The sequence below is a fragment of the Echiichthys vipera genome, assembly GCF_963691815.1.
Source record: "Echiichthys vipera genome assembly, chromosome: Y".
NCBI classification, from domain to species: domain Eukaryota; kingdom Metazoa; phylum Chordata; class Actinopteri; order Perciformes; family Trachinidae; genus Echiichthys; species Echiichthys vipera.
Window position 1 is genome coordinate 1,415,432 of NC_139849.1, and position 55,525 is coordinate 1,470,956.

Here is a 55,525-nt window from a genome sequence, read left to right on the forward strand (position 1 = left end):
CGTTTCTTCTTCTAAAGAGTTCCCAGATCTCTCAGGTGTCCCATCCGAGTAATACACGTAGGTTTCCACTACATAGGTTTCCTTGCTTTATTTTGCCTCATTTGATGGCATGGACGCCATTTTCTTCTCTCTTCCATGTTCTTCTGGTGTCAGAGGTTACCAGCACATGACACACCGTCGGAAAACAAGTCTTTACCACTGTCTCATTTCTTTCTTCTTTAGCACCATCATCTGCAATGGCATTGCTCTGTGAAAACTGAGTTGTTACAGTCAATGTGAACTCTGTAAACAGGTAAAAGTGTTGGAGACAAAAGGTTAAGGATGGGTGGTCTGGGAAGAATAGGTTTTCCTGTAGGAGTGAGAATGCTTGTGAAAATTATGGACACTCTTAAAGCTTATTGTGACTCAATGACATTGCATCATCTGTTGCTCCTAGTATGAAAACCACAGATTCATACAAATAACTCTGTCGCCTTAGCAGTCAAGTTATTCGGCTATTGGTTTAGTTCATAGGCAAACACAGAAAGAGCAGTCAGATGGATTCCTTTCACAACCATCTATAAAGAAAAACAGAATCATCGTAAGACACTATGTACCAAACAATGCATCCCATGGTTTTTGATCCACCGTTAAACATTTCCATCCAAGAATGGTTCTCCATCTTCAGCTGTAGGATCAAAAATCTCAAAAAAATTAAGACAGTACAGCGCTTCAGGCTGACATAAAATATTAGTGTGACAATGAGTACCATGCAGGAGGTGCACACTTCGAAAATACAATAGTGTCAGCTGTTAATTTGTTAGTATTTGTTAATCGACGTAAAACTGCTGACATACAACTGCTGACATACAACTATCTTGCAAAAATTAAAAAGATTAGTTCATGTTGAAACAATCAGAGCTCAATCAGGTAGGTAATTTTAAGTCGGTAGAGGCTGTTTGCCTCAGCAGTCACAGTCTAAAAAGTCAGTCATTGGCCAAGTTTCTTTATATAGGGTTTGGGAGATCATCTCTCATCTCATCTCATCTTCAACCGCTTATCCGGGGTCGGGTCGCGGGGGCAGCAGCTTTAGCAGGGGACCCCAAACTTTCCTTTCCTGGGCCACATTAACCAGCTCTAACTGGGGGATCCCGAGGCGTTCCCAGGCCAGTGTGGATATACAGTCTCTCCACCTAGTCCTGGGTTTTCCCCGAGGCCTCCTCCCAGCTGGAAGTGCCTGGAACACCTCCCTAAGGAGGCGCCCAGGGGGCATCCTTACTAGATGCCCGAACCACCTCAACTGGCTTCTTTCAATGCAAAGGAGCAGCGGCTCTACTCCGAGTTCCTCACGGATGGCTGAACTTCTCACCCTATCTCTAAGGGAGACTCCAGCCACCCCCCTGAGAACACCAATTTCGGCCGCTTGTACCCGCGACCTCGTTCTTTCAGTCATGACCCAGCTTTCATGACCATAGGTGAGGGTAGGAACGAAGATTGACCGGTAGATCGAGAGCTTTGCCTTCCGGCTCAGCTCGCTTTTCGCTACAACGGTGCGGTAGAGCGACTGCAACACTGCCCCCGCTGCTCCGATTCTCCGGCCAAACTCACGCTCCATCGTCCCCTCACTCGTTAACATGATCCCGAGGTACTTGAACTCCTTCACTTGTGGTAAGGACTCATTCCCTACTTGGAGTAAGCAATCCACTGGTTTCCTGCTGAGAGCCATTGCCTCAGATTTAGAGGTGATGATCCCCATCCCAGCTGTTTCACACTCGACTGCAAACCGATCCAGTGAGTGCTGAAGGTCACTGACCGCCAATGCCATCAGGACCACATCATCTGCAAAAAGCAGAGACGAGATCCTCAGCCCACCGAACTGCAACCCCTCCCCACCACAACTACGCTTCGATATCCTGTCCATAAAAATCACGAACAGGATTGGTGACAAGGCTCACCCCTGGCGGAGGCCAACCCCCACCGGGAACGAATCCGACTTACTGCCGAGGATCCGGACACAGCTCTCGCTTTGGGTGTACAGAGATTGGATGGCCCACAGAAGTGACCCCCTCACCCCATACTCCCACTGCACTGGATGGGCAAACTCCCAGGCCCCCTCCAGGATACTTGCGAGAGTGAAGAGCTGGTCAATTGTTCCACGTCCAGGACGGAATCCGCATTGATCCTCTTCAATCTGAGGTTCGACTATAGGACGAACCCTCCTTTCCAGCACCTTGGAGTAGACTTTACCAGGAAGGCTGAGTAGTGTGATACCCCTGTAATTGGCACACACCCTCTGGTCCCCTTTTTTAAACAGAGGAACCACCACCCCAGTCTGCCACTCCCTTGGCACTGCCCCAGACTTCCACGCAATGTTGAAGAGACGTGTCAACCAAGACAGCCCCTCCAAACCCAAAGCTTTCAGCATTTTGGACAGCTCTCTGCCTCTACAAAAGAGGGCGTGTTAGTCGGATTAAGGAGTTCCTCAAAGTGCTCCTTCCACCGCCTCATCGGCTGAGGTCCTTACTGTAAACAGCTTGGACGGTTCTCCGTTTCCCCCTCCTGAGATGTCAAATGGTTTTCCAGAAGCACCTTGGTGCCGCCCGAAAGTCCTTCTCCATGACTTCTCCGAACTCCTCCCACACCCGCTGCATTGCCTCTGACACAGCAGGAGGTTACAGCCCTTCTGGCCTGTCGGTACCTTGCAACTGCCTCCGGAGTCTTCTAGGATAACATATCCCGGAAGGCCTCCTTCTTCAGTCGGACAGCTTCCCTGACCACCGGTGTCCACCATGGTGTTCCAGGGTTACCGCCCCTTGAGGCACCTAAGACCTTGAGGCCACAGCTCACGGCTGCAGCTTCAGCAATGGAAGCTTTGAACATTGCCCACTCCAGTTCAATGCCCCCAACCTCCACAAGGATGCCAGGAAAGCTCCGCCAGAGGTGTGAGTTGAAGATCTCTCGGACAGGGGCCTCCTCCAGACGTTCCCAGTTCACCCGCATTACTCGTTTGGGCTTACCTGGTCTGTCCAGAATCTTCCCCCATCCTCTGCCCCAACTCCTCACCAGATGGTGATCAGCTGACAGCTCTGCCCCTCTCTTCACTCGAGTGTCCAAAACATACGGCCTCGGATCAGATGATACGATCACAAAATTGATAATCGACCTTTGGCCTAGGGTGCTCTGGTACCACGTACACTTATGAGCATCCTTATGTGCGAACATGGTGTTTTTTATAGACAATCTGTGACTAGCACAGAAGGACTATCGAGTCCTGCACCTCCACCACCTCCTGACAAAAACCCAGTGTTGGGATCAGGATGCAGAGTCACAGTTTAATACACCTCTCTGCGCTGCCCTTATCACAGACGCCCAGGAAGCATAGCTGCAGTCTTACACACCTCTCCGCGCGCTCTGTGGATCACTTTACAGCTCAGTATCCTATACAAACGCTGTGTGCCTCACAATCATCTACATTAACCAGATCAAAAATGAACAGAAGAGGAGCTACACTGAAAAACTGGATACAAATCAACACCAAATCTGCGATAATGCAAAAAAATCAGAATAAAATGTGGACTTTTAAACATAAGATCTCTGTCACCTAAAGCTGTATTAATAAATGATTTGATATCAGATAACCATATTGATGTTCTCTGTCTGACTGAAACCTGGCTGTATCCTGAAGAATATGTTAGCCTAAATGAATCCACTCCTCCCAGTCATATTAATACTCATATTCCTCGAGGCAGTGGTCGAGGAGGAGGCGTTGCAGCTATTTATGTACAGTTGACCTTAACAAATTAACATGTACTATTTCAGCATCAAAGCCCTCTACTTGTCTCCTAGACTCTATTCCAACTAGGTTACTTAAAGAGGTGTTACCTTTAGTTAGCACTCCTGTATTAGATATGATTAACATGTTATCAGCAGGTTATGTACCACAGTCTTTTAAAGTAGCTGTAATTAAACCTCTCCTTAAAAAGCCCAGTCTTGATCCTGAGGTACTAGCCAACTATAGACCTATATCTAACCTTCCTTTTCTCTCTAAGATCCTTGAGAAATTAGTCGCCAATCAGCTGTGTGACTTTTTACATAATAATGAGTTACTTGAGGACTTCCAGTCAGGATTTAGAGCGAATCATAGCACTGAGACAGCACTGGTAAAAATCACTAACGACCTTCTAATAGCTTCAGACAAAGGACTTGTCTCTGTGCTTGTTTTACTAGATCTTAGTGCCGCCTTCGACACTATTGACCATCACATCCTGCTACAGAGACTAGAGCATCTGATCGGCATTAAAGGAACCGCACTGAGCTGTTTTAAGTCTTATTTATCAGATAGATCTCAGTTTGTACATGTTAATGACAAATCCTCCATTCACACTAAAGTTAGTCACGGAGTCCCACAGGGTTCTGTCCTTGGACCGATTCTATTCTCCTTATATATGCTTCCCTTAAGAAATATTATAAGGAAGCACTCCATACATTTTCATTGTTATGCTGATGATACACAATTATATTTATCGATCAAACCAGAAGAAACCCATCAGTTAGATACACTTCAAATGTGCATTAAGGAAATTAAGAGCTGGATGACCTGCAATTTTCTGATGTTAAACTCAGACAAAACTGAAGTTATTGTACTTGGCCCCAAAGGCCTCCGAAACTCAATAACTAAAGATATTGTTACTCTGGATGATGTTGTGTTGTCCTCCAACACCACAGTAAGGAATCTGGGTGTTTTTTTGACCAGGATATGTCCTTCGATTCTCACATAAAATTAACAACAAGGACTGCATATTTTCACCTGCGTAATATTGCGAAAATTAGGAACATTGTGTCTCAGAAAGATGCAGAAAAACTAGTCCATGCATTTGTTACTTCTAGGCTGGACTACTGCAACTCCTTATTCTCAGACTGCTCCAATAAGTCTGTTAAGAGTCTCCAGTTGGTCCATAATGCTGCTGCTCGTGTACTAACAAAAACAAACCGAAGAGAACATATCTCTCCTGTATTAGCCTCCTTGCACTGGCTACCTGTAAAATCTAGAATAGAATTTAAAATCCTTCTCCTTACCTATAAAGCTCTTATTGGTCAGGCTCTGTCGTATCTTAAAGAGCTCATAGTACCGTATCACCCGACTAGATCGCTGCGCTCTGAGAATGCAGGGCTACTTGTCGTTCCTAGAGTCTCCAAAAATAGAAGGGGAGGCAGAGCCTTCAGCTACCAAGCTCCTCTCCTGTGGAACCAACTCCCAAGTGTTATTCGGGAGGCAGACACTGTCCCAATATTTAAGAGTAAACATAAAACTTTCCTTTTTGATAAAGCTTACAGCTAGGGCTTACAAGCCCTCAGCTATGTTGTTGTTGTTATTCTTAAAGCTACGTTTGTTCAGCTTAATGATGCTGCTATAAGCCTAGTCTGCCGGGGGATAATACTTTTCCTAATACTCTGACCTTCTCTCCTCTCTGTCTATGTAATTCATGTCTCATCTATGCATCTTATTAATTCAACTTCTTCCCCGGAGTTGTTTGTGCTTTGTCATCTCGCAGGTCTCTGCTGATGATGGTGGTGCCTACTGCCGTGGTCCTGTGGGTAGGTCTCTGCTGATGGTGGTGGTGCCTACTGCCATGGTCCTGTGTGTAGGTCTCTGCTGATGGTGGTGGTGCCTGCTATCGTGGTCCTGTGCAGGTCTCTGCTGATGGTGGTGGTGCCGGCTGCCTTGGTCCTGTGTATCAGGTCCCTGCTGATGGTGGTGGTGCCTGCTGCCGTGGTCCTGTGCGCAGTTCTCGGCTGATGGTGGTGGTGCCTGTTGCCGTGGTCCTGTGGTCCTGTGTGCAGGTTTCTCCCGATGGTGTCGGTTCCTGCTGCCGTGGTCCTTTGTGTAGGTCTCTGCTGATCGTGGTGGTGCCTGCTGCCGTGGTCCTGTGTGCTGGTCTCTGCTGATTTTGGTGGTGCCTGCTGCCCTGGTCCTGCATCACTATTAGTCATTTATACTGTCACTAGTCTTATAAATTATAGAATTTGTAGCCATAGAAACACCATCAGTGGTATGTCTTGCTGTTTCGTAGCTGCTATTGCCCCTACTCATCATTGATCATGTTTGTCATAATTGTTATCATTTTCATGTTCTGTCACCTTGGATGTGCGTGTTCCTGCTGTTCTGCTGTGTAGACTGCCATAACATGTGGGTCATGTTCACATTACTATAGATATTGTTATAGTTACTGTTACTCGCTGGCTGCTTGCATCTCTGGAAGTGTGTCAGTCTCTTTGTCTTCTGTCTATCTTTGTGTTTCTCTCTTTCTCTCTCCTTTTCTTCCTCCCCAACCGGTCAAGACAGATGCCCGCCCTCCACAGAGCTGGGTCTGTCCGACGTTCCTGCCTGTTATAGGGAAGGTTCTCATTGCCACCGTACTCTATGGGGGAATTGTTGGGTCTATGCCTACTCTGTAAAGTGTCCTGAGATAACTTTTGTTATGATTTGGCACTATAAATAAAATTGAATTGAATTGAATTGAATTGAATTGAAATTGAATTGAATTGAATTGAAAGTCTAATAACTGACGACCACTCGGATTTAGATCAGTGAGACCTTTCCTCCCAACCACGCCTCTCCAGGTGTCTCCATCATTGCCCACGTGGAAGTCTCCCAGCAGAACTATAGAGTCCCCTACTGGAGCCCCATGCAGGACTCAATTCAGGGTCTCCAAGAAGGCTGAATACTCTGAACTGCTGTTCGGTGCATATGCACAAACAACAGTCAGAGTTTTCCCCCCTACCCCCTGCAGGCGTAAGGAGGCGACCCTCTTGTCCACCGGGGAGAACTGTAACACCGCGGCGCTCAGCCGGGGGTTTGTAAGGGTTTGTTTCTCTGGATGCAGTCAGGACCCACTTATTATCATTTTTGTTATTACTATTATTATCCTTATTATTATTATTTTTATATATAATGCTTCAATTTGCAAAAACAAGACGTATGTTTTTGAAAACTTCACCATCACTATGGCAATTTTTTAAACATGGTTTTCCAGAAAACTGTATCATAAAATTAAAAAAATGAGAAGTGATGGACAGTGACGCTACAATATTGCATTTTCTACATCAATCACCAGAAACTCCAACCTGTGACATCTACAATGCCACTTCAGGTAAAATGGGAGTTATATTTGAGATATTCCACAATGGCATGTTTGTTTTATAAGAAAGATTCCAGAATACACAGGATGAGATGTTGTTATCCTTGTGCAAGCACATACAATTAACTGGTGGACTTATCGGTGAATGGTGGATGACTTAAAGGAGAATTGAATTTACCGGATGCATCATCAGTAGTGTTCCTCTGGATCGTGGGCTGTTTCGGCCATTTACACTATACACCCTCCCCAGAGGCGGCCAGCCGCAGGGTGATCAGCCCTGAGCTTGTGTCCCAAGCCCAATTAGCCGTGAGAGTCACCTTGTTGTCAAGTGGCGGACATCTCAGAGGACTATGCATGGCAGGGGCGTCCAGCTCCCTGAGTCAGGCCTAGGCTGACCGCATACCTCCTATCACACTATTTGGGGGCCCAACTGGGGTCGTTTCGCTTCAGCCAGAGCCACTGGCTGCTTCTTTCTGCTGCCTCTGATGCGGCTTTGACGGCTGTGCGTTGGCTCTGGCCCTTAACTCCCAAGTCCCTCAGATGTTTTGTGGTAGATGTCCCCACGAACCCCCAGCACCCAAACTTCCACTGGGCGGACTTCAGCGTTCCAGCCACATTGTCGGGCTTCAGCGGCTAGCTCGATATACCGCAGGTGTTTCCGCTCGTATGCCTCCTCCATGGCATCCTCCCAGGGTACAGTGAGTTCGATTATGTAAACCTTCTTTAAGGAAGGGGACCAGAGCACCCAGTCAGGCCTCAAGGTGGTGGTGGCGATCTCCGAGGGGAACACCAGCTGTTTGCCAATATCTGCCAGCATATTCCAGTCACGTGCTAGGCACAGCTGGCTTCTCTCTGATAGTGTAGAGTTGCTCCTGGTTGCTGTGGCCCCTTTGCGGACAAAGGCAGTTGCCCACGAGGTGTTAGATGTTGGCTGTGGTAGGGCGTTGATGCTGGACCGTTTTCCCTCCAGTGTTGAAGCAAGGCTCTTCAAGACTTGGTTGTGGCGCCAAGTGTACCGTCCTTGGGTGAGGCTGGTTTTACACCCTGTGAGTATGTGCCGGAGGGAGGCTGGCCTGGCACACAGGACGCATCCAGGATCTTCGCCAAACCACTGGTGGAGGTTAGTCGGTGTTGGAAGGACGTCATAGGTGGCTCTGATTGCGAAGCTCAAGCTTCTCGCTTCCATGGCCCATACATCCCTCCAGCTCAGCCTTCTCCTTTCGACACCCTCCCACCATGTCCAAAGACCCTGTTTGCCAAGGGCGACTGCCTTGGCCCATCTTGCCGCCTCCTCCTGACGCTTCACTTCCTCCACTACCATCTTCCTCCGTGCTGGCGCAGTGGCATTTCTCCAGGCTGGGCGGCTAGTTGTTAAACCGAGGCCTCCTCTTCCTTGCTGAACGTTCCCCACAATGTCAGCATGCCTAAGAGCTGCTGTTGCCTCCTGCACTGCCCTTGCTGGTGTCCACTTGCGCCCAGTAGCCAAGGTTGGTGCATTTTCCCTCACCACCGGATCTTTAGATTCGTTCAAGGTCATTTGCAGTCGTGTTTTGGCACACTTGAACTCCTCCGTGAGGCTGGTGAGGGGCAACTTGAGGACACTGTCTCCGTAGAGGCCTATGGTGGTTAGGCAGCGCGGAATTTCAAGCCACTTCTTGACATGGACTGTGACTCTTCTTTCCAGCTTCTCTACTGTTGAGATAGGCACCTCATAGACCGCCAGAGGCCACAACACCCGGGGTAATAGACCAAACTGGAAGCACCAGGGGCCTCATGTATCAATGCACAAAAACGTGGCGTACGCCATTTTCCACGCCAACGTTCAGATGTATCAAAAGTGAAATGACCGTGGAAATGTGCGGTGCGCCACGCAAACTTCATGGCTGTCGTACGCACGTTTCTACAGCTATTGTTTCGTTGGCGACACTTAGAGGTGATGCTGGGAAACTGTTAGTTATGTGAAAACAATTCATCCTCAGTGTAATGTGCGCATCAGAGACACATTAATGGAAAATTAACACACACGTGTTTGCAATCATATGGATATAAAAGCATGCGCAATTTAATGAAAAATGGCATTAACAATGGCAGCCTTGGCCTTGTTAGAAGACATCACAAATGGTTATATCAGACGTGAGAAGGTGTTTAGAGAACGGGAAGATCTGTTGGCAAATGATGACAACTGGCTCATGAGTCGTTTCAGGTTGCCGAGGCCAGTGTTATTGGAGCTGTGCGTGGAGCTGCGGCCAGCCCTAGAACGACACACAGCCAGGAGCCAGGGGTTGTCCGTTCCCACACAGGTGCTGACCACTCTGGGGTTTCTGGCAACGCATGACTCGTTCAATCTAACCAATAGCATGGTTGGTAACAGATTGGAGGCTGGCACGGTGAGTGATGGGTGGCTTCTCGTGAGTAAATAATTTATCCGTTTAATGCGCCCCGAATTTAAACCAGCACAATGCCCGTTTGGACACGCGCATTCAAATATGTGTATTTGTTTTTTTCCCCAGTGAAAAAAGAATGGCAGAGCTATCTTGTCTCCTTGTGTTCAGTATTTGTCTCAATAAACGCGTGCGTAAAGTAAACTTCAGTAGCCACGGCGCACCTCTGCAGTCATTAACCCCGGCACCGACCAAGAGGGGAGGTACAACGACCGCCATTCCCGAACTCGGGCAGTGGTGGAGAGGGCAATTGGCCTATTGAAGGAGCGCTGGCGCTGTCTAGACCGGTCGGGCGGGGTGCTGCTGTACACACCTGAGAAGGTGTGCCGCATCGTGCTGGCCTATGGTGTCCTGCACAACTTGGCACACCGCCATGGCATACCACTGCCAGAGCATATCCCCCCCACCAGAGGAACCGGATGCCGGACCCGGCAACCTCGACCCACCCCGTGAAGCGATACCGGCCCGGCAGCGTCTGATTTCAACGATGTAAAGAGGCAAGGACACAATTTACTTTGTAAGTGCATTTATTGCATGATAAATATCTCACAGTGCATTGACCATTTGATCTAGACAATCACTGACGCCACGGATTGCTCTCACTATTTCCTCCTGTGATTCCAGCACAGCTTGTGAAAGGACACGGCCAGTCGGGCGGACGTCAGCTGGCGTGGAGTCGCCGGGGCGCGTGGTGCTGGAGGTGCCGGTGGAGACGCCAGGGCGCACGATGCAGAGGGAGGAGCCCTCTCCTGTCTCATCGTCTATTGAGAAATAATAATTAAAAAAATGAAGTAATTAAACATGAGTCAATGTGTTTATATCCTGGCAACTTAACGCACGAGCATGTGTAATGTGAGCAGCCTATTGTAAGACCAGTATAATGACATTTCTGAGTTTAACACATTTACCTTGAGGGCCCCCACAACTCCGATTAGAGCTGTGTCCTCCACAATAGCCGCCACTCTCTGATCAAAAGGGGGTCAGTTCCTCCCCTCCTGTCACCCCGCCCGTTGCGGTGATACTTCGGCGGTGGGCCGAAATCCTCCGCTTCACCTCCACCTTAACGTTGGACCCTTTTTTTTTATTATTTCAGTGGATGTTCGCTGCTCCGACCCCACAGCGTTCACTGCCTCACACACACACTCCCCACAAATGTCTCTTTCTTTGTGTTTATCCCTGAGAAGAGGCTACCAAATAACACAGCTCTTCGGGTCTCCACTTCATTTAATTACATTTCAAGCTTAGACTCGTTGAGGTTGCGCTTCTTACCTTTACTCATCGTTTAAATCTGATGCTGCAGAGAGGGAATCCCCGGTGCAGGCCCTATTTACATTGATTTGCATATTTAAATGGGGGCGTGGACAGGGAGGAAATTAGCACTTCTACATGTGCGCTCAATTCCACGTTGATTGGGATGTACAAAGGAAAAGCGCTTGGATCCATGCGTACGCACACTTTGATACATCTGAATTTTTTTGTGCTTACGCCAGTTTCTGGATTCTAGCGTACGCCATGTTTTAGTAAGAAAGCCACGCACGTCTTAGTACATGAGGCCCCAGGTCTTTAACTTCCCAGGTAGCTGGGTTTTATCAATCGCCTGTAGGCCTGCATTGATGTCACTGCACAGTTGCTTCACCTGGGGCCTCATGTACTAAGACTTGCGTGGATTTCTTACTAAAACATGGCGTACGCTAGAATCCAGAAACTGGTGTAAGCACAAAAAAATTCAGATGTATCAAAGTGTGCGTACGCATGGATCCAAGCACTTTTCCTTTGTACATCCCAATCAACGTGGAATTGAGCGCACATGTAGAAGTGCTAATCTACTCCCTGTCCACGCCCCCATTTAAATATGCAAATCAATGTAAATAGGGCCTGCACCGGGGATTCCCTCTCTGCATCATCAGATTTAAACGATGAGTAAAGGCAAGAAGCGCAACATCAACGAGTCTGAGCTCGAAGAGCTGTTTTATTTGGTAGCCTCTCTTCAGGGATAAACACAAAGAAAAAGAAATTTGAGTGGGAGTGTGTGTGAGGCAGTGAACGCTGTGGGGTCGGAGCAGCGCACACCCACTGAAATAAAAAAAAAAGGGTCCGACGTTCAGGTGGAGGTAAAGCAGAGGATTTCGTCCCACCGCCGAAGTATCACCGCAACAGGCGGGGGGACAGGAGGGGAGGAACTGACCCCCTTTGATCAGAGAGTCGCGGCTATTGTGGAGGACACAGCTCTAAGCGGAGTTTTGGGGGCCCATGAAGGCGACACAGATCATCCTCAAGGTAAATGTGTTAAACTCAGAAATGTCATTATACTGGTCGTACAATAGGCTGCTCACATTACACATGCTCGTGTGTTAAGTTGCCAGGATATAAACACATTGACTCTTGTTTGACTACTTAATTTTTTTAATTATTATTTCTCAATAGACGATGAGACAGGAGAGGGCTCCTCCCTCTGCACCATGCGCCCTGGCTTCTCCACTGGCTACTCCGGTGGCAGAGGTGCCAATTCATCTCCTGGGCACTGCCGAGGTGCTGTTGAGCAAGTCACCGAACCCCCAACTGCTTGGGGCGCCGGTCACTGGCAGCCCCCTCGCTCTAACATCTCTCCTTAATTGCATGTATAGGTCCTGTCTGTGCATGTGTGTATTTTGGGCCTGTGTGTGTAACATGATTAATAATAAGAGTGAAAAAATTAAATTTCCCCGTTGCGGGATGAATTCTGAATGGAATTGAATTCTTCCAGCACCACGCGCCCAGGCGACTCCACGCCAGCTGCTGACGTCCGCCCGACTGGCCGTGTCCTTCCACAAGCTGTGCTGGAATCACAGGAGGAAATAATGAGAGCAATCCGTGGCGTCAGTGATCATCTAGATCAATGGTCAATGCACTGGGAGATATTTGTCCCGCAATAAATGCACTTATAAAGTAAATTGTGTCCTTGCCTCTTTACATCGTTGAAATCAGATGCTGCCGGGCCCGTATCGCTTCGCGGGGTGGGTGAGGTTGACGGGTCCGGAACCCGGTTCCTCTGGTGGGGGGATGTGCTCTGGCAGTGGTATGCTATGGCGGTTTGCCAAGTTGTGCAGGACACCACAGGCCAGCACGATGCGGCACACCTTCTCAGGTGTGTACAGCAGCACCCCGCCCGACCTGTCTAGACAGCGCCAGCGCCCTTTCAATTTCTAAAGATATATATATATATAATCACACTACTGTTCGTGGGAAAAAACAAACAGGACAAAACAACTTACAGGAATTGACAAGACTGGTCACACGTATATTAATGACTGCAGAGGTGCGCCGTTGCTACTGAAGTGTGACATTTCCAACTTTACGCACGCGTTTATTGAGACAAATACTGAACACAAGGAGACAAAAAAGGCTTACTAGATAGCTCGGCCACTCTTTCTTCACCAGGTAAAAAAACAAATACACATATTTGAATGCGCGTGTCCAAACGGGCATTGTGCTGGTTTAAATTCGGGGCGCATTAAACGGATAAATTATTTACTCACCGAGAAGCCACCCATCGCGCACCCTGCCAGCCTCCAACCTGTTACCAACCATGCTATTGGTTAGAATGAACGAGTCATGCGTTGCCAGAAACCCCAGAGTGGTCAGCACCTGTGTGGGAACGGACAACCCCTAGCTCCTGGCTGTGTGTCTTTCTAGGACTGGCCGCAGCTCTGCGCCCAGCTCCAATAACACTGGCCTCGGCAACCTGAAACGACTCATGAGCCAGTTGTCGTCATTTGAAAACAGATCTTCCCGTTCTCTAAACACCTTCTCACGTCTGAAATAATCATTTGCGATGTCTTCTAACAAGGCCAAGGCTGCCATTGTTTATGCCATTTTTTCATCACTTTGCGCATGCTTTTATATCCATCCATATGATTGCAAACACATCATTCATTCATTCATCTTCAACCGCTTATCCCGGGGTCGGGGTCGCGGGGGTGCTGGAGCCGATCCCAGCTGACATCGGGCGTGAGGCGGGGTACACCCTGGACAGGACGCCAGTCTATCACAGGGCACAATGATTGCAAACACGTGTGTGTTAATTTTCCATTAATGTGTCTCGCACATTACACTGAGGATTAATTGTTTTCACATAACTAACAGTTTCCCAGCATCACCTCTAAGTGTCGCCAACGAAACAATAGCTGTAGAAACGTGCATATGACAGCCATGAAGTTTGCGTGGCCCACCGCACATTTCCACGGTCATTTCACTTTTGATACATCTGAACGTTGGCGTGGAAAATGGCGTGCGCCACGTCTTTGTGCGTACGCAACATTGAAACATGAGGCCCCTGGTCTTTATCCTTCAGGCTTGCGTCATAGCGCCTTCCAAGGCTTTTGACTGGCTGCTCAGATACAGTGGGGATTGGGTCGTCGCCGATGAAGAACTGCACGTCGGTAAGCACTCCCTTCACCACTGAGATGCTGCGTGACTTTGATGGTTTTATCTTCATACGGGTCCAACTGATGTTCTCCTCAAGTTTTCTGAGTAACCTCCTGGTGCATGGGACGGTGGTAGTCAGGGTGGTGATGTCGTCCATGTAGGCTCTGAGGGGAGGGAGGTGCCGGCAAGAGCCGAGTCTTTGTCCACCTACGACCCATTTTGAGGCTCTAATGATGACCTCCATTGCCATGGAGAAAGCCAAGGGAGATACGGTACATCATGATGCCTACTTCCAGGTGCTGCCATGAGGTGGTTAATTCAGGCGTCGAGAAGCAGAACTGCAGGTCCTGAAAGTAGTCTTTCACCAGGGTTGTGATGGTGTCTGGGATGTTAAAGAACTTAAAGGTTGTCCAGAGAAGCTCATGGGGCACAGAGCCGAAGGCGTTTGCGAGATCCAAGAAGATTGCATGGAGGTCCCTTTTCTCCAGTTTTGCCACTTGGAGCTGGTGCCAGATCATGCTGGCATGTTCTAGGCACCCAGGAAAGCCAGATATTCCTGCCTTCTGAACAGATGTATCCACGTACTCGTTTCTGTGCAGGTACTCGGCCATCCTTTGTGTGATGACTCCGAAGAAGATCTTACATTCCACGTTAAGCAAGGCAATTGGGCGGAACTGACTGATGTTTTCTGCGTCTTTCTCCTTTGGGACAAGGATCCCCCCTGTTTCTCTGCTCCAGAGAAACCTACAGACACCTGGTGCGTTCTTGTACACTTTGTATGGGACTCCGTTTGGCTGTTCTCGCCGGATGCACAATTTTCTCCACCTCCTTTCACGTTGGAGGACCGGTCTCAAATTGATGCTCTAGGGGGGTTGATTGGTGGAATGTCTGGAGGAATGGCCAGGTGTTCATGGCGCTTTGGATCAGAGTGCGTTGTTCTCAGGTGCTCCTCCAGGTCTTTCTTTGTTGTTTTTAGAACTCCGCTTTTCTCCTTGGTGAAGAGAGTCTTTAGGAATTTGAAGGGATCTTTGTAGAACCGTGTTCTTGTTAGTTCTTTATTCCTCCTTCGTTTCCGTGAGTTCTCTGCTCTGCGGAGGGATGCCAGACGTGTTTTGATGTCAGCTTGGAGAGTGCTGATGCCCTCCTTTTCCTTGATCTCTTGTTGCCTCCTGGAGACTGGTGGAGTGGGAGCCTGTTTAGCAACTTTCGGCTGTAGCACTCCGAAGCGTTCTGCTCGGTATTGATTGATGATGTTTCCCATATTCTCCATTTTCTTCTCCACTGTGCCTCGAAGTTGTTCGAGGGACAGGGTCAGGTCACTGTTCACCGTTTCCCACAGTTTTTTTCCGCAGCACTGAGCCACTTCACACGCAGTTTGTAGCTTGGAAGTCTCCGCTCGACTGCAGGTCGGGGAGTTTGGGTGGGTTCCACCGCTGATGTTTGTTCCACCGCTAGTTCAGTGCTTGAGTTTGCCTCTTCTGTGACAGGAGTGCGGATGTTCTCCAAACTATGGTTTTCGTCCAGTTGGTGAACTTCATTCGACTGATTTGACTCCTTCCGCAAGAAGTAGTCAATACGGCTTCTGTCTCTCTTCTGTCAAGCACTTTTTCCTTCCCTGGTGAATCCTCTGACCCCGAAAAGATGTTATTTTCCTCCATCCGCAGCTACATATCTGCAGCTTGTGGTCCGCTGAGCTGGTTGCTGTGGTGCTCTTTTGCGCTGTGCTGTCTTTACTCGTAGTCGTTTCCGGTCCAGTCGTTACCATTTTGTCAGCCGATGAGTCTTCCTCCGCCCCCGCGCTTGCAGACTCTGGGGGTGTTCTCTTTGTTTGCTTCTTCTTAGCTAAGGGGGGGTGTCTCCTCCAACCTGCAAGGCGTGAGAGACTACAGTCGCGGGCAGCTAACCCACGACTGTCCCGTTGGGGTCTATTCCCTCCTGCATGCTGTCTCTCCATGCTGTCACAAGGGCTTTCCCCTGTCGTCAGCTGATCTTTCTCAGCAGTCACTGGACGGGTCCAGATAAGCAGAATCCAGACTACACAGGATGAGATGTTGTTATCCTTGTGCAAGCAGATACAATTAGCTGGTGGACTTATCGGTGAATGGTGGATGACTTGAAGGAGAATTTAATTTACGGGATGCATCATGTAGGAATTTTACACAAAAAACTTTAGTCAAATCAAAAGGACCTAACAGAGTATATATTGCATAATTCAAATTCTACAGGAGGCTTTCTGGAGTCAGCAGAGTCGTTGGTAGTTTAGTGCGCCAGCAGGCATTTATTAGCAGGATGACATCGGATTCTACAGACGTCTGGAGAAATGTTCTATTCTCTATCTAGAGTAACTGTGAACACACAGTACCCGTGATCAGAGTCAAGAAGTTCTGATATCTATTCTATCTGCTCCAGCATATAAACTTGTTACAAAGGCGTGGTTATGTGTCCGCTTGTGCGTGCATATGTGTATTTCAGAAGTAGCAGTTGCTCCAGCCTCCATCTTCCTCCCTGTGCATAGGAGTAGCCTCTGTATAGCAGGAGTCTTCTTCTTTATCTGTGAAGAAAGCACAACACGTACAGCAATTTCCCTAATCTCAACTAACTTTGCCAGGTGCATATTTGCAACATGGCTAGTTCATTGTCTTTGTGACCTTGACCGACTTACTGTTCCTGTGCTTTTGGAGAAAGCAGAAAAAGATTGAGTCAAAAGTTTGTGTGCTTTTGGAAACGGAAAAGTTTGAGCTTGGACTAATAATCACTATCACACTTTAAATGATCATACCTAATAATCACACTTATCACATTCTTATTAATCATTACTAATACACACGTTAACATATGATTATTAATTCTTCAATCATTGATTATCACACTCTTATTAATCACTACTAATACACATGCTAACACATGATTATTAATTGAATCATTACTAATACACACACTAACACATGATTTTTAATTCTTCAATTCCCCCTGTTGATCACTCACCAGAGTGATCATTCCTCCGAGACCACAAAATCCTGGATGTCTAAAGGGATGCCACGGACGTGGCCTGCCAAGTTCCATAACTCTAACAATTATCAAACCATGCACATATGAGATAAATTACCACTAAAATAATGAATATTACAATAAACACAATAAGTGTCCACACACACACTGTTTGTTTTTCTGCTCCTTTTTTTTTTTTTTTACCCTATTTATCAACTCTATATACTGTGGTGTTTTTTACTAATGGTGTATGTGGGTCAATCATAGATTATATGTATTTACAGAAGTCCCTTAACCCTGCTCGGTTAGATCTGTTCTGACTTGATCTAAGGACCTTTTGGGCTCCTCTCCCTGTCTACACCTTGAAAGGTGAATCCACTTGTCACTTCCCTGTATTTTTACTGCTGTGGAGGTTCGCTCCACTACCTTATGGGGTCCTGTCCACCTAGAGTGTGTACACTTTCTTTTCAATATACTTTACATATACCCAAGGTTCACCTAACAGAGTCAATGGGGCCGGTACTGGTCCTGACCCCCCTTGGCTTCCTGTCAATGTTTTTTACCCAGCCTTGGAGTTGAGTCACGTAGGACCGTGCCAGTCCTGGTGTGGCCCCTGGCTGCAGCGGTTCCTGGTGTCTTGGTCCGGGGATGGTGCGACCTGTAAATAACTCATAAGGGGTAAATTTCTTTTCTCTGTTCACACTAGCCCTCTTAGAGTATAATGCCATAGGCAAACAGTCTAATCATGATAAACCTGTAGTTGCCATCAACGCTGAGCAATGCTCAGGGAATAAACTTGCACTACTCAAAGTGAACTATCACTGAAATGCACCTTTATCTCTCTTGCACATTAAAATCCACATAGCACATTGTAATATAGTGTTTATCTGCGATACTGTGCTTTTATTTTATTTTATTGTTGTTCATATTTTGTATTTTATATTTTATCTTATTTTTAGTACTTCTGATTGCTCTGTACCGCTGCTACGATGACCTAATTTCCCCTCAGGGGTAAATAAAGTTATCTATCTATCTATCTATCTATCTATCTATCTATCTATCTATGTTCACTCTCTTTCCCTCACCATGCTTACAAGCTACTGTTACTGCCATCACTTCCGCTAGCTGAGCTGACGGTTGTTCTGTCACTTCTCCTGTACTTAGTGTCTCAAACTTTCCCTGATCTTTGATTACCACTGCCCATGCTGCGCTTAGTCCTGCGCTGATCTTTTCTGAAACAGCAGCCGTATACATACAAGTCAATGTCTGGTCGGTCCTGTGATTTTGCATGCAAGTCGGGTCTCACTATAATGGCTATCACTGTCAGTGGAATGCAGTCATTTGGGTTTTTCGTCATCTGGAACTACTAAACAGCTCGCTGCATTAACTCCTTTGTGTGTGTACGTTATGTTTGGCGCATTTAAGCCGTCCTCTACTTTTCTTAGTCAAGAGCCTGATAGAGTAAAAACGGATGATGAGATTAACGCTATTACACTATGCCTGGTCAAAATTTTGGGTGGATGTCTGGATTACCTTTTTCTCTAATTCTGATTGTGAGGTGGTGTGATGAGTGATCTTGTACACCTGTCCTTCTTTGGAGTATGTGACTGCAGGGATTGTGGTTTGTTCCCAGTCCTGTAACTGAGATGTTGTTTTTACCATGGGCCCTAAATCTTTAGCTTGACATCCTGCTCCTAATGCTAATTATTTTTGCTATTTTTAATCCTATTTTGTAAAATTCTGTTGCTGCTGTGACAAAAGAATTTCCTCGTCTGCGGGACATCAAAGGTTTTCTGATTCTGATTCTGATTCTGATATATAAAGTCCAAAGTCCGTGTCCAAGGGGAACCCTCTACTTCCCTAAATCTTTCCTCATACACTTCTTCAGTTTGGGTGCGGTCATAGAGAAGAGTACATTGGGGAACGTCAGGGACCGGTTCATATGGGTGCACTGAGTGAATCCACGGTTTCCATTGTTGATACAGTTTCAAAACATTGGTAATTGGCGGGTCTGGGTCCTCTTTCAATTGAGCCCAATAAACGTTGGCCGACTGTTGCTGTTGATCAGGATCTTCCCCTAGGATCCATTGTCCATTGTTACATCTTGAAGTAATTGTCTCTGAACAGTCTATTTTTACCCTATTAGGGAAATGAACTTGCACCCCCTGTGGGCCACATAGGATATGTGCTTTCAATCTAACTAGGACATCTCTTCCTAGCAGTGAGATTGGGCATTGTGGCGAATATACATAGCTTTGATGAAACTGGTAACCAGCTATTTTAGAGGGATGGGGTTCTGTGAAAGGGAGTGACATTGGCTGTCCTCCAAATCCCACCAGGTCCATGGAATATTTGGAGAGCTGTTGACCGAACTAAGGTTGTATCAGAGTCGAATGTGTTTCTCCTGTATCGACTAAAAAGTTCACTTTTCGTTCGTTCTCTTCTCCCCGTAGCAAGGGGTCAGCCTCTCCCCTTGCCTTTGACCCTGGGCACCCCTGGTATTGGTCTGGATACCAGGTGCCTTGGGGCAACTGGTTACCTGGGGCCAGTTGTGGTTGCGGTGGCACATACTGTTGTTGCTGCTGTGGTGGGGGTCCTCTCTTGGTTGCCCTCTCTGGTTTGTGGACAGTCTCTTGCCCAATGTCCATGACCTCCACACACGAAACACCCATTGTCCCTAGGCCCCGGTGCTCCACCCCTGCCCCTTCCATAACCTCCTCGAGGATTAAAGCCTCGTCCTCTTCCTCCTCTATAATGTGATTGTGGTGGGCCCCATGGTCCTGGCGGGTTCCATGGTCCCCGGGGAGGGGGTCCTGTATAAAATTGGCCTGCAACTGGGGCAACTGGAACTGGGGATTCCCATTGGCGCTGGCTCCGCCTGTTGTTGGCTCATCTGTGCTTGTGTCTCTAACTGTAATTTGGTCAGTTGTATTTTCAAATTCTCTACCTCTGTCTTGCTTGCCTCTTTTCTCTCATCTGCTCTACGCATGTGATGTTGAAGTGTCCTCATCCATATGTGTAATGGCTCTTACTTCCTTGTCTGTTCCTTTCATAACTGCAGCTTTAAAGATTGATCCCTGCAGTGGATCTGACCCTGGATTGTTCCTGACCTTTCCTGCCAGTCTTTCCTGCATCTAAATCTAATTGGTCTGTTGTCCCTAATCCGTATTTCTGTCCAATTAATTCTTAGTTCTGTAGGAAATGCTGCTCCATTTTTTACACTGTTTCAATTATCGCTCTTTATCACTTATTTAGTTTGTACTTATTTTATTTCATCTGCTGCTAAACTGCACAGTGCGTATTGTTGTTTATTGTATAAACCTACGCTTAACCACAATGTCTGTTGCACTCTGTCACACTTAGTTATTGTTTGATTTATTTTATGTTAGCTTATTTTTATTTGATTATATTTTTATGCTTATTGTTACTCTGATCCTTTCCCATCTTTGAATTGAAACTGTTGCACAATAATTTCCCTCTGGATAAAATAAAGCTTCTTGAATCTTAATCTTCTCATACCACCTATGGTGGGATACTGTGACTCTACTAAGGAGCTTTTCATAAAATCTAATATTTAAAAATTTACGGATATAGTCAAGCTAAAAATACTTGAAATCATATTCAGAGCTGTAAAAAAATCTTCCTACAGGTATTCAATCTTTATTTAAATTAAGAAACAATTGCTATAATTTAAGAGGACTGCTTCGATTTGAAATAAGAAAAGCAAGAACTAACATTAGACAAAGATGCGCGTCCGCGTCCGTTATTGGTGTAAAAACGTGGAATGACCTTAATGATAAACTGAAAGTAATTACAACACGACCGATATTTAAAAAGACCTTGAAATTTGAAATAATTAATGAATATGTATAAATGTTATAATTGGAAAAGAGAAAAATAAATAAATAAATAAAAAAGGAAAATGTTATTCATGTTGATTATTGAATACATGGAAATGAGAAAAAATAAACCTTATTGATGCAAATATGAACTTTGATTTTGCAGATTTTGATTTTTGCTTTGTGAGTGTGTGTATGTGTGTGTGTGTTTACATGTATAATATGTTTAAATGTATATAAAGTAAGTAAATGATTTCATTTATTTAAGTATAAGTAAAAATACTTTTAATCAAATATATGTTTAATCATAAGTAAATATGTTGTGTTTAAACAGTTAGAACTGTGATGTTAGGGTGGGCTAATAAAAGCAAGTTGCTTCAGCCCCTTTAATCCTTTTTTGGTTGAAATTGTCAAAATATTATGTTATTTTATTTAACATCTGATGTATAACCAAAAATAAAATTCATCCATTCATTCATTCATGGTGAGCTCTGTGCCTACGGTTAGACCAGCTAATTTCTGTAACCATATTCCAGCTCTGTCACTAAGTGGTGGTAGTTGTGCATTCATGTGTTCCTTGTCTGCTAAACTAAATGGTTTGTATATCGGTGGTCCTGTCCCTAGTCTTAGTTCCTGGTCCTTCACGTCCGCATTCTGACCATAGTATCTCCTCTTCCTCCCCCTCTGAGCCAGAACTCATCATACTGATTTTTTAGATTTACGTGTTTGTTTTTAAATCCCTGTCTCTTTTTCCCGTGTTTGTCGCTTTTCTGGCTTCTTCAGTCATAGTCAGAGTGGTCTGAGTCAGTTAAGTCAGTCTCAGGTTTGGGTTTTCCTGCTTGGTGTCTGTGGATGTTAGTAGGTGTTTTTTCATTAAACGGCAGTTTTGTCCTTGTTGCTGCTCCCTCTATTTCTCCCTCTAACTTCTTCTCTCATACTGTCTCTCCGAAAGCCCCTCCTTTCTGTTGTGCCCTCTCATGCAATCTCTCTTCCTCATATCGCGCTCCTCTCTGACGCTGTCTCTCCTTCTCCTACTGTTTTTCCTCCTCCCACTGTCTCTCCTCTTCTGTCTGAAGTCTCACCCTCTCAGATTCCCCTGTTATGGTACTATAGTCCTCCTCTAACTGGATAATTTTAACCATATTCTCTGGCTCGTTTCACTCGTCCTACTACTCGCTGCCAGTATTCATCCCAACCTAATCCTGGGCCTGTAAATTACGTTGAATATAGCACATCATATTCACAAAATGTGTAGTTGCATTTTCATGAGAAATCTCTTAAAATTTGTTTATTTTTACCGTTACTTCCTGTTTTTAGGCTTGTGCTTTTATTTTGATAGAGTGTAACCGGAAAAGAGAAAAAAAAGAACAACTTTACAGTTTTTTTTAGTGTCTTGCAAACGGGTCTATCAAAAGTGCAAAAACTTAAGGAAATGTAAACCGCGTTTGTTTAGCACCTGGCTGATAAAGGCACAAGGTTTGTCATCATTTTGTTTCATGTGGTGCTTAATGCGTTATCAAAACGGGATGTCCTTGTGTTGCTTTGCATCGTTTTATAGAAGTCTATTTTAAGCTTTTAATTTAATCAGTAACGCTGTTTTGGTGCGATTCAGAGCATCTGTCTCTCTGAAGGAGACAATTATTTCATTACACTCCTTGCTAGTATTTAATAAATACATCATTATTTTTGTGTGCATTAACAATCTTTGGAAGTTAAAGCTGCAAACTGACAGTTATGATATCATTTTTTAAGTAAAATATGTTTGTTTATTGCACTCTATTCTGAGTTTGTAATCAAGATAATAGGTTAAAAAGGATACTTCAGGATTGTAAAAGACAATTCATTTTCTGTAAAAGGTTAAAAACACTATTTTGATATTGTTGAACATGATATTACATAGATGGTATTATTTATTTATTTAATACATATTATTTTTGTTTTATTACATAGCTCTTACTCTTATTGTTCACGTTGTGTTCAGAGTCTTTAAGGGAGCAACTGTATCATCTATTTTGCCCAAAAATAAACACTTGTGAACCATCAGTTAAAGCGTCCGACCATCAATCAGCCGGGACTCTACAGGGCCTGCCATAGTTATTTCAGCTGTTAAAGTACTATTCACAGGTATTTATTTATTCTATTATTCACACACACTCGTTATCCGGTCAGTGGATCTAGTCCCCAGTGATCCTCCCCTCACTCAAGCTTCTACTCTACCTGGATAGAGCGGAGTGAGACGATGTTAATCACTAGTTTTCATGACCAAAAGCCGAGCGTCACAGCCCCGTTATTTATGTACCCCCAGATAAGAGAAGACCAGTGGTGAGTTTAATCGTCAGGCTTTTCTGTGATGTCTGCAACAAGCTTCTACTGACAGTGTTTCACCATCAGCGGCTCCAGACAGGGTGTATCCACCACCACAGAAACCTACTCACACTTTTATCTGTTTGTGTTCTCTATTATCTTCGAAACCTTCCATACAACAATCCCACAAACAAACACAACTTTTAAGTATTTCTTATACTTTGGTTCCCAGAACCTTTAGGTCCCAGACCTATAATTTTTTTTCTTTGGTTCCCAGAACCTTTAGGTCCCAGACCTATGGTGGCTTTCTAGGCTCACCTAGGGGCTATCCCTCTGTGGCACTTTTAGTCCTTAATCCCTAATGTATATTCGAGGGTCTCTACAGCCCCCGGCCTTTCTGCGTTCCCTGAACGTCTTACTGAGCACCGTTTATGCGCCAAGAACCTGTCGGGATTTATGATCCCAACACTCCTTTACCTTTTACTTATACTGATTCCAAATCAGTTTACCAGGCCTTTTTTCAAATCGTCAGTCCCCCGGCTAAATTTGGATCAAATTAACCTCGAGGAAACATACTGACTTTCTCCACCAATTTAGATTATAGGCCGAATCACAGTCTTTACTTCTTAAGAAGAATAGGTGACTGCTTACCTTTTGTCAGTGATGGGCGCCCTTGTGGAGAATTTCAGTCGGCCCCAGGAGGTTCCCAGTGACTCCGCTTGGTCACCGGTCCAACCTCTGCAGCTCCTTTTACCCGAGCCTCCTTGTTAGAATCACGCCGGGGTCACCAAGTTTCTCTGTAGGAATTTTACACCAAAAACTTTAGTCAAATCAAAAGGACCTAACAGAGTATATATTGCGTAATTCAAATTCTACAGGAGGCTTTCTGGAGTCAGCAGAGTCGTTGGCAGTTTAGTGCGCCAGCAGGCATTTATTAGCAGGATGACATCGGATTCTACAGACGTTTGGAGAAATGTTCTATTCTCTATCTAGAGTAACTGTGAACACACAGTACCCGTGATCAGAGTCAAGAAGTTCTGATATCTATTCTATCTGCTCCAGCATATAAACTTGTTACAAAGGCGTGGTTATGTGTCCGCTTGTGCGTGCATATGTGTATTTCAGAAGTAGCAGTTGCTCCAGCCTCCATCTTCCTCCCTGTGCGTAGGAGTAGCCTCTGTATAGCAGGAGTTTTCTTCTTTATCTGTGAAGAAAGCACAACACGTACAGCAATTTCCCTAATCTCAACTAACTTTGCCAGGTGCATATTTGCAACATGGCTAGTTCATTGTCTTTGTGACCTTGACCGACTTACTGTTCCTGTGCTTTTGGAGAAAGCAGAAAAAGATTGAGTCAAAAGTTTGTGTGCTTTTGGAAACAGAAAAGTTTGAGCCTGGACTAATAATCACTATCACACTTTAAATGATCATACCTAATAATCACACTTATCACATTCTTTTTAATCATTACTAATACACACGTTAACATATGATTATTAATTCTTCAATCATTGATTATCACACTCTTATTAATCACTACTAATACACATGCTAACACATGATTATTAATTGAATCATTACTAATACACACACTAACACATGATTTTTAATTCTTCAATCATCAGTAGTGTTCCACCATACACCCTCCCCAGAGGCGGCCAGCCACAGGGTGATCAGCCCTGACCTTGCGTCCCAAGCCCAATTAGCCGTAAGAGTCACCTTGTTGTCAAGTGGCGGACATCTCAGGGGACTATGCATGGCAGGGGTTGCCAGCTCCCTGAGTCAGGCCTAGGCTGACCGCATACCTCCTATCACACTATTTGGGGGCCCAACTGTGTCAAGAACGGTACGGGGATAGCACAAAAGGTGGACCCAATGCAGACACGGACAAAAAGTAAAGTACAAAACAAACGTTTAATATAATAAACCGACAAACGCAAAACACTACAGAGAATACAAATACAAAGACTAACTAAACGAACACGGGAATACAGGAACAGGAAGACGACGAAAGACCAGGGAGATGGACGGGAAACGGGAACACGGGAAACTACGGAGAAAACAGAAAACAAACACGATTAATCAACTTACTTCGGGGAGCGTGAAAACCACAACGAGAAAGGGGATGCCAGTCCGCGGGGAATAGTTTTATCAATACGGGGTCGACGACGGTCCGGCGCTGCATGCCTGTCAGCTTCAGGTATTTATGGTGGTGGAGTAATCAGCATAACAGGCTGCAGCTTGAGGGAAACGCCTCCCGGACCTACACACAGACAAGGGAGAGACACATGCAGGGAAACACAGACAGAGGGAGACAAACTCACACAGAACGGAAGAGAGGAGGGTACTGACAGAAACAGTTCTTGACAGTACCCCCCCCTCAACGAGCCCCTCCAGGCGCTCTACCGGGCCTCCCAGGGTGGAGGCTGGTGGTTACTGGTTTGACTTGGGAGACATGGAAGGTTGGGTGGATTCTGAGAGACGCAGGGAGCTTCAGGCGGACAGCACAGGGGTTCACGATGGCCTCGATCTCGAACGGTCCAATGAAACAAGGGGCGAGTTTCTTAGACGCGACATTCAGGGGAATGTCACGCAAATTCAGCCACACCTTTTGTCCAGGTCTGTATTTGGGTGCAGGCGATGACGATCTGCCATCTTGCGGTTCTGCTCCGCCGTTCGGAGCAAGGCCCCACGGGTCTCCCTCCAAATCCGACGCACTCTCCGGAGATGGTGCTGAACGGATGGCACCGCTATCTCGGCTTCCTGGGCCGGGAACAAAGGGGATAAGTAGCCCAACGAAGCCTCGAAGGGGGACATACCTGTAGCGGTGCTGGTAGGGAGTTGTGGGAGTACTCGACCCAGGAGAGCTGCGAAGACCACGAAAAAGGGTTGCGGGCACAGATGCAACGAAGAGCAGTCTCCAAATCCTGATTAGCCCTCTCCGTTTGGCCATTCGACTGGGGGTGGAAGCCCGAGGATAAACTGACCTTGGCCCCTAAGGCTGGCAGAAGGCCTTCCAGACCCAGGAGGTAAATTGAGGACCACGGTCGGAGACGATGTCCGCAGGTATTCCATGGCCGACGGCAACTTAGGGAGAGGAACAAAGTGCACCATTTTGGAGAAACGATCCACTATCGTAACGATGGTGTCTTTACCTTGTGACACAGGGAGTCCGGTAACGAAATCCAGCGCGATGTAGGACCATGGTCGACCGGGGACCGGGAGAGGGCGAAGAACACCAGCTGGAGGTCGATGAGATGCCTTCCCTTGGGCGCAGACGGTGCAGGCCAGGACAAACTCCTTCGTATCCGGCTCCATGGATTTCCACCAGAAGTGGCGACGAAAAAGTGGGTTCTGGTGATTCCGGGATGGCAGGAGAGACAAGATGAGTGTCCCCACTCGAGTACCTGAGAGCGAACATGGACAGGGACAAACAGGCGTCCTGGTGGTCCACCACCAGGGTCGGGATGCGAGTGCTGCGCCTGACGGACCGTGGCCTCGATCTCCCAGGTTAATGCTGCCATGACACAAGATGAAGGGACGATGTTCTCCATACCGAACTCCTCCTCCTCGGTAGGTCCAAACTGCCTTGAAAGGGCATCAGGCTTAACGTTCTTACTTCCTGGAATGTAAGTCAGAGTGAAATTAAAACGACCAAAGAACAAAGCCCATAGGGCTTGGCGGGAATTAAGCCTTTTGGCCGATTTTTGTGGTCCATCCAGACCACAAATGGAATCTCTGCCCCCTCCAGCCAATGTCGCCACTCCTCCAACACTAGCTTCACCGCCAGCAACTCACGGTTTCCAACATCATAATTTCTCTCTGCAGGAGACAGTTTCTTGGAGAAGAAAGCACAAGGGTGAACCTTGTTGTCGGACTTGGCTTGCTGAGACAAAACCGCCCCCACTCCCAAATCAGAAGCGTCCACCTCAACGATGAACTGGAGACCAGTGTCAGGCTGCGTGAGCACAGGAGCGGAAGAAAAACACTTCTTCAGAGTCAAAAAGGCGCTGTTGGCGGCAGGGGACCAGTCAAACGGAGTAGCGGGCGAGGTCAACCTGGTCATCGGAGAAACTACCTGACTGTAGTTGCGGATAAATCGCCGGTAGAAATCAGCGAAACCCAAAAACCTCTGAAGTTGTTTGCGAGAGGTAGGTGTGGGCCACTCCGTCACAGCCGTGACTTTCGCAGGGTCAGCCCTAACCCGTCCGCTCTCGACAATATAACCCAAGAAGGCTACCGACGATACATGAAACTCGCACTTCTCGGCTTTCACAAATAACCGATTCTCCTGGAGACGCTGAAGCACCTGACGAACGTGCACCACGTGTTCGTTCAAGTCTTTAGAGAATACCAGGATGTCGTCTAGGTACACAAATACGAAACGGTTGGGAAGGTCCCGAAGCACTTCGTTAATTAAAGCCTGAAACACAGCCGGAGCATTGGTTAACCCGAAAGGCATGACCAGGTACTCAAAGTGCCCGAGTGGCGTATTAAAGGCTGTCTTCCACTCGTCCCCCTCCCTCACCCTCACGAGGTGATATGCGTTGCGGAGGTCGAGTTTCAAGAAGATGGTTGCGCCATGCAACGCCTCGAATGCAGAATTGATCAACGGTAATGGGTACTTATTCTTAATGTTGATGTTATTAAGTCCCCGGTAATCTATGCAGGGACGCAGGGATTTATCCTTCTTGGCCACGAAGAAAAACCCCGCTCCCAGGGGGGGAGACGAAGGGCGAATAATCCCTGACTTGAGGGAGTCGTTAATGTAGGTCTCCATTGACTCTCGTTCGGGACCTGACAGATTGTAAAGACGACTAGTGGGAAAAGTCGATCCGGGCAAAAGCTCAATGGGGCAGTCGTAAGGACGGTGAGGAAGCAAAGATAAAGCCTTAGTCTTGCTAAAAACCTTGGCGACATCGTGATACACGGGAGGTACGGAAGACAAATCAGGCGGATCAGGAACAGCGGAACTGAGAGCACTAGGACAACTAGGAGGAGCTGAGCGGAGACAGGAAGAGTGACAATGGCTACTCCAACTCACGATCCGACCCGTTATCCAGTCAATGACCGGGTTGTGAGTGATGAGCCAGGGAAGACCAAGAACTACTGGGGCATTAGTGGAAGGCATAACATGAAACGCTATAGACTCAGAGGCCCTCATTTATCAAACGAACGTACGGCAGAAAAACGTGCGTACGACCATTTCCTGGCAAACGTCGGCATTTATCAATTTGGACGTGAGCGGGAGCTACGATCAAATCTCACGTCTGGTCTGAGATCGTGTACGCAAATTTGAGCCTGTGGATTTGCGGTGCAGCACAGAAAAATCTGGCTGAAAATAATGAACAAACCTCAGCTGTCATTACACATAAGCAGTCACATATTAAGAACAGATCAAAACGGATTCTTAAAACGAATAAAAAAAAAAAAATTGTGGTTGATTGTACTCATGTGCGTCTGAAGGCACCATCCATGAATGATTACGCATTCATCAATCGCAAAAACTACCACTTGATAAATGTACAGGTGATTTGTGATGCCAAGCTATGGCTTTTTAACGTGGTGGCCAGATGGCCAGGTGGCCCGGGGGAGGGGGGCACGCGATTCTTTTATATTTTAAAACAGCTCGGCTCAAGCCCCCCGCGACCCCGACAGGAACAAGGTTGGAGATGAATGAATGAAAAGGAAAGCGCACTGCAGAGCCAAAGTCATCTCCTCGGTAAGTGGCTACCCTCGATAAATTGCATTAAATCAAACAAGGTTTCAGATGATTAACATCTTGGTATGGTTCTTCTAGACGACAAAGGTTATCCTCTAACGGAATACCTAATAACCCCCCTGGCAAACCCCGCTACAGAGCAGGAGCGCAGGTTCAGCAGTGCGCACACACGCACAGGCGCACAGGGGTCACAGTGGAGCGCTGCTTCAGGTTGACTTCCTCCGTTATTCCTTTCCATACAGCGTTTTAATGGGCCCCCTTTATTCCACTCTTAAGACTGACAAAAAGCACATCTTTATTTTGCTCCATCTCGGATGTCAGGATGCCATCTGTGTGTCGGAAAAGTGTCTTTTCTTCCCAGCGTTTCTCTTCTACATGTTTGACCTCAGTGGGCGAGGCCTCCGAAACAGGAATATTTAAGGGCGTAAAATGTTAATGACGATCGAATTCAGCCACTGCATTTATCAAGGCCCGCTCATTCGTACGCTGAGATTGGTCCGATACGAATGTTTCATAAATCACACGTGTGTCCTGTCATACTACCAATTCTGATACTGATATACTTATCGATATTTAATTCAGTTATTAAAATGACACATAGTTGTAAATTAATGAATCGTGTTGTTAATTAAACAGTCTTAACAGGGGAGCACATCTATCTGGATGGACCACAAATGATGAAGGGCAGCAGAATATACAGTGAATGCATGGTTCCCCAGCACCAGATGCTGTTTTGCAGTTACTGTCAGTGCAGTGTGAGGTCATGCAAACTACCAGAGTGGACATGTCTCAACAATGGGCAGAAGTGCACAAACCTGTGCAAATTGCAAACCTGTGCCAACCAATGCAGTGAGGAAGAGCACACCTGACTCAGATGTAGATGATGTTGATTAAAAAAATGAGGGCCGTTCATAAATGACCCTCTCTGCACTATGATGTTCAGTGACATTTTAACACTTCTGTTCTCCTCTGTTATGCCACCTGTGATTTGGCTTTTGCTGAAGTCATAATGCCCCCGCGACCCCGACAGGGACAAGCGGTTGAAGATGAATGAATGAATAAATGAAGTCATAATGCCTTGTTACTCTGTTATATGTTCTGCTTCACACAGGATGATTGTATAAAGTGTATACATCCGTATACTTTGTTTTCATCTCATTTTGTTGGAGATGTCTTCTTGCCCTGCACCAGACAGGATGATGATTCCATAATTTATTGTCATATTAAAGTTGTCTTGTTATGCTGCTTTTAGTCGGCAATTATGTCCTGTGTCTGTAAACAGTCTGCTGTGCTGTCAATGGAGTCTGAGTTTCTATCTATCTATCTATCTATATAGACATATATATGTTTCTCTTTCTCTCTCTCTCTTTATATATATTATATATATTATATATATATTATATATATACATACATATATACAGTATATATTATATATATATGTATGTATATATATATTATATATATATATACATACATATTTATATTATATATATATATATATATTATATATATATATGTATATATATATAATATATATATAAACATACATATATATATTATTGTGAGCCTCCCTGCTCACCGGACAGACGGACAATGAGAGACACAGCGTTTGTCAGCGGTTAACTGTTTATTTTCCGCTTCTTTTCCCCCCCCAAACGTGACTCAACGTCTTTCACGTTGTACGGACGAGCGGCCGTCCCTCTGACGGCCGTGGTCCAGTGTCTGCTGCCTCTCTATTCGGTCCCCGCTCTGGTCCTCCCATAGGACCCAGTCTACTGCAAGAGACAGAACCAGGTTACAAACGTGCTTATATAGCTGACTGATTACCTGATTCTGTCCAGCTGTCTGATCACCGGCCGAGCCACTCCTCCCTCTCCTCCAGCAGTCGACACCTTAACCACACCCCACTGCCACATACCCCCACCGCCCGACTTAGGCCGGGATCCCACCGGCCGCAAGCCCACTCCCCCCCCCCTCCGCGGAGCGGGAGAGAAAGTCAGCCACGACCATGCGGTTACCCGGCCTATGGATCACCTTGAACCGGAACGGCTGTAATGCCAGATACCAGCGAGTGATCCGCGCGTTGGCATCTTTCATGCGGTGGAGCCATTGGAGCGGGGCATGGTCCGACCAGAGGGTGAATGAGCGCCCCAGGAGGTAGTAGCGGAGGGCCCCGACCGCCCACCGTATGGCGAGGCACTCCTTTTCCACCGTACTGTAGTTCACCTCCCGCTGAGCCAGCTTTCGGCTAATGTACAGTACGGGGCGGTCGATCCCCTCCACCTCCTGGGACAAAACGGCCCCCAGCCCACTGTTCGAGGCATCGGTCTGCAGGATGAAAGGGAGAGAAAAGTTAGGGGTGTACAAGAGTGGCTTCCCACAGAGGGCTCGCTTCTACCTCTCAAACGCCAGCTGACACGGCTCCGTCCACTGGACCGGATCTGAGGCACCCTTTCGGGTCAGGTCGGTGAGGGGGCTGGTCAGCTCCGAAAAGGCCGGAATGAACCTCCTATAGTAACTGGCCAGCCCCAGAAACCTCCTGACCTCCTTTTTTGTCTTGGGTGTCGGGCAGGCCGCCACTGCTGCGGTCTTTTGCACCTGTGGCCGCACCTGCCCGCCCCCCAAGTGGTACCCCAAATACCGTACCTCCCTCCGTCCAACCGCACACTTCTTCGGGTTGGCCGTGAGCCCCGCCTTCCTCAGAGACTCGAGCACCGCCCCCACCTGCTGCATATGCTGCTCCCAGGACTCACTATGAATGATTACATCATCCAAGTAGGCCGCAGCATATGCAGAGTGAGGCCGCAGTACCCGGTCCATGAGGCGCTGGAAAGTAGCTGGGGCCCCGAACAGCCCGAACGGAAGTGTGACAAACTGGTACAAACCGTACGGAGTGGAGAAGGCCGTCTTTTCCCTGGACTCCGGCGACAGGGGAATCTGCCAGTAGCCCTTGGTCAGATCCAGTGTCGTGAAAAAGCGAGCCGTGCCCAGCCGATCCAGGAGTTCGTCGACCCGGGGCATTGGGTAGGCATCGAATTTGGACACCTCATTGACCCTGCGATAGTCCACACAGAACCGTATTGACCCATCAGACTTGCGAACCAGCACAATGGGGCAACACCAGTCACTGTTGGACTCTTCTATTACCCCCATCTCCAACATGGCCTGAAGCTCTGCCAGAACCATTTTCCTCTTGTGTTCTGGCAGCCGATAGGGTCGTGAACGCACGGTCACCCCTGGGGTTGTTTCTATGTGGTGGTGTATGAGGCTTGTGCGTCCTGGCAGGGGCGAGAACACATCCGCAAAACGCTGCTGCAACGAGGCCACATCTGCTATCTGGCTCGGTGAGAGATGGTCATCAAAGGGGACCGGTGCTGAATAGTTCGATTTTACCACCTCCGGCCCCAACTCATCTCTCTCGATCACCGTAGTAGCCAGAGAAACAGCAGTCACCTCCCTCCAGGCTTTAAGGAGGTTGAGGTGGTAAACCTGTGTGGCCCCGCCCCTGTCTGAACGTACAACCTCATAGTCAACATCCCCCACTCGCCGTGTGACCACAAAGGGCCCTTGCCACTTGGCGAGCAATTTGGAGCTAGATGATGGTAGCAATACAAGCACTTTATCTCCCGGTGAAAACTGTCTAAGTTTTGCCCCTCTGTTGTACAGACGCTGTTGACGTTCCTGGGCCTGGAGCAAATTCTCCCGTGATAACTGACCCAGTGAGTGGAGTTTTGCTCGCAGGTCCAGGACGTGCTGCACCTCGCTCTTGCTGGTGCTTGGACCCGCCTCCCAGTTTTCCTTAACCAGGTCCAAGACACCCCGCGGTTTTCGGCCGAACAGGAGTTCGAAGGGAGAAAATCCCGTGGAGGCCTGGGGAACCTCCTGCACTGCAAACAACAGAGGGTCCAACCATTTATCCCAATTACGGCTATCCTCGTGCACGAACTTACGAATCATGTTTTTCAGTGTTTTGTTAAACCGCTCCACCAGGCCGTCGGTCTGGGGATGGTACACACTAGTCCGGATTGAACGGATGCCCAGTAATTCATATAGTTCGCGTAGTGTACGTGACATAAAGGATGTGCCCTGATCCGTCAGGATCTCTTTCGGGATCCCAACTCGGGAGATAACTTGAAACAGTGCCTGTGCAACACTCTTTGCAGAGATATTGCGCAGAGGCACCGCCTCGGGATATCGGGTTGCATAGTCCACTAGGACTAACACAAAGCGATATCCCCGTGCACTCCGGTCTAATGGCCCGATGAGGTCCATGGCAATTCTATCAAATGGGACCTCCATTAGTGGTAGTGGGCGCAACGGCGCTTTTGGGGTGGCCGGCGGATTGACTAACTGACATTCGCGGCAGGATGCACACCACCGACTTACATCTGCGCGAATGCCCGGCCAATAAAATCGGGCCATGATCCGGTTCAGTGTTTTGTCATAGCCTAGGTGGCCCGCCATGGGGTTATGATGAGCCGCCTGGAAAATTGTTTCCCGGCGGCTTTTGGGCACCAACAACTGGGTGAGTTCTTCGCCTGTCCGAGCGTCACGACTCGCTCTGTATAACCTGTCCCTAATGACAACAAAATATGGGTGAGTGAGTGCTGTGTTAGGGTGGACCTGGCACCCATCAATTTTCATCACTTGGTTAAAGGCATGACGGAGGGTCTCATCCCGAGACTGCTCAAGTGGAAAATCTTCCATGGGGGCTATCTGCAGGGCCCCCGGAGCCAGCCGTGCTGGCCCCGCCGGCCCCACGCCCCCCCCGACGGCGTCGGGATGCGGCACCCCCGTCTCACCACTAAGCACGGCACACCACTCGCATTCCCCTGACGTACGTGACCGCACCCTCATAGTTTCCCCCGCTAAGCTAGCAAACCCCGGCCAATTCGTGCCCAAGATTAGAGGGTGCGTGAGGCGAGTACTAACTCCAGCCCTAACTCTATGCTTTTTCCCTTTAAAAAGAATTTCTAGAGCCACCACCGGATAATCGTGAATATCCCCATGCACACACCTCACCTTCACCCACGATGCCTCTAGCAAAGCCCCCGGTCGAACCAAGCGCTGGTGGATCATGGTCTGTTCACAACCAGAGTCCAGCAGAGCTTGGTGTGTACCCCCCTGTATACATACCGGTATACGGTACGTCCCTTCCGGACCGGGGGAGGGAGCTGGCGGTCCCGCAACCCGCACCACTTGTCCCACCTCCATGAGGGGGCACTCCGCCCGGAGATGGCCCTCTTCAGGTGGGCAAAGTCATGGCGAGAGGCCGCCGGCAGGCTGTGTGCGGCCAGCTGCGCCACGCCGGTAAGCAGGGGGAGAAGCCGGACCGCCCTCTCCTCCTCCGACCACCCGCACGCCTCCGCCGTGCCCTCGAAGATGTCCAGAAATGCCTCCGGATCATCCTCTGCTGTCATCCGTTGAAGGGCAACAGGCGGAGGCCGGCCGCGACTGGGCTCCGGGTCGGGCTGGGTGGCCGGGCGCTGCAGCAGCCCCTGCAGGAGAGCACGATCTTCCCTCTGGGCCGCCGCGATGTCGGCCAGGGCACGGGACTGCTGCTGCTGGAGAGCGGTGGTGCTCTCCTGCATCGCGGCGAGGTGCTGGAGGGCCAGCGCCAGCGGGCTTTGGGCTTCCGACATTTCCCTGTTCAGGTGCCAGATGTGCGCCTCCCTGCTCACCGGACAGACGGACAATGAGAGACACAGCGTTTGTCAGCGGTTAACTGTTTATTTTCCGCTTCTTTTCCCCCCCCAAACGTGACTCAACGTCTTTCACGTTGTACGGACGAGCGGCTGTCCCTCTGTCTGCTGCCTCTCTATTCGGTCCCCGCTCTGGTCCTCCCATAGGACCCAGTCTACTGCAAGAGACAGAACCAGGTTACAAACGTGCTTATATAGCTGACTGATTACCTGATTCTGTCCAGCTGTCTGATCACCGGCCGAGCCACTCCTCCCTCTCCTCCAGCAGTCGACACCTTAACCACACCCCACTGCCACAATTATATATATAAAAAGAGAGATATAATATATTTATATATTATATTGTCAATAATGAATCTATGATTGCGGTCCAGCTTGTGCCTGTCATAAAGGACAAAACTGGTAAAATTAACAGCAAGGACTATTATAGACCAATTGCCTTGGCCGGTACCATCTCCAAATTGCTAGAAAGCATCTTATTGGACAGAATACAAGCATTCATTCTCACAAGTGACAATCAGCTTGGCTTTAAAGAAAAACATGGAACTGACATGTGCATATTTGCCTTAAAAGAAATTCTATCAGAAAAACAGGAAACAAAACTCAACCAAGTTTTTGTGTTTCATTGATGTAGTAGTTAGTTTTAGAGTGAGTAATGGTGTTCGGCAGGGGGGGGATCCTTTCGCCCACCCTCTTCAATGTTTATATGGACAGGTTGTCAACCCAACTTAATAAATGTAGAACTGGCTGCATCAGTGGGGATACTGTTATTAACCATCTGATGTATGCAGATGACCTGGTTGTGTTTTCCCTATACAGCGCTGGATTGCAAAAGCTGTTGAGAGTCTGCTCTCACTATGGGGCTCAACATGACATCAACTATAACGCTAAAAAAAGTAATATCATGGTTGTGCGGTGCAAATATGACAATAACTTAATTTTCCCAGAGTTTACCCTGAGCAATAGGGTACTTGATGTGTGTCGTGAGGTGAAATACCTTGGCCATTGTATTTCAGATGACGCTGACATCAAGAGGCAATGTCATAAACTGTATGCTCAGGCCAATACTCTTAAGAGAAAGTTCTACATGTGTTCCCCAGCTGTCAAGGCCTCACTGTTTAGAGCATATTGCACACCACTGTACACTGCTCAACTGTGGGGGAGCTACAAGGTGAATTCCATCTATAGACTCAATGTAGCATACAATGATGCACTGCGTATGTTTTTGCGCGTGCCAAGATAGCACAGTGCCAGCCAACTCTTTGTCAGCCACAGGCTGCCTACATTTGAAGCACTTCTAAGAAATCTTATGTTTAGATTTATGTGTCGTCTTAACATGTCGATGAACTCCATCATAGTCTCATTAGTAGACCCGGTGAAAAGTCAAACTCGGTACAAATCTAACATATGGACACATTGGATATGGACACATTGGAACAAGAGTATTTTTAATGTAACATGATGCCATTTGCTTTTTTTTTCATCTACTTAAGCTACTTATGTATTTTGTAAGCCTGTGAATGTTCTCATTTGTCCAGGTCATCGTTATCCTCAATTTCAGTCAAAAACAACTGGACTGGTTGTTTGTCTAGAAAGACGTTTCACCTCTCATCCAAGAGGCTTCATCAGTTCATGTACGCATCTGACCAGGCTGGGACTGGACCAGGACCAGGTCCTGACTGAAATTGCTTTGAGGATATGTATTTTGTATGTTTTTTATATGGACCTTCCTCTTGTGTCTGAAATAAAGAATTATTATTATTATATATAATATATATTATTTATATCTATATAATATATATATATATTATTTATATCTATATAATATATATATCTATATAATATATATATACTATATATATAATTTATATATATTATATATATATAATATATATATAATATATATATATATATGTTTGGGGTCACTTAGAAATTTCCTTATTTTTGAAAAAAAAGCACTGTTTTTTTAAACAGTGCTTTGAACTAATCTAGGTTTAAACTAATCTATACATTGCTAATGTGGTAAATGACTATTCTAGATGCAAATGTCTGTTTTTTGGTGCAATATCTACATAGGTGTAGAGAGGCCCATTTCCAGCAACTATCACTCCAGTGTTCTAATGGTACAATGTGTTTGCTCATTGGGTCAGAAGGCTAATGGATGATTAGAAAACCCTTGTGCAATTATGTTAGCAAAGCCTTCAGAGAACAGCACAAACAGGCTCTAACCAGAGTAGAAAGAGAAGTGGGAGGCCCCCCTGCACAACTCAGCACAAGTACATTAGAGTTTCTAGTTTGAGAAATAGACACCTCACAGGTCCTCAACTGGCAGCTTCATTAAATAGTACCCGCAAAACGCCAGTGTCAACATCTACAGTGAAGAGGCGACTCCGTGATGCTGGCCTTCAGGGCAGAGTGGCAAAGAAAAAGCCATATCTGAGACTGGCCAATAAAAGAAAAAGATTAATATTGGCAAAAGAACACAGACATTGGACAGAGGAAGATTGGAAAAAAGTGTTATGGACGGACGAATCAAAGTTTGAGGTGTTTGGATCACACAGAAGAACATTTGTGAGACGCAGAACAACTGAAAAGATGCTGGAAGAGTGCCTGACGCCATCTGTCAAGCATGGTTGGGGTAACGTGATGGTCTGGGGTTGCTTTGGTGCTGGTAAGGTGGGAGACTTGTTCAGGGTTAAAGGGATTCTGAATAAGGAAGGCTATCCCTCCATTTTGCAACGCCATGCCATACCCTGTGGACAGCGCTTGATTGGAGCCAATTTCATCCTACAACAGGACAATGACCCAAAGCACACCTCCAAGTTGTGCAAGAACTATTTAGAGAAGAAGCAGGCAGCTGGTATTCTATCTGTAATGGAGTGGCCAGCGCAGTCACCAGATCTAAACCCCATTGAGCTGTTGTGGGAGCAGCTTGACCGTATGGTACGCAAGAAGTGCCCATCCAGCCAATCCAACTTGTGGGAAGGGCTTCTAGAAGCATGGGGTGAAATTTCTCCTGATTACCTCAACAAATTAACAGCTAGAATGCCCAAGGTCTGCAATGCTGTAATTGCTGCAAATGGAGGATTCTTTGACGAAAGCAAAGTTTGAAGGAAAAAAAATATTATTTCAAATAATCATTATTTCTAACCTTGTCAATGTCTTGACTATATTTTCTATTCATTTTACAACTCATGGTGGTAAGTAAGTGTGACTTTTCATGGAAAACACATAATTTTCTGGGTGACCCCAAACTTTTGAACGGTAGTGTATATAATTGGGAAATTGTTGAGTCACAAAAATCTGATTTACTCTGTTTGACACCCATGTAATAACGAGATAAACACAGTACTAAGACTATTATTATCAACGTCCACGTGAATATTAAAATCTCCTACAGTGATTTAAGGACTAAATTTGACAGAAACTCTGAGAATTCAGACAGAAATTCAGAGTCGGGACCAGGAGCACGGTACACTATAACAAGTTTAATTGGCTGCACAGTTTTCCAGGTTGAATGTGAAAGACAAAGAGCAAGACTTTCAAATGAATTATAATTTAGTTTAGGTTTAGGGTTGATTAATAGGCCTGAGTCATAAATAGCTGCAACGCCTCCTCCTCGACCACTGCCTCGAGGAATATGAGTATTAATATGACTGGGAGGAGTGGATTCATTTAGGCTAACATATTCTTCAGGATACAGCCAGGTTTGAGTCAGACAGAGAACATCAATATGGTTATTTGATATCAGATCATTTACTAATACAGCGTTAGATGACAGAAATCTGATGTTTAAAAGGCCACATTTTATCTTCTGATTTTGTTACACTATCGCAGATTTGGTGTTCTCTTCTGTTCATTTTTGATCTGGTTAATGTAGATGATTGTGAGGCACACAGCGTTTGTATAGGATACTGAGCTGTAAAGTGATCCACAGAGCGCGCGGAGAGGTGTGTAAGGCTGCAGCTATGCTTCCTGGGCGTCTGTGATAAGGGCAGCGCAGAGAGGTGTATTAAACCGTGACTCTGCATCCTGATCCCAACACTGGGTTTTTGTCAGGAGGAGGTGGTGGTGCAGGACTGGACAGTCAGGGCAATGTTTACAAATAAAAGTCTTGACCCCTCCTGGTTAGGGTGCAGGCCGTCATGTTTAAAAAGCCTGGGTCTGTTATAAAAAGCCCTAAAGTTGTCCACAAATGGAATACTTTTCGCCAGGCAGCTTCCTTTCAGCCACATGCCCAAAACGCGGTGGTTGAGCGGGACGGAAATAATCAGTCACTTCCCTGTGTCTAGCAGGCGGTCCAGCATGGACCTAAAGTCCTGCTTAAGGACCTTGGACTAGCGGTTCTTTAAATCATTCCCACTGTGAGTCTCTGAGTATGCCGATGTCCATTGAAGAGAGTGGTCTGCTGCTGAGGGCTTTAGAGGTGTCCTATCTTACATCAAAGTGGGTGCCCTCTGTGTGGGACGTCAGGCTCAGCAGGATCCTTAACGGCTGCCATCAGGAGCCCGGTCCTCAGCAGGGGGTTGAGACTGAAGAAAAACTGTAGAAATGTTCTGTCTAATGGACCACACCAGGGGTCCGTTTCACAAAGCAGGTTCAAAAAACTCTGAGTCTAACCCTGAACTCTGAGTTGATCTACTCTGAGATAGGAAACTCTGAGTTTTCAGTTCCAGAACAGCAGATTTGCGTTAGGTTGATCAGCTCAGAGTAGTTTGACCTGGAGTTAAGCGCGTGCACCACAAGTAAAAAAAGACAGCATCAATGGAGCCCTGATTCGACGAGTCACCATAGCAACGGGGAAGCGAAGGGCTACGCTACAACTGTAACTGTAAATATTAATGCGCTCATACGGAGAGTTTGAGCAGGTTTACAACGCTGCAGCAGCAAAAGAGAGGGAGGTGGTGCGGGAGAACATTGCTGCTCGGTGCAGTGCGTAAGTTTAAATGTAATCCTGTTGCAATCACAGTAATATCACAGGGGGAACTGCTTGAGTGGTAGTCTATTAATTGATTTAATTTAAGTGCAACCCCGCGGGGGAGAAGCGCACTTGGCAGCAGCTTAAGATGAAACATAAAAACAATGTTCAAACAGGTAAAACCTCAGCACTGTCTCATGGTGACGCCTCATTTTGAGCATGTTTTACATGGTAAAGTAAATATTACCGTAAGTGGCTGTTTTATATGTTGTATAAAAAACTCCCATTTGCAAAAAAACGCAGCGCAACACAATATCTGCTGTGATATAAGAGCATTACTGGTTGTTAATGTTGGAAATGTAAGGAGGGATGAGATGGACTGTGACATGAAACGGTGTTTCCCTGCCGTGAAATGGACCCCCTCGCATTATAGGTGATATTCTGGATCAGAAGGCTGTTGTTTCCACCTATAGGAGTAGTTTATATACCGGTAACCACATTAAAAGCACACACTTTTGAACCTATGAATTGCAAGAAAAGCTGGGATTATATTTAGGAAACGCTGAGTCAAATACATTCAACTTGCTCAAAAGATCCATTTCATTCATTTTGTAATTATGGCTGCAGTATATTAAGGACGTCTATGCGCGGTCTGATAATCATCTCCCGACGAATATTTAATTCTCTTCGCGGTAATGCGTCACCTTCATCCACGGGATCGTTATCAAAAGGACATGCCATGGTAGTGGAAATAGTCAACACCTAATATAACTTCTATATAGGCCTACTGAATGATTTTCATACGTTGTATAAAAAAAACTCCCTTTTGCAAAAAAACGCAGCGCAACACAGAATATCTGCTGGGATATGAAACGGTAACACTCAAAAAGAGAATTGCCTGGAAATGCAAGAACTTCTATAATCAATAGTTTGATAATTATCTCCCGACGAATATTGAATTCTCTGTGCAGTAATTCTGCACCTTCATCCGTGGGATCGTTATCAAAAGGACATGCCATGGTAGTGAAATAGTCACCACCTAATATAACTTCTAATGTCTGATGTTGGCAGTGATTTTCTGAAGAAACAGACAGAACTATAATACGCCAAAACTCGCCCGCTGACTGAATGAATGAGGAAATCAAATGCCGTGTGTGAGAAACTCAAGGTTTTCTGAAACTAACCTGGTCCCAACCAGGTTAGGTTCAGAGAGCATGTTACCATGGTAACTGACCAGAGAGAGGTTAAGTTACCTCTCTTTGTGAAACAGGCTAGAGTTACCCCTGTCTCTGGTTTGAGTTAGCTCTCTTTGTGAAACAGGCTAGAGTTACCCCTCTGTCTCTGGTTTGAGCTAGCTCAGGCCCAAGGAGAACAGTCAGCAAAGGACGTTTTCATTGTATACAAGTGTGACATTTGATGAGGCAACTTGCCATCCTGTGACAGTCATTTTAGAATGATGCGCTACCACAAGTGTGGGACCGAGTCATATTACTGTGCCTCGAGGACCTTCAGCCTCTTTACATGGGGAGACTGGCTCTAACCCCATATTATGCTATTTTTATGTTCATAATTGTATTTTGGTACTAGAACATGTTTACATTCTTGCTCAAAATACATTATATGTATCATACTGCGTGAATTTTTTTGAAAATACCCAGGCTGAGTTCCAAATCACATACTTTTTCTTTTTACCTTTAATATCTACTGTTGCATGGAGTACTCCTATTGGGACATACCTCTTCCTAACATAGTGCCTTGAATGTTGACCCTCTGGCTCATATGCTGTGCAAAGGATTGTGGGTCAGAATATCCAGAAAAGCATGCTGGCTTACTGCAAAATCCAACGAGATGAGATAGGACATCCTAGTATTTTTGGAATACTGCATTTGACATACTATGTATTGGGTAATATAGTAAGGTGATATGGGTATTAGAAGGCAGGCCCAGTCTGCTCTGATTGGTCAGCGTCTCGAGGTCTTCTGCATTCTCTGCATGGCAACATGGCAGCCAATGAATGACTAACAACACTGCAATGGCACTTGCCACCTATCTGTAGTAGATTTGCGACATCACAACCGTATAGTCTTATCCTCTTGTTTAAAGGCAGTTTCTGAATACATGCCGTGTGCATTTCTCTGCGGATTGAGCGTTTTTATAATTTCACAGTATTTATATAGCATCTCAACCTGCTTTACAATAATAAAAAAACAACTCACCTATTAAAATAAGGGACCTTAACAGGTGTATTTTTGTTTAATCCTTGGTCTGAATACCTTCAATAATGCACACAAACACACTTACCACATTCCATTTGAATGTGCATGACAATCCCAATTTATTGCAAAATGAAAAACATGTTCATGTTATCTTATGTAAATCCTTACATCCTGCTGTAGAAAACTCCAGATGTTACCCTAATATTTGTATTTCTCACTTCAGAAAGTGAGTGATTTAGACAGCTGTGGAAAATCTTCAAGATGGCTGGAAACAACTAATAACAATTAGCCTTCATTTGATTTGATTATTTCATTAGGTGTGGAAATGGAGACATCAGTGCAATGATTGGGGATAATGGTCATGGCACTTGATTCTCTGAGTGAAAATCGTGTAGCAGCTGTTTTTCTTCAGACATACAAGTCAGTCCTCTAACAATACTGTCAATCAGTTTAGAAAAAAATCAATCAATGCTTTGTTAAATGGTGCACACATGACAAATGTTTTTAAACTAGTAACCAGTCTCAACATTCATGATCGTGAGCATTCGAAGGTTATTCTTGACCAATTCTCAGTAATTAATCCGATTTAAAGGGAGCAGTGTTTAGGATCTAGAAATGAAATATAACATTTATAACTGTTTTCTTTAGTGTATAATCACCTGAAATCAAGAATTGTTGCATGGACTTTCGTTAGCTTAGAATGAGTTGTTTGCACCTACAAAGGGAGCGGGTCCTCTTTCACGGAGCCTGCAATGTTGCACGGCCATATTTCTACAGTAGCCCCGAGTGGACAAACCAAAACCAGCTCAGACACCAGCTCAGATTGCAACCAACTGAACACCAGCTCTACAGAGCCACTATTAGATGTCACTGAATCATATACACTGCTCCTTTATTGGATTGATTTTAAATAATTATAAATATAAATAACCAAATGATTTACTAATGAATAAAATGGATTCAAATTAAGTTATTGATTTGCATAATTCCCAGAGTAAATGCATAAGAGCTGATAAAACTTAAGGTTCCACTCTGTAAACTACATCTTGCGTCATATCCTCCACCCTCACCCCACCTGTGATCCACAAATATACAAATTAATTTTTTCCCCACTTTTTCCATTTATTTATTACAATTAATTCAATGTTATCCATCACTTTTCCATGTGTCAGCTACTCCTTTTTTCCACATTTAAAACAAGTCCAGTATGCGACTATTCTTAAGAAGCTGAATAGTCCTGAAGTGGAGGGAGGATGGGTGTGTGTTTTGAAAGTAAAGGACAGTTTTGTAGGAGGAAAGGAAGGAGTGAGTGATGTCTTTCCAGGAGCATCTTCCATGTGAGAAGTTTTTTCATTAATTATGTGAGATTCATTTTTTTTTTCAGTGAAGGTCGTTTTCTCCGCTTACTCTTTCGGGCCTTGTCTCGTTATTTTCTCTCTATTCTACGTCCTCTGCGTCATCGCCTTGGTCTCCGTCCATTAGCAAAGCGGCATTCTTACTGGCTGAGCTGAACTTCTGGAGACAAAACAAAACAGAACCTGGATCAGTAGAGTTGGCTTTGGACGCTAAACAAATAAGAATATTCTCAAGAACAATGAAACATAATTTTATGAAAATTATTTTATGACTGATGATGGAGTTATGGACAACTTAAGGCTTTAGAGAATCCCTTCAATGAAGATTAATTTAGGTGACGTCAAAGTCTGACTAATCCTTGGGAGTGAAGGACTTACAGGGCTTGGGGTTTCTTCAAATTTCCTTGGCTCTGGGGGTTATCTGGAGTCTCAGTCTCTTCTGTTATCCTTTCTACAAGCAGAGCGAACACCAAGATTAAAATGTATTGGTATTTGGCCCTTGCTGTGAAGCCTTAAACACACAGCTAAAAAAACAATCTAATACAGCACAAATTATGCATTTTAATTATTTGAAAAGTTACATCTACAAGCTGCTTGGCCCCCAGTTAGCACTATGCTCAGTTCTCATGTTCACAAGAAAAGCCTCAAATAAATGTCCCAAATTTCAGGTCCAGTTTTGAGAGTTTGAGTACTCAAATCAATTGATTCCACAACACTAGGAACAATGATTGCATCATCAGTTGTGTCACTGGGCATAGGCCATTATATACAGATGTCCTTGTCTCATTAAGAACCTTGGAGTGGCTAGCTTTGGATGGCTGACCTGTCTGCCTCCTTTCTTCGGTCTTTGTTGGGCACCTCTTTCGGTCTTTGTTAGTCCCGACGCATACCATCAGCCTTGTTCTCATCTTAAAGGAGAAGCCAGACAGTATAGTGAAGTTGGACTTTATACAGCCAACTACACTACAACCCACTGCAGAATAAAGGGCCACTGGGTTGGATTCAAAAAGTGTTAGACACTGATGTAGGGCCAAATGAGAGGTGCACAACTGTTTGAATGCAAGCTGAGCTAGTACAGTGCAATTCATTTAATTAAATTTGATATTGACTTGAAAGTTGCTTCAAAGGTTTCTAAAACAACAATGAAAATAAGTTATCTGATACAGTACAGCAAATAATTTAGATGCTCAATGTTTTCATATTTGGCCAGATGGCTGACAGGCGTTTATCTTCTTTGTGGTGCATGTGCATATTATTCTGCACCATATATTTCACTTTGATTATTTATACAAGAATGCAGACTAACAATGCAAGACATATTTCAGTGCTCCCCTTGTAATGTATACCTGCTACTGTCAGAGATGTTTGCCAGATATGTCCATTATGATTCTAAGCAGTGTGAAAAGTAAGTATAACAGCTGTTCTTGCACCTCATGGCTGCCTTTAAAGTCCACAATCTGTGAGACTGGACCGCAGTCACTGTCAGATATTTGAAAACAAAAACTACACTTTCAATTTTTAGCCTGGCCAGCACTGAAGCTCAAGAGGTGGCAGTGCCAGTCAGAGTATAGGTCAGCTTAATAAGAGGCCAAACACTTAAGTTCATGACTGGACCTCTAAAATCATCTAAACCTAATGGCAGGATTCCCATCAGATATTTAAGATCAATGCTGATGTCTAATATGCTTATTTTCAATGTCACCATACTACATGTTTATCCAATAGTCGTGGAAATATAGGACATGGTGAATTTTGTTTTTAGTTCAAAACACAGATTAAGTTGAAGAAAGCTGAGTCAGTCGGAGCCGAGAACCTTAAAAAGAGCTTAATAAGAACAGTCTGAGATGAAAGAGAATAAAGGATTAGATCAATGTGACAACATGGCCTTTTCACTGTTCCCAAACTTAGCAGTTTTTCTTCACTGGAAGAATGGATTTAAGAAAAGAAAGTTGTCTCATTTTTATCCATCCACCATTTTTGTTTTGTGCTTAATGGCCTTTACAGTCTCACAGGACTTTAAGACGTGTTCAAATTCGACACATATTATCCAGGTGTATGCAAGTGTTTGTTTACGGAAATGTCTTCCTCCCTCTGTGTTGTTGATTTTGTAGAGTCCTCTTATAGCTGACATGGTTTGTTCAACTTTGAAAATCATAGTCTACACTGAGGTTTGGGTAAAATCCCCCATTCATTAGTAGGCCTTACCTTTCCCAGATCCTATTTCAACTGCAGAACTTGGGGATCTAAAGACAACGTAAGAACAGTCAAGAAATGGTATACAAAACACTCAAACTGAAAGTTATACTTTTCTATTTACAAGGCTATGATGGCTAATTCTGGGTGTGAAATGTTTTGACATGGCTATTTATCTGCAGTGTTACTAAAAATGTTCCTAACTCATTTGAGACAAATTATTTGTGGATTTGATATGAAATATTTAGCCAACTCTGGGACAGTCGATGGCTGTTGATTGTTCCTGTTTAATAAATAAATAAATAAATAAACTTGAGTTCTCACAAAAGCTTGGTAGGAGCTGAACCACTGGGAGAGACAGGAGAGACTGGAACTCGTCCGTCACCTTCGCTTGAGCCTGTGCTGGCTGCACTTCTCTTGGCCCAGACGTTCTCCTTTGGAGGAGGTGCAGGCATCCCTTCCAGCGGATCCTTAGAGGAGCTGGTAGAGGGGGGCTGCGGGGAGGCCCCAGGGGAGGAGGGCTCACCTACTCTCCTGCTGAAAACCTCATTCTCCCCAGAGCGGTCACTATCTTGAAACTGGTAGCCCGGTGGATGAGAAGAGCAGCGCATTGTTTCTCACCATTTTAGATCACTGAAGATTATTTTCCAATACTCTTACGACTGAAGGAAATATTAACCATTTGTGGTTTGTCGCGGATGTTTTGTTTCAAGTGCACTGAAAATATTCTAACATGACTCCCAGTACAGAAAAAGCTGCATTTTTGTGTCTACATGTCTAAAAAAAAAAAAAGTCACTCAAAATTTCATTGAACAGACTGAATTGATTGTGATGTGACTGACAAAAAAGAGGTCCTACGTTTTATGTTGAAAGACGCACACAAAAATAGGACATACGGAAACACAGCAGTGCAATTTTGTCTCTTCAGGTTTATATGGAGGAACCCGATTCCTGAAGGCAAGCTCTATCAAAGTTAAATGATGCTCTATCTCACCATTTCCAGAGGTACTTCCTCCCTGTGAAGAGTCAATTCCTGTGCAAGATCGATCAGAATGAAATTCTTCATTGCGCCAGCTTGAGTCCCTGAAAACAATAGAGCTAAAGCTAAAACAGGCCTGCAAACTACAATGGGCTTAAAAAAAGACAGTTCTAAGAATAGAGCAAAACTTTGCAAAGCACCACTTATGTGTTGTTGCAGTTTGTGTATTTTTTTGGCAAAATGTGTATGCCTCACGCACGTCTTAAACCCAGCATCACACAAAGATCCGAACAATCACCAAAGTTAGAAGATGAGTTACACCAAATCAGTATCTGGCCAAATGTCTCCCCTTTTGAAACTGAGTGATGGACAAAAAAAGTGTTCCTCTCATAAATTCATCATCTCTTGTGTGAAATGCTTTCAAAAGAGTAGGACTCTTACAAAGGCCAAAAACCCATTTTGTGAGGTCACAGTGACCTTTGACTACCAAAATCTAATAAGGTCACCCTTGGGTACAAGTGGACGTTTGTGCCACATTTTAAAAAAATTGAATGGACAGTGGGAGTGCGTCCTAAGTTGAGTCAAGTGTGTTCTTGCTTGGTTGGAATGAAAACCTGCAGCCACAGCGGATCACTTTGAGACACCACAACCCTACAGCGTCACCAGATAAAAAACAACATTAGCTTGCTAACACGGATAAACTACTAACTAACATAGCAAAATACTGTCTGGAGTGGATAATGTTAGCTAGGGCTGATCTAGGGTCTGATTTCTTTTAGATTCTAAAAATACCAGGTGTCAGATCTAAAGATACTTAGATTATTTTTTAATCAGATATTCTTAAGTACATGTCATGCAATCATGCAAAAACATGGTGTATAAGTGTGAATAACTGCTTTTTCTGTCCCATTGTCTTCTGTAAAGTATGCAGCTTTATTACAAAACAATCTTCCTTAAATATATTTAAGCATAAATAACACTGTGTAGGACCTCCATGAGGAAGTGCTGTTTAAGGAGTTTTTGTGTCTGGTTGTCTGCTCAGCGTCGCAGGAAGACAACGGTAGATAAGACATTTGCATACTTGTTTCGATAGGAGATAAGGTGTGGTTTACAACCTCAAACCCTCCTAGGGTAATAAAAAAACAGAACTCCAAAAGAAGGACCCCTTTTAACCTAAATCAACGTCAAATCTGAACACAATTTGAACCGGAGGACCGTCTCTGTTAGGAGACAGAGGGACTTTCATTAATAAAATCTACACAACAGAACTTTGTGTAGAAGTTTGGAAAACAGTTGAAGTTCGATGTTTCATCGCAACTGGCTGTTCAAAGACATTCTTGCAGGTGTGTAACAGTATATGCATTATTTGTATCTTGTTGTGATTATGTTTATGTGGTTTGAGAAGTGCAAAGTCTCTGTCTAATTCCTGAAATATGTTGTGTTTTAATAATAGGGCCATCACTCAGTATCTTTATTTGTTAAAACTGTCTGCCTTTAGATTTTGGTTAAAATCTCAGAAAGCTTAATAGTGGAAAATCAACCAAATATGGTTTAATCTCAGAAGTAGAATTCTGGCGTAAAAAGCAGTTGATTCGCTCAGAGCCAAAGGGGTGGGTTAAACCAGACCCCACCTCTTCGTTCAACTGTGAGATAAAGGAACAAACAGGTGTCCAAAAGGCTCTCTTGTTCTCTTCTGCATCTGCTCTCTTCTCTTCACCTCTCTTGATCTCTCTCTCTACCGTTCGCACCTCTGACCACCCCTCCTGCTGTTCATTCCCTTGTTAACCCAAAGTTAGCAAGAGACGTTACTTTATATTTTGTTCCTTACTAAAGTATTTTTGTTTATTAATCTATTTTTATCGCGTGACTTTTTAAGTTTTCTACGACACGTTTTTTTAATCTTTTATAAGTATAGTAAAACCCCTCGTGCTGTCTTTGCCTTTTTGTCCGGCCGGCAAATTGCATCAAACTCACGACTCCAGCCCCACAGAACCGATCAGAACTTTTGTCAAGCCACAAACCACCTCCAGAGGCAAGCCACCTGAAGAGCCACGACGGGACCCGCCGAGACCTGCCGATCCAACCGCGCAGCTGACCCAGTCTACAAACCGAGCCGATATCCGCCAAACACAGGGACGCGGACCCACTGAACCTGCATCGGTACTGTAAGACACCAGGGCGACTGTAATATCAACGGGCAAAGTAAGGTTGGCCTTTTAATGCAGCTTCTGGTTAAACGTTGGTGACAGTTAGATTCTGATCCGAGTTCTGTTGGCAGGCTTATTAGAGCAAGTTTTTGTAGCCGCCAGTAATATCATAAACAAGCCCCCCCTCGAGTCTCAAGCTTCTTATATCCACATTTAACCTTTTTTTTTCACTTGTCGATTCAATGTTGCACTATCCTGTATTCTCTTTGTTAGGTAGTCAAATAAATGTTTATAACTTTACGTCGTTGTGAGTCTTCTGTTCTGTGCAGAAAGTGTTGGTCACTGATAAGGCTGTGGTACGAACTAACGCGTTCAAGACGAGACTGATAAAATTTAAAGAATCAATTACTTTAAATAACTAACAGGTATTAAACCTTCACCAAAGTTTAATAAACATCCTGTCTTATTTTGGTGTGGTGCCCTACTCCGAGGTAAAATCAATCCCAAATTTCAACGAGTCGAGTTAATTCATAATTAGTTCAGCGACTAATATATTCTAGCCATAATCAGGCTTAATCTCCTACAACTGAGTTGTCACAATCTCATCCAAACTTATATGATGACCAGCAATGTCAACTCCTGACCTGTCTCTTATCTTTCTATCGGATGCCAGGCCTTTGTTCTCCTCCAGTTGCCTCTGCAGCCTCTCCTCCACCTCCCTCTCCTTGGCTGCTGTGTCAACTGGCTTGGCCGCACCAAAGATTGATGAGGCCCTGCTGCCAGAGCTCGGAGCTGCAGCTGGGGAATTACCACCGCCAATACCGCCACCGCCACCTTCCTCCGCGGGCACGCTACGAGGCTTAAGGATCAACTTGGGTCTATGCTGAGGAGCTGGTGAGAGAACATGAAAGAATAATATTAATATGGAGTGGCGTGGCTGTGACTATCTGAAGATGGTCTTGGCACAGTCAAACTCTGACAAAAAAACAAAATGCGGTGATAACGTGTGAAAATCTTTCAACATAATTTACACCCTTAATTTCATAAATTTACATCATATTAATTGGTGGTAAATATGAAACACTACAATTACCATTAAATGTAACTCACTCAACAACCTTATTTGATAAAATCAGGTAATGAATCATGCTGTCAAACTGTAGTATTAGCATATTGAACTCTCACCTCTGTCCTCTCGCTTGTCATCCCTTCTCTCGTACCGATCCTCACGGTCGTCATAACGATCCAGATCCCCATAACAATCACTGCTACCCCGACTGTCGTCATAATCGCGGCGAAAGCCACTGCCAAAGGCACGATGACCTCCTCCTACGCGAGAGTCATAACCTACAAGGATGACAGGAGAGAAAACTGTGTTAAAAAAAAAAAAAGTGTATACATGTGTAATTAAGGTCGCAGCAGTGCAATCAGGTTGTCATGCAAGCCAATGACTGGATTAGGATAGGTACAGTGGGTACGGAAAGTATTCAGACCCCCTTAAATTTTTTACTCTTTGTTAAATTGCAGCCATGTGCTAAAATCATTTAAGTTCATTTTTTTTCCTCATTAATGTACACACAGCACCCCATATTGACAGAAAAACAGAGAATTGTAGACATTTTTACAGATTTATTAAAAAAGAAAAACTGAAATATCACATGGACATAAGTATTCAGACCCTTTGCTGTGACACTTGTATATTTACCTCAGGTACTGTCCATTTCTTCTGATCATCCATGAGATGGTTCTACACCTTCATTGGAGTCCAGCTGTGTTTAATTCTAATGATTGGACTTGATTAAGGAAGCCACACAACTGTCTATATAAGACCTTACAGCTCACAGTGCATGTCAGAGCAGATGAGAATCATGAGGTCGAAGGAACTGCCTGAAGAGCTCAGAGACAGAATTGTGGCAAGGCACAGATCTGGCCATGGATACAAAAAAATTTCTGCTGCACTTAAAGTTCCCAAGAGCACAGTGGCCTCCATAATCCTTAAATGGAAGACGTATGGGATGACAAGAACTCTTCCAAGAGCTGGCCGTCCAACCAAACTGAGCAATCGGGGGAGAAGAGCCTTGGTGAGAGAGGTAAAGAAGAACCCAAAGATCACAGTGGCTGAACTCCAGAGATGCAGTGAGGAGATGGGAGAAAGTTCAAGAAAGTCAACCATCACTGCAGCCCTCCACCAGTCAGGGCTTTATGGCAGAGTGGCCCGACGGAAGCCTCTCCTCAGAGTAAGACACATGAAAGCCCGCATAGAATTTGCCAAAAAACACATGAAGGACTCCCAGACTATGATAAATAAGATTCTCTGGTCTGATGAGACAAAGATAGAACTTTTTGGCCTTAATTCTAAGCGGTATGTGTGGAGAAAACCAGGCACCGCTCATCACCTGCCCAACACCATCCCTACAGTCAAGTGTGGTGGTGGGAGCATCATGCTGTGGGGGTGTTTTGCAGCTGCAGGGACAGGACGACTGGTTGCAATTGAAGGAAAGATGAATGCGGCCAAGTACAGAGATATCCTGGACGAAAACCTTTTCCAGAGTGCTATGGACCTCAGACTGGGCCGACGGTTTACCTTCCAACAAGACAATGACCCTAAGCACACAGCTAAAATGACGAAGGAGTGGCTTCGGAACAACTCTGTGACTGTTCTTGAATGGCCCAGCCAGAGCCCTGACTTGAACCCAATTGAGCATCTCTGGAGAGACCTCAAAATGGCTGTCCACCAACATTCACCATCCAACCTGACAGAACTGGAGAGGATCTGCAAGGAGGAATGGCAGAGGATCCCCAAATCCAGGTGTGAAAAACTAGTTGCATCATTCCCAAGAAGACTCACGGCTGTATTAGCTCAAAAGGGTGCTTCCACTCAATACTGAGCAAAGGGTCTGAATACTTATGTCCATGTGATATCAGTTTTTCTTTTTTAATAAATCTGTAAAAATGTCTACAATTCTGTGTTTTTCTGTCAATATGGGGTGCTGTGTGTACATTAATGAGGAAAAAAATGAACTTAAATGATTTTAGCACATGGCTGCAATTTAACAAAGAGTAAAAAATTTAAGGGGGTCTGAATACTTTCCGTACCCACTGTATATCTTATTAAGTATATTTCAGGCATTTTATGATGAGGAAGCCAAAGAGCTGTTGATACAGCTAGCAAGATCTGAATCCCAACACAGGCTCCAAACAAGCACAATGACAGACCTCCTCTATTGTAGTCTCTACGGTCCCTCTCGTCATAACGATCCCGGTAGCGATCTCTCCCTCCATCATAGCGGCCGTTGTCCCGCCATGGCCCACGATCTGGCTCATAGCGGTCCCGTGATCCTGTAACAGAATAACATTGCTGTTGCACTTATGGAACAAATTAACAAATTATGTATGTCAAGTGGAGCTTGGAAGGTATGTATTTGAAAATTAAAAGAAGAAATGTATACTATTTTGTTTTAAACTTGATCTTTAGGTTAGTTTAATGAATAGCACAAAATTAAGAATTATATCCTGGAATATGAACGGAGTAAATAATCAAGTTAAACGTGGTAAAATATTAAAGCATTTAAAAAGAGTTTCCCCAGATAGTCTTCCTTCAAGAAACACAGGTAAGAACAGAGAAATGTGGTCATCTAAAAAAAGAATGGGTAGGTGAGGTACTTTGTGCTGGACATGCTTCAAAGAGAGCTGGTGTTGCTGTTATATTTAATAAGAAATTAAACCTCAGTCAATGTATTAAGTAACCCTTTCGGGAGATATATTCTTAATGTTTCTGTGGAATCAAACAATTTTACTCTAGTCAATGTATATGCACCTTATGAAGACTGTCCAGGTTTCTTCAGCGCAACTCAGAGTAGAATCAGATTTTTGTGACAACAATTTCCCAATTATATACAGTGCCTTGCGAAAGTATTCGGCCCCCTTGAACCTTTCAACATTTCGCCACATTTCAGGCTTCAAACATAAAGATATAAAAGTGTAATTTTTTGTCAAGAATCAACAACAAGTAGGACACAATCGTGAAGTGGAACGAAATTTATTGGATACTTTAAACTTTTTTAACAAATAAAAAACTGAAAAGTGGGGCGTGCAATATTATTCGGCCCCCTTGCGCTAATACTTTGTAGCGCCACCTTTTGCTGCAATTACAGCTGCAAGTCGCTTGGGGTATGTCTCTATCAGTTTTGCACATCGAGAGACTGGAATTCTTGCCCATTCTTCCTTGCAAAACAGCTCGAGCTCAGTGAGGTTGGATGGAGAGCGTTTGTGAACAGCAGTCTTCAGCTCTTTCCACAGATTCTCGATTGGATTCAGGTCTGGACTTTGACTTGGCCATTCTAACACCTGGATATGTCTATTTGTGAACCATTCCATTGTAGATTTGGCTTTATGTTTTGGATCATTGTCCTGTTGCAAGATAAATCTCCGTCCCAGTCTCAGGTCTTTTGCAGACTCCAACAGGTTTTCTTCCAGAATGGTCCTGTATTTGGCTCCATCCATCTTCCCATCAATTGTAGCCATCTTCCCTGTCTGTGCTGAAGAAAAGCAGGCCCAAACCATGATGCTGCCACCACCATGTTTGACAGTGGGGATGGTGTGTTCAGGGTGATGAGCTGTGTTGCTTTTACGCCAAACATATCGTTTTGCATTGTGGCCAAAAAGTTCGACTTTGGTTTCATCTGACCAGAGCACCTTCTTCCACATGTTTGGTGTGTCTCCCAGGTGGCTTGTGACAAACTTTAAACGAGACTTATTATGGATATCTTTGAGAAATGGCTTTCTTCTTGCCACTCTTCCATAAAGGCCAGATTTGTGCACTGCACGACTGATTGTTGTCCTATGGACAGACTCTCCCACCTCAGCTGTAGCTATCTGCAGTTCATCCAGAGTGATCATGGGCCTCTTGGCTGCATCTCTAATCAGTCTTCTCCTTGTTTGAGATGAAAGTTTGGAGGGACGGCCGGGTCTTGGTAGATTTGCAGTGGTCTGATACTCCTTCCATTTCAATATAATTGCTTGCACAGTGCTCCTAGAGATGTTTAAAGCTTGGGAAATCTTTTTGTATCCAATTCCGGCTTTAAACTTCTCCACAACAGTATCTCGGACCTGCCTGGTGTGTTCCTTTGTCTTCATGGTTCTCTCTGCGCTTTAAACAGAACCCTGAGACTATCAAAGAGCAGGTGCATTTATACGGAGACTTGATTACACACAGGTGCATTCTATTTATCATCATCAGTCATTTAGGACAACATTGGATCATTCAAAGATCCTCACTGAACTTCTGGAGTGAGTTTGCTGCACTGAAAGTAAAGGGGCCGAATAATATTGCACGCCCCACTTTTCAGTTTTTTATTTGTTAAAAAAGTTTAAAGTATCCAATAAATTTCGTTCCACTTCACGATTGTGTCCTACTTGTTGTTGATTCTTGACAAAAAATTTAACTTTTATATCTTTATGTTTGAAGCCTGAAATGTGGCGAAATGTTGAAAGGTTCAAGGGGGCCGAATACTTTCGCAAGGCACTGTATATATTGGGAAATCATCTAAATTTAACATTAAATCCACAGATTGACAAGAGCGGGAATATAAACCAACTGAAAGAATCTGTATTGATGTTATTAAAATGAATGAATGCTGTTAGGCTTGTTGATATTTGGAGAACACTACACAATGATGTAAGGCATGGGTGTCAAACTCTGGCCCGCGGGCCAAATCTGGCCCGCCGTGTAATTTCATTTGGCCCTTGAGGCAATATCAAATTAACATTAGAGCTGGCCCGCTGGTATTATACAGTGGCACCGCCGCTGTAATACCCCATTCACCGCTACTACTACAAGTCCCATAATTCTCTGCTGTTGTTTTGGCGCGCCAGCCATGCTCTCTCCTCTGTCAGTAGCGATCCGTGTTCTTGCGCAACAAAGGAGACAGAAAGTAGAGGAGATGAAAGGAGGTTTGGTTTCACAACAGTATATGTTCAAAAAAGCCACAGCACAAAATGAGGCTGCTGTAAAGGCAAGTTATATCGTGGCAGAAGAAATCGCCAAATCAACCCGACCCTTTAATGAGGGAGTTTGTTAAAAAGTGCATGCTGAAAGTTTGTGACCAACGACTAAAGGAGACGGTTAAGTTTAGACGACAAAAGTTGTGTGCCCAGAGAAAAAGCAGGCCTTTTCAAACGTAAGCCTGAGCAGAAACACAATAGCTGAGCGCACATGTGATCCTGACACCAATCTGCATGACCAGCTGATGGAAAAGGGAAAAGATTTTGTTTCTTTTTCCCTTGCTGTGGACGAGAGCACTGACATGTCTGATACTGCGCAGCTGTCAGTCTTCATCCGCGGTGTCGACTCAAATCTGTGTGTTACGGAGGAGCTGTTGGGATTTAAATCCATGCATGGCACAACCACAGGGAAGGAAATCTTTGAGGAAGTTTTTCAAATGTGTAGCTGAAATAAACCTGCCGTGGGATAAACTCGTGGGACTCGTTAACCGCTGATGGTGCGCCAGCGATGAGTGGTAAAAAGAATGGACTGGTGGGCAGGATTTGTGAAAAGATGCGGGAAGAGAACTGTGCAGGTGAGCTATCTGTTTATCACTGCATCATACATCAAGAGTCACTGTGTGCTAAAGCCCTAAAGTTGGAACATGTCATGACCACAGTAACACAAGTTGTCAACTTTATAAGAGCCAAAGGTCTGAATCACCGCCAGTTTAAGTCTTTTCTGGACTAGTTTGGTTCGGAACACACAAACATGCCGTATCACACAGAGGTGAGATGGTTAAGCCGTGGGAAAAGTACTGAACAGACTTTTCGGGCTGCGTGAAGAAATATGTCAGTTTCTGCAAAGCAAAGGACACAGCAGAGCTCCGGGAGCAAAAGTTTCTGTGTGAGCTGGCCTTTCTCTGTCACATCTCAAGCATTCTTGATGCGCTGAACCTGCAGCTACAGGGGCGGGGCCGCATCATCACAGATATGTACTCGTCAGTGAGAGCTTTTAAAACTAAACTCTGCCTGTGGGAGAATCAGCTGCTGCAAGGAAACCATGGCCATTTCCCCTGCTGCCAAGCCAATAAAACGCAGATCTCTACCGCCGTGTGCGCACAGTTTGCTGAAAAAGTCAGTGTACTCGCCGCTGAGTTTAGCCGGCGATTTGGCGACTTTGATGGTCAGAAATGTAGATTTGAACTGCTTAGTA

General features: G+C 45.1%; 2 protein-coding genes across 2 annotated transcripts; both read right to left on the reverse strand.

The window, feature by feature from the left end:
* Positions 1 to 25,020: 25,020 nt before the first annotated feature.
* Positions 25,021 to 34,615, reverse strand: LOC310966238 (uncharacterized protein). Its single transcript, XM_083940090.1, has 2 exons — positions 33,954 to 34,615; positions 25,021 to 25,143 (listed from the first exon to the last, which is right to left on the reverse strand). The coding sequence occupies exons 1-2, from the start codon at positions 34,457 to 34,459 to the stop codon at positions 25,062 to 25,064; spliced, it is 588 nt and encodes a 195-aa protein (XP_083796216.1). The 5' UTR covers positions 34,460 to 34,615; the 3' UTR covers positions 25,021 to 25,061.
* Positions 34,616 to 41,772: 7,157 nt separating this feature from the next.
* Positions 41,773 to 52,851, reverse strand: LOC310966196 (eukaryotic translation initiation factor 4B-like; the record flags this gene model as incomplete). The annotated part of the gene is made up of 8 exons (XM_083940054.1): positions 41,773 to 43,168; positions 43,387 to 43,418; positions 45,587 to 45,817; positions 46,196 to 46,284; positions 48,972 to 49,218; positions 49,513 to 49,674; positions 51,544 to 51,666; positions 52,464 to 52,851. The coding sequence occupies 8 exons, from the start codon at positions 52,849 to 52,851 to the stop codon at positions 43,091 to 43,093; spliced, it is 1,350 nt and encodes a 449-aa protein (XP_083796180.1). The 3' UTR covers positions 41,773 to 43,090.
* Positions 52,852 to 55,525: the final 2,674 nt, after the last annotated feature.

What these genes read in the sequence shown, in the direction of transcription:
- LOC310966238 (XM_083940090.1), bottom strand. Translation starts at nt 34,459, where the DNA reads ATGTCGGAAGCCCAAAGCCCGCTGGCGCTGGCCCTCCAGCACCTCGCC. An exon ending in AAGGGACGTACCGTATACCG is followed by an intron (nt 25,144 to 33,953) that starts GTATGTATACAG and finishes TTTTCTCCGTAG; the next exon opens with TTTCCCGTGTTCCCGTTTCC.